The following is a 72,089-nucleotide window of genomic DNA, read 5'->3' as shown; positions in this document are numbered from 1 at the left end:
CTCCGAGCTTAGGCGAATTCTAGTGTCCAACACGCGTCGATGTATGACATCCACATGACATTATCGGACTACTTAGACAAGTGTCCCAATTTTTTTTTCTTTGCTTCGACACACCTCTGAAGACACTTGTATGGAGGTTAAAGATGAGTAGAAGTAGAGATGACTAGTAAAAGGTTGAAGACATTAAATTTAATTACATTATTTTTAGCTTTTCGGTATAATAGATGAATGAATGATGGTGAAAAACTATAATATGTTGTTTAAGAACTTTTTTGTAGTGAAATAAATGGCTCAATTTAGATCTTAATGTTCATATTTTATTTAATTATAATAAATAAGTAGTTATATATGTATCTGTTTCTTATATTTTTTATGGTATCCCTGTCATATCATATCAGATGTCTATATCGGAGTTTGTGCTTCATAGGTTAGTATACACCTGTAGCTATACACATTCACCTCACATCTGCAAAATCAATTTTTCACTGCTCCATTATACTATACCTAAGAATATTTGTTGAACATAGACAATGATGAGTAAAAACCTGAAAAAGATTTAATTGAGCAGAAAGAGTTGTTGCTTCAGTTTGAAGAGTGTGAATTTTTCTTTCAAGCTCAACAACGTAACAAGCTTTCCTCTCTTTCGAACGCGCAGCAGATTGACGATTAGCCAAAATCCTGCATCAAATGCACACGATCTATGAAGCGACTTCGTTTTAGGAAAAAATAAAATGAAATGAAAATTGCATTGTTACAAAAAACGAATATGAATGTGAAGAGAGAGAGAGAGAGAGAGAGAGACCTCTTGGCTCGTTTGGGATCAACGGTCCACAATTGAGCGAGTTTATCAGGGGACATGGCTTTCTTAGATTCGATTCCTTCCGATAATAAAGAAGAAGAGGTATCGGCGGAATTGCTTCGGCGGTGAGCAGGCCTGCCGGTGTTGGTAGTGTCATCTGCATTGCCAGATTTGGCGGAGGGAGAAAGGAGTTTGGATCCGGAATTGTCGGAATCAATGTAAGAAGAAAGGAGGTCATCGTGTGGAGGTGGATCTTGGAAATGGAGCGGAGAGGCGTCGAAGTCGAAGGGATCCATTTCGAGGTCGAAGTCGTCGGGGATTCGGAAATGAACCTCCGATTGAGATCGACGATGGAACGGGAAGGACATCGTGTTGGTGTTGTTTCCGATCTGCGGTTTGGATTTGAATCCCCCTCTTCTTCAATAGTCACCTCTCCGCTATCACACTCGCCTTCTTCTTCTTCTTCTTGCGGTTGTCTCCTCCCAATAATATTAAAAAAAAAAGTTCAAAAGGGAAAAAATCTCTACGGTGTGTTTGTTTTCACAAACAATTTACTAACTAATGAAACTCCGCCATCATAACAATATTATAACTACCCTCTTCCTTTGTTTATTTCTGGTACTTTTTTCTCTATCTCTTGCTTTAGTTTTGTGGATATTTTTTTATTATATTTTCTTTTTAAATAATATTTTTTAATATATCTTAATATTAAAATTTATATATAAAAATATTTTATTTTAATTTTCAAGAGATAGTAAAAAGAGAAAATAAGAAAAAGTTGAAAATTGGTTGAAAAATAGAACCAAATACAAGAGAAATATCATAATAAGATAAGATAAAATTACTAATTTATTTGCAAGAGCAACAACATAAAATAGAGTTATTGAAATATTATAGAATGTTCTTTACTTTATATCTACTCAGCTACAATAAATTACATTCGTGGTCCTTTAACTTAATTTCAGGTAACGTTTTAGTCCTTTATCTTTTTTTTTCCGATTTGGTCCTTTGTTTTAATTTTAAGTGACAATTTGATATTTTATCTTTTAAAATTTCAACAATGATATCCTTTTTTATACAAAAATTCAAAAAAAAATTCAATCAAAACTCATAAAATTAATTATATTCTTCAATATAATACAAATTTCATCAAATTCGTAACGCAAATCTTCAAATAAACTCATATTTTCATATTTTATTTGATATTTTTAGGAATAAAGGACTAAATCGGAAGAAAAAAAAAAGATAAACGACTAAAACCTTACCTGAAATTAAGTTAAAGGACCACAAATGTAATTTAGCCAAAAATTAATTACCTTACCTCTAAAGAGTATTGGTAAAATAAATTAATATATATTCATAAAGTTTAATTCAAGTAATAAATGTTGATATTTAATATTATTATTTGAATTTAAATTTAGAAAATTGTAATTGTTTATGTGATTTTAGACGGTATTTGTCAATTCATCTATAAAAAAAATTAAAAATATTTAATACAAACACTCAGTTTATAAAAGAAACTAAAATATTTAATGCAAACACACTAGGGATGGATTTATGCTAATTGACTAATTAAATGACTATGCCCACTCTTACATTACTTTACTTTCTTATCAATAGTATAATGCCAATCCCTTTCTCTTACTTGTGTCTTTCGCCAACGCCTTTCAGCAAACCATTTCATGTTTGATTACACTTTTTAAAAACAGTTTTTTGCTTTCAAAATTAAAAAACTGTTTGATTAACTTGGTATGGTCAATGTTCTGTTGCACTGTTTTCAGTTTTCACCGCTCAACCATATACCAAAATGGCATGCAATGACAATTTAGTCGACAAATGTTTGTTTAGACCTTAATTTCCATGGTCTTCAAGGAACTAAATAGAAATGTCACATTAGTAAGGTCAATAGAGTGCTAGTAATAATAGCTATATTAGAGATAAATAGGCAACAAAAAAATAATTGAAAATGTGGATTTTTTTCATACAAATTCCACTTTTGTTTTCTTAAAAAAAAAATTAAAATATCTTACTTTCAAACTAATATACTAGACTGTTTTATTTTGTAAGAACCTTCAAGAATTCACATCTTGGAAATGAGATCATATGAAGAAAAAAAATTAAGATAGTACAATCGATTTTGATAAATCCAATTTTAAAACTGATTTTTTTTAATAATCGATTAAAATCCAATTATTTTTTAATTGATTTGCATACTTTTAATTAATACGAAAATTTGACATTGTATACAAAAAACTTGATATAATCTATTAATTTTAATAATTTGATGTATTATGAAACTATTATGACAAAACTACGAGTAAATTTGAGCATATTTTTCTTTTCATTATCTTAAACAAATCCTCACCATATAATTCAATCAATGATGAAGGTATAAAAATTACAATTTATACACCGCATTACACCACAACCAGCAATACTCTCCAAATTTGACATTAATCCTTAGATAAAAAAAAAAAAAGAAAAAAAAAAGAGGATAAATCAATAAATAATTTACATTCGGATGAAATATTGACAAAATATAAGTTTTCCAGACAAGTTACACTCCGAAAAATTTGAAAAAAAAATTCTGATACAAAAGACTATTTTAAGTTTTTCAAAATTACTAGAAAATTTATTTCAACCTTTCTGTAACATACAATACCGGAAAACTTTTGTTGACATTTTCAGAAGTTATTGGAAAACTTCAACCCACAAAATTTTCGGAAGTTCTTTTTAATTTTAATTTTTTATTACTTTGTTATTTATTTAATTTATTTTTTTAACTCATATTTTTTTTAACTCATATACCGGAAAACTCATTTTAATTCATTTTTTTTCACTATTTTTTAACTCATCTTTTTTTATTACTTTTGTGTTGTTGGTCTATCAGCACATGCTAATACCAACCCTGTATATCACAACTTTAAAATATTATATGTGTGTTTCGTTGTAGAAAAAGTATTTAACTCAATATAAATATATTTTCTTAGTTTTGATAATGTTTGTCGAAGAATTGAGGGACTAAATTGATTAGTATTTTTTAATTTAGGAAATTAATTTGCTAGCTATTTAATAAATGTAAGAGATTAAATTCACATATCCTTACGATTTTAATTACAAAAGTAATTGTTCACTGGTTTCTATATCTAATATAAAATAAAAATAGATACAATATAAATAACATATAATTATATTAATAGTGCTAAGATAAATTAGGAATGTCTACGTGTGAGACTCATATAGTTGTATAATCTATAGTTGATATCCAAAAGAAAAAATTGTGAGAATCTTATGGTAAACGGATGATGATAGAGATCTTTTAGTAAATTAGCTAAAAGAATAATTCAACCTATCACGAAAAATTAATATAATAAATCATAATTATAATCCATGTTCAAAATTAAGTGCATTATTATAATTTTCACATGCGTGAAGAGTGGATCTTCTCATATTGAATATTCACATGATTTTATAATTTTAAAAAGTTTATATTTATATATCTCTTCGTTGTTGATAAGTGTTATATCCTATCAATATAGGCGACAATTTATCAAGAGAGATATACATATAAAATTTTAACACAATAAAGGTCAATTTTCAAATCGTGTTAAATTGTTAAGCACAAGAGTAGACAAAGAAAATAGGTGAAAAAATGTTAAATATTGTTAGGAGTTGGTGTTAGATACTTATAAGTTTGTATTAACTATAAATTAGTTAGTTTGATAGTTTGACTATGATCACAATATGCATCCTACATTTATTGTAATCAAACTTTTCTCAATTATTCAATTATAAATAATCAATATTACTATAAAAAAAAGGTTAAAAATTAAGAGTTTGTTACAAATAGTTATAAATTAATTAAAATTCGTAAATTTATTTATGATTACTTGATTAGTTAGGATCACTAACTAAAATAAGAAATTTGTACTAATTTACTATTAATACTATCAAACTTATTATATCTACCTATAATTAACTTCTAACATAATCTAGAAAAATAACTTATGATTAGTATTTTTAGAGAATATTATAAAACGAGATAAAAAATGATTTTATTTTTTTAAATTATTCGAGATCTTCCAAAATTGTATCCCCTATCTTTTCTTTCTAACTCTGTGATAAAGTCTAAATTATTAATTATCACATATATAAAGTTTATTTTCTTTTCAACAGAGTGGAACTTACCCTGTCTTTGGGGCTATTGGGTTAGGCAATGGGCCATGATGTGCCCACTCATATTTTCCTTGGCATGCGACACAGATAAACCTTACTCAGTCATTCCAAATTTGCAATAGACAATTAGACATCCTCCTTGCAGCTATGAAACGTTACCATCACATTCGTTGAATTTCTTAATTCTTGTAAAAAGTTATTGAAAAATACGACAATGAAATTTGTACACTTGTTACAACTATATGTGGACCTTTTTTTAAAATAAAAATAAAAATTGAAGAGGTAGTGTCCCACCTTCCAATACTACTAGGACGATCAACCAACAACATGCAAATTTAATCTTTATTTTTTCACTATTAGACTAATGTTATATAAGTAGACATCTTTTGTAAGAAAGTTTTGCCTAGTATACTTATTACTCTTAATTATCGTATCACAATTTTTTTTAAAGCTACCTTACTCTTTTGATTTTTGACTATTTCTTTGTTTAATTTATGAAAAACTTAAAAATTTGAATTTTTCAAATAATTTTTAGGCTAAATAGCATTGTGGTTCCTTAATTTAATTTTAGTTAATATTTTAGTTTTTTTTTTCTTCTCGATTTGGTCCTTTATTTTAATTATAAGTGACAATTTAATCTTTTATGTTTTAAAATGTAACAATGTTATCTTTTTCTTTTTTTGCAAAAATTCAAAATATTTATAAAAAATTTTAAACAAAATTCATAAAATTAAGGCTAAATTACATATGTAGTCCTTTAACTTAATTTCAGGTAACGTTTTAGTCCTTTATCTTTTTTTTTCCCGATTTAGTCCTTTATTCCTAACAATATCAAATAAAGTATGATAATATGAGTTTATTTGAAGATTTGCGTTACGAATTTGATGAAATTTGTATTATATTGAAGAATATAATTAATTTTATGAGTTTTGATTGAATTTTTTTTTTAATTTTTGTATAAAAAAGGATAACATTGTTGAAATTTTAAAACATAAAATATCAAATTGTCGCTTAAAATTAAAATAAAGGACCAAGTCGGGAAAAAAAAAAGATAAAGGACTAAAACGTTACCTGAAATTAAGTTAAAGGACTACATATGTAATTTAGCCTAAAATTAATTATCATCCTCGATATAATGCAAATTTCATTAAATTCATAACTAAATCTTTAAATAAACTCATATTTTCATTACTAACAACATCAAATAAAGAATTAAAATATAAGTTTATTTATAATATTTCTAAAATCATAACCCTGATAAAGTCTAAATTGTCACAAATGTGAAGTTCTTTTCTTTACAATGGAGTGGACCTTACCCTGCCTTTGGGGCTACTGGGTCAGGCAATGGCCCATTATGTGCCCACTCCTTTTCTCCCAGGCAGGCCACACCGATAAACCTCCCTCTAAATTTAGGGATTAAAATATATTAGATTTTTAACTTTTTTTAAAACTTAAGTCTAATTTATATTATATTGAAAATATTAGGTTCAAAAATAAATTGTTAAAATATGACCTAACATTAATTTTAAAAGTTTGATAAAATTTGAAAACCTATATAAAAACTTTTTTTATTTTATTTTATGAAATTTTACACTACTCAATTAATATATTTTTATAAATAGAAGAACGTGTTACATGTTAATGACAAATTTAAATTTAATTCTAATATTTAACCAAACCTTAAAGAGTATCTAACATTATACCACATCTTATTTTAATTATATTTTATAATAATATATTTAAATATATCAAACATTAAACTAGACCAATATGTTTAACCTACATAAAATGTTAGCAAATATGTAATTTAACGTAAAAACAAAGTTAATATAATAAAGATAATAATAATAGTAAAAATAATAAATTATGTATATTTAATTAAATAGTTTTTATAGGCTTTAGATGCTTTTTCAATAACATGTAATCTAATATTTTTAGTTAAATATATTTTTTAAAAGGATTTAGTCTAAAAAAAAAAAAAAAAAACTAGTTCAAAGGAAATTAAACCATTATCCTAAGTCAATTGATCGGATCTATTTTCATCTCTACTTGCGATCGATTTTGAAATAATATTATCATCGCATTCGTTGATTTTTTTGAAAAAAAATAATCAAAAAACGCGACAATAAGTGTACTTAACCATATATGTGGGATCTTATGCAAGAAAGTTCTACCCTGTTCACTTTTTTTCTTATTCCTCCTAATCCTGTTACCCACATTTAAAAAATTCCTATTTTAGTGGAGGACGACCTATGGACAAGCTAGTGTGTTAATTTTGAAAAATAAATAATTTTAGTACTTAATATATTAAATTATATAATAAAGAAAAAATATGGTGCAGATCATACCTCCATCATGTTTTGTTGTTTTAAAAATAAATATGTGAGTGTTATTATAATAATCTTTAAATATATTAACCTTATGTAAATAAACTTAAATGTTTTATTAGTTATTTTAATATTTAAATGTATCTTTAGTTAAATAATTTATTCTTCATTTTTAGACACTTGATCTAAAACATTATAAATAAAAAATACATTAAAAATTATATTTGTAATTTTAATAAATTCAGAGACAATTAAAATATTTTTTATATTAATATCCTTTTTTTAAAAGAAAAATTTTCACTAAATTGCCCAAATTTAAAAATAAAATATTAAATTACTCTACTTTTTAAACTCATTAGAAAGTCGCATCTTAGCCATGCCACTAAGTGAATACATCTTTTTAGGTTAGGAGGTCGCTTCACGTGGATGCCACCATGATAAATTTTTTGTTTGACAATGAACTTGGGGATATAAATATATTGATTAAGCTCATTTATAGACGTGTATTTTTATCTAGACTTTTTCAACAACAAAAAATTAATAATTTTTAATATATTTTTTTTATTGATTAAAATACACGTCTATAAATTTTACTAAATTGATATCAATATATTTTAAAGTAAATTTTAGTCAATCAAATAATATATTGCTAAAAAATAGTTGCTAGGAGAAAATATGTTATGCAATAATATGTTGCTAAAAAGTGTGTTAAATAATATGCTAATGCAAGGAGAAAAAAAAGTAGTTGCCCTGCTTTCATTTATTAACACTTAATATACCTAATCCTCCTACCTCGCATAATTAAAAAAAATAAAAAATAAAACCTATTTTACTCTTTTGTGTTTTATTTATTTATTTATGAAAAACTCAAAATTTGAGGTTTTTAAAATAATTTATATTTCGAAAAACGGAATTATAGAAAATTCGATTATCATATACTTTGTGGGGTAGGAGGTCGAACTATAATAGGTTATAGGTATATAGTAGAGTTTTCCTTTCGCAAATTGTCCAATTCAAATAAACAATGAATTGTTATATTTTGTATTGCCTACCAAACTTGTCGTTGAGATAAACATTCAAAACATGGATTGATTATGTAAGTTAAATAATATATTGCCAAAGAAAAAATGAAATCAATGAAAACTTAGATTAGTTATGCAAGTTTTATTGAAGTAACATTTGTCTTAAGAGCATAATATTAAATATATAAAAATGTTAAATATGGTATTTAAGCCATGAAATATTATCCGTTAATGAATTGGTCTTTTTAGTTCAACTCCCTTTGTGTACTTAAATCCTATCAATTCAGGCTTTATTGATAGTAATTCACAAAATAGTTATCTAAAGTTTAATTAAGGTGGTCTACTAAACTATGATGAGTAGGTGAAGTCATCAAAATTGGTGGATGACAATCGCTAAAATTAAAAAGAGTTACCACATGATCGGAGATCAGTACCGATAAAATGAAAGTCGTCGAGATCAGACACTCGTGACCAAGAAACTAGTCTTTTAGATTAAAGTATCCTTCTGATCAACTTAAGTCCTAATATACCTATTACACATAAATACAAATAACAAGGCAAACTAACTTTGGAATTCCAAGTTATTTTGGGTTAATAGTGCACTGGTCGAAAAAGACTTTAACTATGAATAAAATTGTTCTGATTTATCCTACAGTGATATCTTAATCATAATCCAACAATGAACGTTGAATGAGAATATAATTTGTTTTGATTTTTCAACTTTATATTTATGGTTGAGTGGATAAGTGGGGAAGAATTTGGTGATTATAATAAATATTATTTTAATTAAGTTAATTTTGATCAAAGTGGGATGATGCGCAATTAATTTATTCCCCTACCCTTATTGTAAAATCAACCATCTTCATGTCTTATATCATATCTCATTGCAATGCAACAGTAGATGCAAGGAGACATCATATTTCATTTCATAACATAAATATCTCTGTCCCCAGACCTTAATTGCCTATGAAACTTCTAAAAAATACAAAACACACACATTATCTTCTTTTGTGTCACAAAATTTGAGCCTCTCATTTTACTATTTGAAGAAATTTTTGTGTGAATTAAGCATAGCTGACAAGGAGAATCCATAATGACTCTTCATCATCATCTTCGTCGCCTTTTGCGTAACACAAATTCAAGCTCAACAAGTGCACCTGATTCAAACTCAAGTGATTCTTCCATAGATCCGTCATATTTTTTCACCAACATGGTATTTATCTTTGTAGCTTTACTGTGTGCAATAATTTTTTCATTTGGACTACACTCAATTGTAAAGTTTGCTCTAAAATGTATCAAGGGAAGATTTGCTTCTGAGACACAAGATGAAACAATAGTTCATTTAGCATCAATGAGTGTAAAGAAAAGTGCATTGAATAATATCCCTGTAGTTGTATATGGTTCAGGTACTACTACAAGTTTTGAAGCCATAGATTGTCCAATTTGTCTTGGGGAGTTTATGGATGGGGAGAAAGTTAGAGTGCTATTAAAATGTAACCATGGATTTCATGTAGGGTGTGTTGATAAATGGCTTCTCTCACACTCCTCTTGCCCTATTTGTAGACAATCTTTAGTTATGTATCCAACTAGTTCAGAAGTTGGTTCTTAGTTCATATATTATGGACTAATAGTATTAAGTTTTGTATATACTGAGTCTAACTCGTCTTTATAAAACTAGTTTATAAAGTGAATGGTGTTTTATCTATTTTCAATGTGGAATTTAGAATTTTTCTCAATAAATTATAAATTGCAATCATACACACAAATGTTGGAGTTCATCAAAAAGAAAAGAAAGATAAATGGTGGATAGATTTTGAAGAGAATAATGAATAATCGGTGCCTAGTTGTTGTAACAATGTTTCAAATCACCCTATGCGGTTTAGGTCAATTGGGTCACATTGTGATACTTGATATTGCGAATTATAGTCAAATTATAATTGAAGTGCTTCAATATTGTATAATTGTAAGAAGAGTTGAATATATGTATAAAGGTATACTATAGTAGAAAAAACTATTGGTCGATGCTCTCATAGACTATTGAGTGTTGTGAATGTCTTTTGTAATCTAAATAATAACTCAAATCTTGAATATTTGTTGTTTGTAAATAGATTGAAATGCAAGTGATGTGCAACTAGTTTGATGTTTGGTTTTTTTTTTTCCTTCGTTATATAACATCACTGGGGTATTTCCTTATCATTTGAATTTAACTCAATTAGATTTTAGAGCTAAACTAAGTTGTTAATTGCATACTTAAAATGTTTGAATTGTTTGTCCTATGTCCAGAAATTCAATTCCAAGAATCAGATTGAGGGCCATTTTATCGTGATGACATCATCAATACAGCTGAAACTTTGGAATTTTTTCCTTTATTCATACATAATACTATTGTTTCTTGTCAATCAAGCAAAGCTTAATTTATATGATTTCTCATTTATATCCACCATTACATGATCAATAAAGAGAGCATTTATCCAAAATTCAAGCCACAAATACAAATATCAAACACATGTTAACACTGATATGTCAACGTTGGTAATTTCAGAAAAATGAAATGATTTAATGTAGTCATATATTTAAGTATTAGATCGATATTTAACATCATTGTGTATCATATAATAGACAATCTTTAAATTTGAAATATCTAATACTCTAAAAATTATAGTTCGTCGTTGTCTTTTATTGTTAATTTTAAATTTTGTTACTTTAACATATAATTATTATCTAATTTCTGTTTTTTACCAAATATTTTCAGAGTTATGTAATCCGACTGTAACATTCGAGAAAAATAAATATTTTATGATAAAGCTATTTAGATTTTGAACTTATGAAATGAAATTCAATTATCTAATATAAGTTTTATTTTGATATTTATTGCATGCTCGATTTAATAATTTTGCACACCAATTTTAGAAATTACTAATGTAGTTTTATTTACTTTGTAAACAGGCAGCAGGAAGATTGCTGGAATCATTTACAAAAGAATTTAGACAAACAGTTGCAAAGTATTGTATTTTAAGCTATCCGAAGTTTGGTATTTTGTGATTTTTTTTCGTTTAGTACCTTCTGTTTTCATAAACATCAATTAAAATTATGTCTTTTAGATTGAAATTTTGAGGTTATACGCTCTATTGATATAATTTTAATTAAGTCTTTGTGAATGTTTGAATTTATAAGTTAATCCTAAATATACTATCAAATTCACCTTTTTTTTTCCCTTCTCAACTTTAAGATCAAATATGAGAAAATAGTAATTTATTTGAATAGACAAAATCATTATTAACATCTAATTTTGTCTGTTCTTTTAATTATTTACAAAAAAACAAAAACAAAAAAGAATGTTTCTAACTTTTTATCCTTTTTTTTATTAGAAATAGTAATTCAATTTTTTTAAAATAAATAAATAGAAAAAACGAAAATTAAAATAAAAATAATTTTTGGATTGACTTTTTGTAATTGACTTACTTTTGAAATAGAATAAAATTTCAGTCAATTAAACAAAGTTTTCATTTGATTAAATAAATTTTCTGATTGTCCCTGATTACTAACAATGAGCAGTCATATAAAACATCATTAACTTTCTTAATCCTATTATCATACGACATAGGAAACAAACTTATGTAGTAAAAATGTGTTGAGAACATTGTTGGGGAGTCCGAAGGAGCCCAACATTCAGAATTGAATTCCAACAAACATGGCCCGAGATAACCTATCCATGAATTCCAAAATAAAATTGATCAATAAATGCTAATAAACCATCATTAATCAAATTTCACCTATCACTTTACTCCATGTCGCTTGAAATCATATGAATGTAGTTTCCTTGGCTAATCCTCCAATTCTCTATGATTATTTGAATAAAACATGTGCATATATATACCTATATTGAAATCATATGATTCTTTTACACGCGTCTAGCGATTTTTCAGTCTAGTAACAAGTGATGTCACGTATCCATATAACACTCCATTCATTTCCAAGATCATTAGGAACCGCTACAGTAAAATTAATTATTGCACATTGAGCTCACAAACAACATTAGTTGAATGGTTGTGCATATCTAGATACTTTATTCCCCAGTAACACTTGATGTCACACATTTGTATATCATTGCAACCACTTCTACGAATTTGGATACCTCTATAAATGAAGGGCCACGAAGAGCATCTCCGGTAGCCAAAATGAGTTCATCTGTCAGCATGTAATTACATAACTTCCAGTTTTTTGTGGGTTCACCGTTGGAGTGGAGTTGTGCCAAGGTGTCATTACGGTACTGTCAAGAATGAACAGTGATTCGTAACCGCTACATTTTATTAATTTTTTTTCACTTTTTTTTTTCTATCTACTTTCACAATTTAATAATAATAAAATTATAACAACTACATTTTATTAATTTTTTTTCACTTTTTTTTTTCTATCTACTTTCACAATTTAATAATAATATAATTATAACAGCTACATTTTATTAATTTATTATTAATAATAAATTTATCATTTTTTATTAATTTATAGTCGTTAATTTCTTTTTAATTTATTAAATAATAATAATTTTGTAACCATTAGCTTTTTTTTAGTTAATATACCACTGGTAGTCTTTTTTTTTCCATTTAATTACGATGTTAGCTCATTAATAGAAACAATTTGTTACTCATACTTTTTGTTTACAATTTTTGTTACAGAAGTTTATTTAAGTTTTTATTAACGGTACTTTTTTATTTATTTTAAATTTTTATGTTGATTTTAATTTTAAATTAAAATAATGTATAATAATATTAATTAGAATATTTAAATTAATATTTTAAGTTATAATAAAATTAAATATAAATTAAATAGTAATGTATAAATTAAAGTAATAGAATATAATATGATTTTTTAAAAGTTAAACCGTAAAAAATGAATGAGTTGATTTACGGTGATGTGATATAGTAGAACTTGAATCATATTGAGTTCACCGTTGGAGTAGAAAATGAGTGAATTGCTTCAAGATGATGTGACACAATAGACCCATCTAAAGAACCCATATTGAGTTCACCGCTGGAAATGCTTTAACATAATTAAAAATAAAATCTTAGTAAATGTTCTAATAGTGTGTTTTATATATATACACCCCTAACCCGTATAAGAGGTAATTCCCAACATAGTTTTGAGCACACAAACCATATGACCATAATTTTGAGAGTTTGTTGTAGAATCAATACACCACTATTTTGCCTTCACAAAAGTACATATCACTTTCACATGCGTGAGCAAGTTGTGCCGTTGATTATCATCCAAAAGTGTAGCAAGTTCATGGCTTCCATTATCAAATTCAAGAAGCTTCTAATTCACAAACTCATTTTGTATACATTTTCTCATATTTAACAACTATCAATTATTAAATGAGCTCATGAATAAGTTTATAGTGTTATTTAGTTGCCATATTTTTACTGATTTATGAAATTTGTCTCTCTATTTTAAAAATTAATAATATTGGTTCATTCTTCAAATTTTTTAATTAAAAAATGACAAAGTGAAATCTTTTTAATAACATGTCATATGATACGATAATGTAAAATAAAATAAAACACCGTAAAAACTTTATTTTTAACTTTAGAAATTTTTTCTATTTGTAATTTAATTAGTAACATATGAATAATTACTACATCTAATAGTTCTATATTGTAAAATTGTATCTCATATTATTTAAAATACTTTAAATCATCATTTTTTAATTCAAAATTTTGACAGAGATACTAAAATCATAGGCTTTTAAAATAGAGAACTTAATTTTTTTAAATTGATAAAAATAAATAAATTAAAACTACAATTAAAAAATAAATAAATAGGAGATTGAATCATGAAGGTTTATAAAAGTGTTCGGTTTATAATAGTAAATTGAGGAGTAACATCAAGAAAAGGTTTCAAGGTATTATATATAATGATTGAAATGAATAATAAACATCACTTATAATATAGCTTATAAAGAAGTCTTTCAAAATTTAAAGTAACCATTTTGTAATCATTTGTGATACAAATCATAAATAAATAAATTTCTATTTTGTTTAAATTTTGCAGATTACAAATCTTAAGTTTTTTATTTTTAATAACTTTTATTTTATTTTTGTAATTGACCCGTGTATCATGTGGGTATAGGTCTAGTCTAAATATATCTTTATATACTATAATAAATAATTTTTATGGTATTCTAACAACTTCATATTTAATTACGAAAACAATCAAGTAAATGTATAATTAGTTTTGTATGTTATGACTAATATACTAAAAGCATTTGGTAGCATCACTCTTTAGAACTATGAAATGTTGAAATTTTACTCTTGAAATAATTTCATAACTTATATCACTTATCATATTGTGTTGGGAAAAATAGCATAAGTTAAAAAAATGAAGACACAATCACAACACAAGAATATAACGTGGAAACTCCAAAACCGGAGAAAAAACCACGGCCACTGCCTAAACTGGCAACCAGAGAATTAATACAATGTGAAAATTGTTACAACACATAGACTTCTCTCACTCACACCCCAGACACCCCAACACAACCCCAGACACCCCAGCACAACCACACTCTTACAAAGCAAATATATAAACTAAGTCAGATACAAGCTTAAAGTGCTATTGCTGACTGGTGCATTTGAAAACAAATGACAAAAACTCAATATATAGCCTTGGCCTTCTCCTTATTCTCCCACACTAAAAGATGTGGGACTTGCAATCAACCCCAACATATTGATTATAATATACATAAATAATAAAATCAGTAATGAGTTTCTATACACTGAAACTATATCATCAAATTAAATTAACATTTTCAAATTAATCAAGTGAGTTTCTAAAATCAATAAATAATACATCCATAATTCTAATTTTAATTGAAATAAAAAAATTAAATTTTTTATTTATTAAATTTAAAGAATTAAATGGTAAAGATAAATAATTAATTTGGTCATCTCAATGTTTAATATATAAACGGTGATGTGGAGAAAAGGAAGACAATTATTAGTTTAAAAATTAACAAATACTATATACTCTTCTCTTTTTTAAGAATATCTAAAATCAATATTCTCTCCCCATTCTCTCGCACATCTTATTTAGTAAACTTCAAGCCACACTTCAATCGAAAGAAAATTGTATATCGATTAAAATAAATTGAAACAAAACTGTATAAAGTAAATTATTTTTCACATGAATTGAAATTTATATTGTTTAAAAGATAATGAAATAAATAATACGTGTTGTGTACCTTTTTTACAATAATTGTAATCAGTTGCTACTTTGAAGATTAACTTATCGGTTACACTAATAGAAAGCTCAACCATGTTTTTTTTACAATTTTAATCGGTTGCTATCTTGAATATTAACTTTCTTATAGTTGAGAGAGAAATTATTTTTATCTTTATAAGATTTTAATTTAAATAAGTGGTTTAATACGTGACAAATGATACATTTGTGTAGAAGAAATTAGAGTCATTTCAAATATTTAAAGATTAATTTCAATTTTAAAAATTAAGTCTATAGTAAAAAAATGAAACTTTAATAATTAAAAAATTAATAAAATAAATTTTAATCCTAAATAACAATTCTTAATTTTTTATTCACAAAAAATAATTTTATTTATTTTTAGTTTCTATTTTGAAAAGTTAATTTTTTTAAAAATAATACTTTTAATATCTATAAAATTATAATAGAAAATAAAAATAAATAAAAATAATTTGAGAATTAAGCTTAAATGATCTTAATTTTTTAGAGATTAAAAATGTATTTAATAAAAAAAGATTAATCTTTATTTTATTATATTATAAAAAATAAAAATTTGGATCCCACCAAATAGAAACACTGTGCTATGGGCTGTTTATTGAGGTTTTTTTTATTTAAACATCCTCTTTTTTTTTAAGTCACCAAAATACAAATATATATTAAAATAATGTTTTTTCATTTTAATAATTGAATAATTATTTATTTAATAAATTAAAAATAATAAAAATATTTAAAAAACAAAATTATATTAATAAAAAACAAATTAAATTAAATTGAAGAAAAATATATATGTGTCAAAATAAATAATGTGTTATATTATTTTAATAATTTTCTCCTATTTTACAGATAAATTAGCAACTTCATTCTATATTGTTAACAAATTCCTCTTAATAAAAATAATTATAATTAAAAACAATAATAAATAATAGATGAGCCAAAATAAATAATATGCTATATTATTTTATCAATTTAATTTTATTTTGTTAATAACTCTCTTCTATTTTGTAAATAAACTAGCTACTTAATCTTATTTTTTTAACAATTATCTCTTATTTTTTATCTAATAATAATAATAATAATAATAATAAATACATTATATTAATAAAATATATTAAATCAAAGAAAAAAAAACATCATATTGAAGAACAAAAATATATTAAATTTAAATTAATGATGTTCGTTTAAAGATGTCCATGAGAAAAAGATAAATTTTAATAAAGAACTTTGATATAAATTTGAATGTAGAAACAAATAGTTGTGATAAATGAAAGAAATAGATGTGATATAAAAGGGGTGTTTAGCTAGACATAATTAATTTAAATTTAATGTATTTGTCTCTCTCTTCAATTTAAATGTATTTTGTTTGATTTTATTAATATAATTAATTTTATTATTATTATTTAGATCCGAAACAAAATGAGAAAGTTGTTAATAAAATAAAATTTAGTTAATTTATATGCAAAATATGATATAGTTGTTAACAAAATAAAATTAAGTTGATAAAATAATATAAGAGTTATTTGTTTTGGCACATCTATTCAACCATATTAATTTTAATATTTTTTTTAAGTTAATGTATTTTGTTCAATGTTATTAATATAATTTACTATTTTTTAATTATAATTATTTTTATTTATTAGATCTCGAGAAATAATAAGAGTAGTTGTTAACAAAATAAAATTAAGTTGCTAGTTTATCTGTAAATTAAGATAAAATTATTAAAGTAGTATAAATATATCTACAAAACATGAGAGTTATTAAAATAATATAATACGTTATTTATTTTGACAAATTTGTTAAATCTCATTTTTTTCCTTCAATTTAATATATTTTATTTTATTAATATAATTTTAATTTAAAATATTTTTATTATTTTTAATTTATTAAATAAATAATTATTCAACGATTAAAATAAAGATAAAAATTTAAAAACTTGTACATGGCCGGTTGCATCTCTCTCATAAAAAAAAAAAGTTCATATAATTGAAGGGCAAAGTGAAAAAAGTATATCATTTGATATATATTTTTGAAGTGTGATATTTTAGTGACTTTTTAAATTAAAAAATCCGTTTGCTGAACCTTACAATCTTATATTGTAAAACAAGTGATTTGACATGGACACATGGTCATCCAGAATGCTCGATGTTTCTTTTTTCTTTTTTAAAATGTATTATTGGTTCTCCTTTCATAGTAAATCTGTAATTTTGTTCACCTTATGTTTTAATTCTGTAAACTTGTGTCAGAAGTTTTTTTAATTAATTTTTTTTTGTTTTAAATCTTCATCAGAAAAATCAGTGTCAATGGTTATTGCTTATGAAGGCAATGGTTTGTTTGAATTGTGGAATTGAAAAAATAGAAGACGATGACGAGCTGAGTTTGGATAATGAGGAGACGAGAAGAGAAATGAAAAAAAAAAAACATAAATAATTTTTATGTTTTAAATTAGTCTTTTTAATTTTTTTAAGTTATTTTAATTAGAAGCCACATGAAATTATTTATTTTAGAAAATAATTAAAATTTATCGGTCAACATACTAACCCAGCAGTTTTTGAAGATCAAACTTAAATGAATGACTAAAATTAAAATATTTGAAATGTTAGAGGTAGAATCTAAATAAAAAATTTATAGATCAAACCCAAATTTATTGTATATTGTAGAGATTAAAAGCAATATTAACTCACAAATATGGTGTGTAGAATACTTGTTAGAATCATTCGAGGAAAAGATAAATTTAGTCAAGGAAAAACGTGTGTCGTAAGCAATTGTTAAAGTGATGTTTTCTCAATTAAATATATTTATAAATTATTTAAAATAAATATTTGTAATGTATACATTATAATATCGATAATAATTTGATTTTAATTCAACAGCTCTCAAAATTTTGACTATGGAATTGCTATATTTTCTTACTACAAGAAATTAGTCTTAGTCTACTAGACAATTGTAGTTAAGAATATTGAAAGATGAAATTACGGGACAATAAAAATAACCGAAACAATATTTGCACTCACATTGTATATCAATTATTTATTCATATTTTTAGGGTTTGTATGAACACGAGTTTTAGGAGGAAAAGAGGTTTATCATATACTAGTATCATCTTTATATTTAGTAGATTTTTAAATCCTCCAAATTTCAAAAAATAAAAAAGAACCCATTTTCTGAAGTTCTTCCAATTTAAGGGTCTTGGCCTCAATGCATGAAACAAATAAGCAAAAAATTGTAATCGTAAGTGGCCTTTAAGGTGTTTGTTGAAAAGCTCCAATCGGATGTTTTAGACTTAAAATGTGGTTAGGAAATGTGTCAACACAATTTATTACAATCTTGTGTGGTAATAACCTTGTGTATCATTATTATTAAATGAAGTTTGGTTCATGTAAAACTATATTTATATTGCACCCGATTGGTTTCTCACAAGACTAACATTATTATTCCGATAAGTTAAAAAGTAAAATTCCGCAAACATTCTTGGAGAAAGTTCTAATTAGTACAGAATGGCAACAAAGAACATAGATTCCAAAGATTACACAACACGAACTTGTCTTCACTTGGACAATTCCTCTGAGAGAATAGTAGCCAAAGATGCAATGGTTGAGGGAGACAGAGCCCTTGAGCCAGCAAGATACCATTTCTTAATGGTCTCGACCACATTTGCATTCTCTATTACATATTTTGAGTCTTCTTTCCCTTCCAAAGATACAACAATCTGTACAATAAACAACCATGGTCCATGTCACTAGCTAAACAGCTTAATTAAGTAAGCACTTACTACATAAGGGTTTTATCATATAAGAGTTTATATATAAACTAATCTTTTTATTTGTTTCTAAAGAGCATAGCAGCGAAACTCACATTCACTAAGTGGAGTATTGCGGATTCAAACTCGTGATCCCACGTATCAAATGTCCCCACAACTTTGCACTTGCGGGACATGAATAAACTATTTCTATGATAAAAGATTGTCAAATTCTTTTCCTATAAGTCATGTTATCTCGCAAAGCTTATGAAAATAAGCTAAAAATAGCTTATAGACATGTCATAAGTGTTTTTTTTTCAACGAACAAGATGTAATTAATATTGTTTGTAATTTGTTGAGGATTGGGATCAGACCCGCGACCTCCTTATCACTCCACTCCGTAACTCCCCACCCCAATCACCATGCCAAGTGCCAACGTTATATCCCCTATAGACATGTCATAAGTTGTTTTGATAAACTCTCACAATACAAAAAAACTAATACAAAGAGACCTAAAGTTTTGACAAAAAAAGAAGACCTAAAGTTAAATGTAATCAGCAAATGAAGGAGAAGGATAGGGTCAATTAAGGTAGCTAATGCTGCTAGGTACTTTACCTCAGCAGTTGGAGAATTTGCAAAGAAATGAAATGAGATGACTGAATGCTTCTTGAAGTACTTAGACTGGAAAAATTCCACAACTTTTTCCAAAGCTTCTTCTTCTTCCTCCTCATATTTGTCATCAGCTGCCAATCTGTCCCTAACAGCAGTCTCAATCTGAACACCATACTGAGAACCCTTAATCTCTTTAATCACCACAAGTCTAATTACCTTCTCCACAGGAGCTGCACATATTCACACTCACTTTTGTTACTAATTAGCATTTGCCAATATAATTAACATTGTTGTTCCATTAATTGATACAAATTACAACCTTTGTCCCTTTTTATAAGCTCCCTTCATAACTTTCACACATTTTAATATATAAACTTTGTGAATCATTATTCTTAAAATACCTTTCCGTAGAAGGATGTTCAACTTTGATTTCTCATCTTTCAAAATACTTAGTTGTATTAATTAGAGGTACATTTGAAAAAATAGTAATAAATACTATATCTACTTTTAAAATGAAATTTATATTTAGGAGTAATAATAAATAGATGAGGTCATATTAGATCTTTAATTAACTTGTCAAAAACCATACATACTAATTTTTTTAGTATACACAATAATTAAGATAATAATGACAGAACATTATTTAAAATAATAATAATAACAACTTACCAGATATGAGAGCATCAAAGAAGTCATCATTATTTTCCAACTCCTTGGCAGGTTTACCTTTCCATTGTTGCAAGTGACCTACTACTTCAGGGTCCAAATAAACCCCAATTGAATAGAATTTTACTTGCAGAAAATGGATTTCCATGTCGGTAATCCCTGATCAAACAACCAAATCTACTTGTTAATTTCTACTTGTAGCAGTTCCATTGATCTGGAACTAAAATTTATAATCTATGATCTACCATTTTCTAAAATCAAATAAAGAAAAATAATTTGTATATAAGGAACTTACCATGACCAAGGAGAGATAGAGGCTTGGTAGTAGTGATCTTGGAAGGGTAAGGGATTTCATCAACCAAAACAGTTTCACTAGCCACTGAAATCAAATTAAAAAAAAAAGAGTTAATTCATCAATTAATAAAGAGTTATGCAAACATTTGATTGAGATTTGAGAGAGAGAAAGTTCTTACTAGAGATAGATGATGCAGGGGAAGTAGGTGGTGAGAGGGGTTCAGAGAGAAAGATGAGGTGTAAGAAATGTAGAGATGCTATTTAACGTTGTTGTTTGTTTGAGACACTTTGTTCTTCACAAGTCCGAAATTAAGGTGGTAGGTAGATCCAGTTGACACACTTGTGACTTCTCAAGTGCTATATTTCTGTGGTTAATAATATTTTTGGTCATAAACAATCTAAATTCCTACCTAATCATCTCTTCAATCTTCATTTTCTTTAAAACCAATACCAACATCAATGAAATAGTGTAGTATCTTTAATTTTCATTTTATATTATGATAGAATTTAATTTATATATACTAATGATATAAAAATGTATTTTTTATTATGTTGAATCACTAAAAGTAATTGATGTTAATTTTCTTCTTCTTCTTAAAAAATTTGATGTTAATTTTGTCTACCATAAATATTATACAAATCGCGACTTGTAATTAGGGTTGTTTAGAAAAAGACAAAATATGATCAAATTACACTAGAAAAAGAAAAGCCAATTGAGATGGATGGCTCGCGAACTGAATCGAATCAGTTCGATTCAATGCGTAAACTATTTGTCACAGTTTGATATTATTCTTTATATTGTGGTTTAGTTCAATTTTTGATTTTTGAGACTCTTTAAATTTAATTGGATATGATTTTTGGTGTTTTTGTAAATATGGTTTCGGTTAGGTGGGCATATAATGAATTGGTGCCTTGAATTTTTACAATGATTCAGCTCAATTTGATTAAACTGTTGTAACAATTCAATTCGATTTGGTTAGATTTTCTTTTTGGACTGAACCATGACAATCTTATTTGTGATTTAGTTGATAATGTAAATAAAAATTTGCACAAAAATGTATCAAAATTATTTCTTATAAACAAAATATTATTTTCTATATTTTTTACATGTATATTTTCCTTGCTTATGCAGACTCTACTTAACTAACAAACAAATTCTAAATTAGATTAGTTCTATTATAAATTAATGTTTAAAATCACTTAAAATGCTAATGATGATAGACAATCACTATCATTAAAAGTATAAGTTAATGATTCACGATAAATTTTAAAAGACATGTGTTTTTTATTTTTATAAAAATCAAGTCATTATCTAGTTAATAAAATGTAGGAGAATTGTTTTGAGAAATACTGTAGATATTTGTTAGAGTTTCGAGTCGACCTAAATAAAGTTGTTAAATCTACAACTTGAAGTTGCAATCGTAGAAGAGTGAGTTTGTGAATGTTAATGTTGGCATGTAGTTTGAAATCAATTTGGTTGTCTTTTGACTCGTTTGAAATTCCTTGGCCATCCATGCGGTTGGTGGCACGAGCGCCACCATTCATTCTATCACTCCTTCTACCTACCCATCAATTTCTAAATACTTTTAATCCAGCTCAATTTAGTACTCTTGTGCAATAATTGCATATACGACTATTTTTTTTTTATCAATATACTATTTCAACGCAAAAAATTCACATTTTAAATCAAAAAACTGTATAACATACATTGTAAATTTAGTGTCTTCTACTTATAATCATCACAAAAAGAAAAATATCAATAAAAAATAAATCCATATATTTATATGGTGTCTCATATCAAAATTTGTATTTCAAAATCATTTATGAATCTTTATTGTTATGGACCCTATAATGAAAATTATTCCGGTCGCCATAATAATTATCTCTCGTTGGTTTTAAGAACAGTGATAGAAAAAACAGACAAAAATAAATAAATAAAAATAAACAAATGTGAAATATGATTAGAAAGGATAATGCATGTAAAAAAGAGACAGCGCAAGATTATTGACCAACCGCTACTTTATTGTCTACAATTATATAATTATACCTTGAACACGTAATTATTATAAAAATTCAAATTTATCTCTAATTTATAAATAAATAAAAAACTCCTATTTCACTCGTTTTCAGTTATGTTTAAGAAAATTTAATTTGAGTAAAATGTGATGTGAGTCTAATTATGGAAGTTGAGATTAAAAATTTCGCTCAATATACTTCCAAAACATTTACTTTTCTTTACATCACTAATAAAATAAACTACATGTCTTTTTTTGCACTGCATGCATGAGATTGTATTAATTTGATGGTTTGACAAAATTGATAATATGGTTTGATTATGTAATTTGTTTTTTTTTTTAATTTATTTTTAAATATGAATATCAGTCAAAGGTAAATATTTTACTTAGATAAGAGGGCTTAATTTTTTTTTTTACTTCGTAAAAATATCTCACATCAGACTATTCTAAAAATTAAAATTGATAAAATTTTATATAAATTTAATATTGTTTCAATAAATATTAAATTAATTGACTTTGTTATTAATTATAAAATAAATATTAATTTAATAAATAATCTAAAATATAAATATCAACTTTAAAATATGAATCAATCTATTTAAAATTTCAAAAAAGTTAAATAAATAAATAAATAAAAACTTAAAAATTATATTGAATGGCAAGAGAGACTGTACTGTGGATAAATTTAAAACAAACCAAACAAGTAAAATTGAAAATATATATGGGTAATTGCACATTGATATGTATTGGTAGAAAAATATATTGTTAAACTTATTGATATATATTTTCTTAGAAATAAATCTTTCTTTGTCATTTATTCACTTTACATTGAAAAATTATGTAATGTTGTTCTTAGTACAATTAAATTGATCAATGAAAGTAGTACGGATATGAGAAATATTAATTATAAATTGAAAAATCACGAGAGAAGTAGTGACTACATTGTTAATCGAAGAAATATTAGTTAAAATTTGAAAAATCATGATACTGAAAAAATATTAGTTATAAATTGTTAACGTGAGTTATTAGAGTGGTACGACGTATCTACATTATTATTTTCTTTTTTAACTAAAAGATGGAAAATTTTATATGAATTTTTTATGTTGTGATAAAATAATTGAAAATATCTTATTTTATTTATTAAAAAAATATAAAGAAAATAAATTTAAAAATATCACATTTTTTTACCATAAAAAAAATTCTATAATTATTAATTAAAATATTAATAATTTATTTATTAATTTTTTAAAAAATTATTTTTAATTTAAGTCTCACAACATATTGTAACGTAGATGTGCACAATCTATCTATACCTATGTCTATATACTATATACTATATAAAAATAAAATAAAATTTACTTGATTACATTATTTTAAACAAACATTCAGAAGCTTTTATTCACAAATATTACACGTGTCATTTTATTGTTTAAAATATCGCCAAATCTCACCTATAAATTACAACGATTTATTTTTATTTAGATAATAATTGTCAAAATAGCAGTTGCAAATAAAAGCTCATGTTAAAACTTTTGCCCATATTTTAAATATAAATTTAAATGCATTCAATGCAAATAATAATAACATATATATGGTAAATACTTTTTCCTCGTGATATTATTGATCTATTAGTAAAGGAGTGAAATGACCTTTCAATTATAATAATTACTCCATTCATTTCAAATTATGTTACTTTGTAAAAAAGTGTCTCAAGTTATATCTTATTTTACGGTATCAACTAACTATTTTTTATACTATTATATCTTTTATTATTTATTAACTTTATATACTTAATTCTATTAATTTCTCTTTCTTATACTATCCACGAAGATAATTTCATAAAAAAATTCATAACTTCTCTTTTTTATATAAAATTAACTAAATTTTTAATTCATATAAAGTAATTGAATAAATCACTCATTGTAGAATAGAATGAATAATAAATCTATATATACAATATTGAAAATATTTATTTTTTATTTAAAAAATAAGATAAATTTTATTATAATTAACTTACATATATATATATATATATGAGATTTTGAATTCAATATCAACATTTATTAGTTAAATTATAATTTTAAAACACTAAAAATATTTACTTTAATAAAATATAAATTAAATTTATCAATTTAGGAATATTTATGACGTGTTGTTCGACATTCCCTCCTTTTATACGCTTTTAGATCCTCTTACTTCCAATGAATTGGAGATGATGTCGAGTTTATCTCTCTATTTTTCTGCTAACCAATCTCATCTTTATGTTTTTATTTTATATGTCCAATTGATTATTGCATATGATAGATACATTACGAGTCAATCTAATATGGATCTCAGAAAAATAATCCAAAGATAGTCAGTCACATATTTTTTCAATTATTTGATTAAAAATAATAAGAGTCCATCTTTTGCCCCTTTTTTTGGAAAGTCAATATTAGCCGCGGATTTTCAGAAATTTGCTTTCTAGCTGCGGATTTATTGGCAGAATTATATCTGCATGAACACACGTTAACTGCAGATTTATTGGCAGAATTATATCTCCACGTAAAATCTTCGTGGATAATCACTTACGATTTCTGTATCCACAGCAAATGTCAATAAAACTTTAGACATTTTCTAACGACACTTCATGCAAAAATATCTGCAGAACTATTCCTACAAACATCTTTCGCATGAAAATCTGCAGGTATATCCAGAGAAATTTTGTACAAAATATGTTTCGCATGAAAATTCGCAGGTAATTTCGTATCAAAATTATTTTCAAAAAGAATTCACAGGCTTAAATTTCCATTGTAAACTAGTTTTTCCTGATTTTTTATTTATATGAAAATATTATTATAAATACATTTTTTAAATATTTAATATTAATCTTTAATTGAAATAGTATTGCAATACTCCAAAATAAAATTTATATCATGTTTTCAAATCAAAACTAAATATTAATTAAAGCATGATCCAACTATTGTGATAATTCTATATAAAATTTATATCATGTTCGCAAATTATAACTAAGTATTAATTAAAGCATGATAAAAAAAAACTATGTATAATCATGTACATGATACAACCAAAGCATGAACTTTTAAATCATCTCTTTGTTTTTTTGTTAGTATAATCATGAGCTAAGTATAATCATCTCTTTTTCTTGTCGTTGCAACTGTTGTTTCATCAACAACTTTTCTTGCTCCTGTTTTTGCAACGATTCATTCAAAGCATGAACTTGACTTCTCAAAGCATAAATTTGACTTCTCAAAACATCAACTTCTAAATTAATCTCTAAGCTCTATCAAGGCACTCGGGAGACAGTTCATTGTCCCCAAAAGAACCTAGCAATTCATTAACCTAAATTCAAGCCAACAACAATCAGACACTTGACGATAAACAACAAAAGTCAAATCATTAACAATGACAAAATGAGCAAAAAAAGTTACCAATATGTCAGCTTTCTCAGGGGTGTTCTGATGGCTCATCTCACTTGAGACTATGGTAATATAATTTAACTAATGCATGTTCCAAAAAAAAAAAAAACTCAGGTCTAAATTAATGGAATTAATCAATTGAAGATTAATATCAATAATCAGAAGATAGAAGCCCTGCTTAGAAAGTTATTATAATTGTCATAAACATCTTAATCAATGCGCGAAAGGAGTAAAATAATTTATATCTTATACTGAAAAAACAAAATACGAGTAGAGAACATAAAGTAATCAATCAATTGAACCCACGCTACCATGAACTACAAATGAGGTATTAACAGTGAGCAAACATTAACAAGCTGATAAAAGATTATTGCTTAGTAATGGCACTATACCCACCATGTTTTTCATGTCTAACTTACTGACACCCATATTTACATACATACAGGTGCCAAAATCTTAAAAAAATTTATCAAACATTCAAACATACTTCACTAAATAATGCTTTATGAAGTTTAGGCAATGAATTTGAGTTTTTCTATTTCTGTAGTAAACAAAATATATATTGGCACATTTCAACAAAACCATTTAAAAATTAAAAGATCTAAAACTAACGTGGGGGGTGATAACTGCATTCGGATTCTTTTCAACAGCATAAACTTTTAGTTTTCGCCCAGTTTCTTCTGAAGCCTACGAACTAATAAGACATAAATTAGTCAAAAGAATATGAAACATCCAATCTGGCATTGTACAATCATTTATTTAAACAATTAGATAAAAATATCACACCTATAATGATGCCCGCACAAGCGGACCACGTCCAGCTCCAACAACCATCAGTATCTAGCAATGAATAAAAACAAATAATTTCTGTCTCTATAATATTGTACACAGGCATCCAAAGTGTTGTATCCAAAAGAGGTGAACGCAATTTCTCTAACACTGAGGATGTATTTAGAAAAACAACATGAGAAAAAATCTTACAATGGTTTTAACAAATGCCTCCTCATCGGTAATCATGTCTAGCAATACTTTACTAATTGCTCTTTGGTACTCTAAAAAATAAATCTAATCATTAGACTACATGTACACAACTTATAACAAATAAGTCAAAACCTAGATATCTAAGTAACAAACAAGAGCTGACATTCTTTAATATTTGATCTCATTAAAGAGCCGACAACATAAAATATTATTTAAATTACACAAACATACTGAAAAAGAAAACAAGCATCAAACATTGGGCAACTATTGAAGAATATGGGACGGAATGAGTCTAAATTTAAAGCTAATAAATTTATAACATTCGCAAAAGTGATATAGCTACTGGACTACAAGGTCAGAGCAAAAACATAAATCAGAAGAGTGAAGTTGAGAATATAGTTTCATGCATTGTCGTACTTAAAGGTATTTCATAGCATCTTTCTCGAATGTCTCATAAGTCTGAGCCTCCAAGTTATCCATCAAAGGCTGCAAAAATAATTATAAAATTTCAACATTAATGATCTGAATATGCGAACACAGAAGCAAATAAATGAGTTAAATGCAGCAGGACAAAGAATGCTTACTTGCAAGGGTGACTGTAAAAAAACCCTGTATCCAAGCTGGCATAAGAAGCTGGAGCCAGGAGAAGATAATAGCAATCATACCATGTCTATATTACAAACTTAATTTATTTATCTAAAAACAATTTTCATTCTATAAATAATTTGATACATAAAGTATTTGTTCAAAACTGCAACAACTGAAAACTAATGACTTGAATATAAACTATGAGCTGAATTGAACAATGACGATGATTCTGTCATTCTGATTCCTAAACACAATTGCAAATGTATATATCTCAAATTTAGAAAGGAATTCATGCTAGAATGAAGTTTAGCTCATTGGTTGCACTCTTTGTTGAATGAAACCACAGTCACCAGTATAGTATAACCATTGACATAGCCAAGACACAAAGAGCATCAATTATGAATTAAAAAAGTTGCTCTTCAATGAATATTTAGAGAAAAAGAGGAAATACCATCTTAGCTCTAAATAGAACTAGGAGCTGTTTTGTGCACCAAAAGTAGAACAAAACTCCACAAGGTTTTTTTCACAACTATCATATTAAACTTATAGAACACCACAAAAAACCACATATATTAACATCTATATAAACCTATATTTTGAAGCATGTTGTGAGACAATTAAACAACACACTTGAAATTTTTTCACCTTTTCACCGGACTATCTTATACTGATCAAAAACCTTGCAAATAAATAAAGTAGTACAAGACAAACATTAGCTTGTACCTAAAAGTCCAACAAAACTAAGCAAAACCAAACAACAAAGTGGAAAATGGTGACAATGGCAATAATAATTGATAGGGACATTTGAATCAACATCAATACCTCTATGCAAGTAGCAATAGCGACAATGTCAGAATTCTTTGGCTCCTTCAACTTAACAATAGACTCCAATATCAGAAAAACACATATTCTCTACAAAATTAATTAATTTTAATGTTTATACACGATTTTCCTTTACTTTTTTATAAACAAATATAATAATTATATTTTTGGAGACTTTTATAGTAAATTTAAAGATTAATATGCTTTGATATCATCAAACTAAATCGTCAATTGTTAAATAATATGTCAATTAATAATTTGACTATATTTTAATTTTAATATAATTAAATTTTTAAGTTTTATCTTTCGATTCTATTTTGAAATAATAATTTTTTGTCATAATTTTAATTATGAAAATAATTTATTTAATTACAGAGTTCAAAATTAAATAGATAAATTTATCAAAACTCTTAATTCAGTGAATTTAATAGACACTATACTATAAAATTTAAAAATTACAATAATATTACACGGGTTAAGATGCAGAGTGAATATCAACACCTCAAATAGTCCCTGCTCTAAATTTTAATTTCAGAGAAAATCGACACCCATACTCAATCAAAACGGATTTTCCTTTCCAAATCAAGATGAATTCAGATGGTACTGCGAATTCGAATTATATTGTCATCCTTAATTGTGGAACTTGTCTTATTTTTTTAATTTGTTTAAAAAGCAATTTTATCTTAATTATATGAAAATAAAATCATAAAATTGGCATGAAATTTACCTGTGGAATTTCCAATAGATAAAACATCATAAATGTTGCTGCGGAATTTGCTGCAGACATTTACCACAAATAAATCCTATGGAAAAAGATGAAAGTTGTTGCGGAAATATAGTCTATTGTATATCCGCAGCAAAAAAAACTTTACCTGCAGAATATGAATGCCGCAGGAAAAATCTTAAGATAATTGTGATCCGCAGGAAAATCTTTACGTATTACCAACGAAATTATTTTCGCAGGTAAAACGCAAATTTTTAGTAGTGATAAACTCATACATTACACACATTTTTGTTCATTGCACCTATTTTTATGTCCAATTGATTATTGCAATGATAGGTACATTACCAAAAATTAAATTCAACAATAGAAAATAAATTAAAATTTAAAAATATATTGTTAATTTTTCTTCTTCCTTTTTTAGTATAATAAATTTAAGTTTCAAATGTTAATTTCAGGACTATGATATCCTGTGTAAACAAGTTTTTTTTTTTTTTAAATGTTTTGCTAATTCATTATATATAAATATAAATAATAAACATATTTTTACATTTATTTATATTATTATATCATTTTTTTTAATTATTAATATCATATAGGTTTTTAAATTAGTGAATCTTCTGTGTGTGCTATGAAAAACCTAAACCATTTATAATATATGTTAATATATAAAATTGGATTTAACCTTAGGACATGGGCATACTTTAAAGGACATATAGTGTAATATCTATTTAAAAAAATGAAGATATTTAAATTGTAATTTGTCAACAACAAAAATTATTCTGTAATATATGACGGTAAAAACCAAATCAACTTGACTAAAATTTGAATGATATAATTAGTGTAAAAAATATTATACATTTTTTTACCCTTTTTAATTAATAAATTAATATTTACATCATATATGAGTTATATTTTTTGTGAGAGAATCCTTTACGCTACTTATTTACATAATTTTCTAAAGAAACTCAAATTATTGCAATTGTTTATAATATTTCTTATGATAAACAATAATACTAATATATATATGCTTTATTACATTTATTTATTTTCACTTAAATTCTTATGCAAAGTTTTATTAAAAATAACATTTCACATATATTTTTATTAGTAATTATGCATGGTACATGTCTCACACTAGTATATATATATAAAAAATTATGTTGTATATAATAGTTCATCTTCATTGGTGACAATTTTTAATCATAAATAAGATAGTTATTTTTAAATTTATATCAGTAACAACTTATTTTATGTATCATAGTTCAATCTCATAAATGATACTTTATTATGTGTATGATAATTATTTTAAATTTTTTAACTGATGACTACTTGTATGATAGTTCAACTTCATCAACGTCAATTTATATACGGTACCGTAATTATTTCAAAGAACATCATTTCCATTTTTAAAACCACAAACCAAAATAATTATGTTGCAACGATATAGATTAAATACATTAATTTTAATCATTCAACAATCTCTTATAAAGAGAACCAAATGTAGTACTTTTTTTAATCTTTTGATTTAATTCAATGTTTAACCAAAAATAAATAAAATATAAAAATATTATTAATTCAAACTCAAATTCTTTGGATCAATTCGACCTTAAAAAAAATCACTAATACTTGAGTTCATCTCTTTTTTTTTTTTTTTAATTAACTTGACCTACTCATTTCATGTCACTCATATCTATATGCATATTTTAAAATTGATGACATGAAATAGAAAACTAATTTGTATTAAAAATGTGTGTATATTAAAGTGATGTTTTTTATTTTAAAATTTTAATTGATAAAGTACAAGCTGATAATTTGTATAAAATTTCAAGAAACAAAATATATGGTTTTGTTCGTTAACTTCTAAAAATTTAACTAACCCAATAAAAAATAAGTCGATTTAATTTACTTTAATTGAGTTGACATTTTTAAAAGTTATTTTTCAAAAAATAGATTTTTTAAATTATTAAAAAACATTACATAAAATTTTTCTATAACAAAATACCAAAAATACATAAACTATAATAAGAAAAATTATATATAAATGATTAAAAAATATTTAAATACAACACACTTTTTTTAAGATAACATTATTAATATAATAAAAATAAATAAAATATAATAATTATTTAAGATACCAGTGGTCATTTCATATAACATGTTAAACCATATCCAAATAAATAGAGATTGAATTTATTTGTTTTAGTTTAATAAAAAAAATCAATTTATTTGATTTCAAATGAATTTTTGAGTTTATTAATCTTTTATATCCAGAAATGAAGCTCACAACACACACAATTAGAATTTATGTAAAAATATGTAGTGTATTTTTTTAATTATATTTTGTTTTTTACATTTTCTTATAAAATAAAAATAATTTTTAGTGGCCGTTGAAAATGAAACATGGTTTAATTATCTTTTAACTTTAAATTTTTTAAATATGTTATCTTTCAACTTTAAAGATTTTCAATGTGTTTTTGCAAATATACTTAAAACGTTATAAACATTTTTTCAACAAATATTTAGAATATTTTAAATTCAAATGAATTAAATAAAAATATTTTAATTGTACAAAATTCAAGATAAAAAAATAAAATATATAGATTTAAAAATCGAATTTTAGACATATTTTTTATAGATAAACTTTTTATATTATTATAAATATATTTGAAAAATACATGTTCACTCAAGAATATATTGAGTTAAACAGCAATTATGTAAAGACGAAAAATTATATTTTTATTTATCGGTCTAAAGTTTAAAAAGTTGAAAATTATAGTGACAAACAATATATTTAAACTAATTTTAAATTAAACACATAAATCTTTAGACACTACTCGCTTCATCTCACAACTTTTATCTAATTGTTCTATATAATTAATACTACATAATCACTCTAAATTAAATATTTTATTTTCTCTCTCATAAATACAACTTTAAATGCTGTGAGAACCTAAATGCTGTGAGAATCAATTAAATCATTTATTATAGGACGGAAAGACTATACTTAGTCGTTGCATTAATGTCCACCCTAACTCGTGTAAATTTTTATTAATGGAAAAAAGTTAATTGGGAGATATAGTATAATTTATTCTGCAACTGTCGATTAACGGTAACGTGAATCACAACTAAATATCATTGAATTGCCAATTATAAAACGGCCACGTCCAATAATTGTGGCCATATACACGCCTTCCGCATTTTAAATACCACGAAAAAGCTGACGTGGTTGCCAACGTGTCATTCAGTTGCACTGTATTGGCCTAGCTTTAAACAAAACCAGCGTCCCGCGTGTGCCCGTCTTCGCAATCCATGCACTTTTCGCGTGTAACCTCGTGGATTTCTCGTATTAGTTTCTTTACTTCACACACCGACCACGTCCCCAATCACCTACACACATCCCTTTTACACACCCTTACCTCTATCTCATCTATACCGTCTATTTTTGATCAACTTCTGATCCTTTCAACCCTCGTCGCGTGTGAACCTCGTGGAGAAACACAAAGCCACGTTCCTACGCAACCAAATCCCGTGCCATTCTATTGCGCATTCTACTGTTACCCAAACCAACATTACCGCATGCAACCTCACATCATATAGCGTCCAACACATAAATAATCATAAATCACTGGCTTTGATAACAAGATCCGCAACGTACCCTATGCGAATAAATCTCAACTGCACAGAATGAAATCCGCTTATTGAAATTGCGTGGAAATTTCAGTTCCATTCTCCCAAAGCAAAGGGAATCCTAGTCAGAGGCCACGTCAGCATTGAATCGCGACCCTTGGTTTGATAAATACACGCATCACTCTATTTATTATCCGCCATTAATTTTGAACGCGTCACTTAAAACAACAATCATCGTCATAGCTTCTCTTATGTGTGTTCTGTATCTTGTAAAATTCACATTCTTCTATTTTTTAATTATCATTTAAAAAAAAACCAAAAAAAAAAGCACGAACCCACTTGCCTGTTTCCGTTTTCTCATTCTCTAGTTTCTTCTGAGTGTTGTTCGACGTTTCTTCTCCTGTCATCCTCCCGGAAGAAGATGGCGTCGTCATTAGGCATTGCCTGCGGCGGAAACAACCATTTCGCCGCTGGAATTTGTGGTCAGAAGAGGTGCGATGTCAATCGAGTGGTATCGTGTTCCATCGCGATTGGTGATTGGACTCGATCGACGGTGAGGAAAGGGAGAATCTCGGCGGCGGCGGCGACTGTGACAGCGAGAGGACAAGAGAATTTTAGGACGATTGTGGAACGGCAGGGGAAGCGCGGGGGAGAGAGGAGCGACGCCGTTGAGGCTCAGGAGAAGCTTGATAGGTGGATGAGGGATTCAGTGGTGGAGATTGTGAAGAATTTGAAGGAAGCGCCGTTGCTAGTGCAAGTTTTTACAAAGAGGAAGGGTGAAACGGTGACGCTGGCGACGGAGAAGGAATTGGTGGTGGGTGATTGGGAAACGGTGAAGGAGAGATGGGAGACGGGGGAGACGCCGTTGCCGGAGGGTGTTATATTTGTGGAGGAGTTGGGCGGTGATGAGGCGGAGGATGGTGGCGAAAGTGGGAGAAAAGAAAGAACTACGAAGGTATGGGGGGTAGTTGTTCAGGGGAAAGGTGTCGGGTGTGACCCGGTTTGTTATTTGTTGAAAACGAGTCGGGTTGGATCCGGACCCGGTACTGGAATGGGTGTTTTCTCGACCCACTTTTGCTTGGTGAGAGTGAAGAGTTTCAGGGAAACCGCACAGTCTCAACTTAAGAATAGTTGGCTATTGCAAAGTCACTGGCTACAACAGTGATCCATTTAATTTATATATTCATATTGTATAGTTTTTAAAAGCAATTTTTTTTTAAGTTGCTACAATTTTAGTATAAATCAAAGATGTGGATCTGTACAGGACTAAAGCCAATATTATTTGCTCTAATTTGATTGATCGATCGATCAAACCATCAAAACACCACTTGTTTCTAGGGGATTTTTATTTGTTTGTTTTATTGATCATTATGGGATTCAATTCAAGATTGAATACATGTTGTTCCGCAGTGATGCAATTGTAGTAAGTATCTTTGTGGATCTATATACACAAGGAATATGAATGGATCATGTGCACAATGTGAAATAGTTCTTTATAAATCTTACTCGATTCTTCTAGTAGATCTCTTCTTTCATTAATTGTATGTTTTGATTTTAAACAAGAATTTGGTTATTGGTTGGCATTCTACGTAGGAAAATGTTACACTTAACTCATTAACTCGTTTATCTATTTTTATTGATTTAGGAGATAGATTTGAGTTGTTTTTTGAAAATAGTTGAAGTTCACTTAACTCAAATCTAATCTAACACTTAACTTATTAATTAAAAATATAAAAGCTCAAAAGCTCATCGTCTGTTTTTATTGATTTACGACTCATTCCTCTATTTTTATTTTTATTGATTTATGAGATAGATTTAAGTTGTTTTCAAAACAATTGAAAGTCACTTAATTCAAGTCCAATCTAACACTTAACATAGTAACCCAAAATATAAAACTTCAACCTTGAGGGTTGAAAAACCCAGCCTCTTTTCAATTTTGTTCTTCCCCTTTCTCTATTACATATTTTTACTAACTTTAAACTTTTGATATTTTTGTGGTATAAACTTTTGTTTACTAGTTTTTTATAGACCATTAAATTTATAACATCATCTCAGTGATCACCATGTAATCTATGTTTTAGATAAATAAATTTAATGTTATACGTTAAATTTATGTTATCTGATATAGTATTAGATTCAATGGTATATTAGGTGGTATCCAATATGAATATCTAATAAAATGTTCAAAAGTATATCTTACAATTTTTAGTTAATTTTAATAATATATTACATTATTTATTATCATTATAAAATGCGTTTATTTACTATTAGTAAGAGTTCACTTTTATACCTTTTTATATGAACGTCAAATGGTCAATATTAAAAGCATTGATATATTTAGGAGACCTTTAATGTAACGAGTTACATATTTTTGAATTTGGAGTAACTCTCTTTCTAAACATATACTCATATAGTGTATTTATTTCAGCGCCAGACTCTTAAAAAAAATGATATCAATATCTAATGTATACAATAAGTCATTATAGTAAGCTTTGAATGGAATAATTAAAATTTAAACTCCGAGAAAATCTGTTGATATAGATAAAAAAAGTGGAGAGAAAATAGGGACAGTTAGAACAAACATCTTGGCTAGGCTAACATTTACAGATTTAAATATCAAATTAAAGATTATATTAACTACTAGGATATTAGCCTATAAAAACATATATATAAAAAAACTACTAGGATATTACTCCAGCGCATAATATATATTAAATTTATTACTTTCTTCTCCGTCTCTTTTTATAAATACATTTTTAATATTTTACATATATTAAATAAGTGGATAATGTAATTAATGTGAATATTTTATCAAATTTTCCGTTGTAAATAAATGTATAGTATTGACTTTTTGCATTTTAAGATACTTTGTCCGGTCACATTTATAGACAAAATATATTACTTTCATGACTATTAAAAAAATTAGTTAAATACAATTAATTTTTTAGATTTCATATAAAAATAATCCAAAATTATTAAATTGTTTATTTAAAATATCAAACACTCGACTAATGACATTAAATATCTTTTTTTATTAAAATATAGTTATATTATAAATACTAGTATTAAATTATTCAAAGGTAATTAATTTTTATTTATAATAGTGACTAAGCTCACTTTTTTATTTAAAAATAGTCATGCTCACTTTTTTATTTACAATTGTAATCAGAGGGAGTGCATTAGTAGGGTAAATTTAAAATGGAAAAAAATAATACATTAAATATTTTGCATTGAAACTTATATTTAGAAATAAAACAATTACTCAATTGGTGCTTATAATTAAGGAAGAGAGAGTATTAATGGTAATCTTCCATCAATTTGCATTAAATAACGAACGTATGCAGTGGTGATACTGGATTTGCTTCTGTACAGTGAATTTTTGTATTTAACTAACTGCTGAATGTCTTTTTGAGAAAGGGAACAAGCTGTGAAGTCTCGTGAAAAAGTTGGTCCCCTACTCTTGATTCTCAACATGTAACAAACGATTTTTCTGACTAAATTGAGCCTTTTACCAAATCAAAGAAGCTGACTAGAAAATAGTCATTTTCCTTATAAACAAGCTCTTGGTTTTACATTGGGTGCGGGCATGGACAAATTAAAAATCCGCCCCTTTTCCATGCAGTTTCACTTTTATAATGCATTGTAGCCTTCCTGATTTCGTGGAAGATACGAACACTAAAAGTAATACTAAAGTATAAAATCAATTACTAATTTACTACTATTGAGTAAGAATAATATTTTGGTTACAATATTTTCCATTTGAATATAAACCTGTTATTGTTGTAGTCTGCACCCATAACAAAATGGTTGCTAAGATACTATACTCGCAACAAACACAAAGCATTACAAGGCTTATGCATTTACAAACTCAGATAGCACAGTTTTCTTGCAATAATACAATAGTAGAATTACCACATGAAATTATGTTTAGGGTGTTAACGATAAAATCTTCAAAATCTAGTTGCAATTTTAGCAGAAGTATTATCAACCCTGTTTTATGATGGCGTGCGGCAGATCTGAAGCCAATTAGGTCCCATGTTGTTGGAGACAGGTTTTGAAAGATCATCAGAAACCTTAGCAAGGGAGCGATACTGCAATTTTACACTTTCTGCATTGTCCAATGTCTTCACCACATACCTGCACATAAAAGAAGTCTTTTCATTAACTGCAAAAGTAATCGGATTATCCTTTCTTTGCTTCCCTACTTTTTATCAACCCGTAAATGTGCCGTTACTTCAAAAGAGGTAAACAAACTTAATTATCAAAACCCTCCTCGGAACATATACCAGCTATAACAATAAATTAAACTTCAGCAACTTTGCTCCCATAAGCACTATGCTAGTACAAACATTTTATTATACTTTTATTTCATAGGCATCTTGGATACAAAATCCAGAAAAGATAATACTATTAAATTTTCAATTTTTAATCGTCATAACTTTAATATTTCACAAAATATTTGTATTACTAATAACAACGAAGTTCACTTCCACTAGATTCTATCAAGTCAGTTTTATCAGTCAGTAAATATATTGGCATGTTACTATATTAATAAAAATAAACATAGCAATTATCACTGACCATCCATTCAGGCATTGTGTTGTTACAATAGCTTCACGGCCAACAAAGCGTTGTGGTGTCCTTTTATTCCCCTGATCCATTTTCTCTCCAATTACTTATGTAAATTTTAAACAAAACTGAAAATATAACTTTCACAAGTATTCTCAAGCCTTTTTAATACTACCTTTATGATAACCCGGTCTGTCACAGCAAATGGAAATTGAACACCTCTATTCCTTGGTGGTTCATTACCAGCCAACTCTCCGACACCACCCTGTCCTATGTGAAATATATCTCGTATTAAAAATAAGAGATGTCAAGGTAAAATATTATACGAAACTTAAGTAGCATAGGTGTTTCCTGAATTTTTTTCCATGTCTCTCTGTGAAGGTATAAACATGCTTGGGCAATGGAGATACACACCTGATCAAATCTTTCTTTTCTTCTTTTGGATGACCGGTAAAATTGTGATTCCTCTTCCCGTCGGTATGCCTGCACAGCGGCTCGAAGTGCTGTCAAGGAGCCAGCAGCACATGAGAAAAATGACAGAAAGAAAATCAGAACATTGCAGAAAATATTAGAGTATTCTACTTTATATTATAATTTAGAATCAGTTTGTCAGAAATTCAAATTTATTCAATAAAAAAATATACATAATACATTACAATCTGCACTTTGCACCATACTGGATACACGTAGTGCACTTCAAAAGGAAAAACAGGGGGGAGACATCTCCTCAAAGATTGCTAACCAATCCCTTCCCCTCGCAACCTTTCATAGTGGATAAGCATAAATACAAAAACAACCCATACACAAAAGAGCACCTAACATAAGAGTATAAGTAATGAAAAGAAGGGAAAAAAGAAGATCTTATCTATGTTTGAGACCATAACATATGAGAAGAATTAATTGAATTTCAACGTAATTTACTCACACAAATTTGGAGATATCGATTCCTCAGATGTGGGTTGAGAACAAGTACAACAAGCTTTCTGAAAAAACGGAAAAAAAAATGCACCACCGTGAATATTAGCTAGTTAGCCACATGCAACAAGTAAATGTAATATTTTTACAGGCAAAATGAATGTTCACAGATCGGTAAATCTGAATTTCGACAGCATACTATGGGCAGATCCATAACCCAAAGATATACAGACAGATTAAATGACCATATTAACAGTTTTCAAATTTTTAGTACATTATCAACATAGATGAAAGCAGGGCATTTACAAGTCAACTTTAAATTATCTACTAATCCTCGTGAACGATAAGTAGAATTTGATTCTTATAAGTAAACAGGAAAAGTATGAAATAAGGCTACATAAAATCCATGCTGTAAATCTTGGACAGCTGTGTGGTGCAACCGACCTCAATATTGTTATATTTATTTAATAACTTAAACTACATATATGTATATACTATTAATGAATAATAAGTAAAATAAAAATTATATTCGTTTTTATAATTGTCGTTAGTATTATTATTATTATTATTATTATTATTATTATTATTATTATTATTATTATTATTATTATTATATATTTTATTCAGTTAAAACTTAAGCGTAAAGACCTGTTAGATCACTTTACCAGAGGCCAATATTCACGTCAGCCTATTATTGGCCCAAACAAAACAACAAGCTTGTTAGATCATTTTGTTAATATTCAATACAACCCTAGAATACATCTGTCAACCCAACAGCCATAGGTCGCAACACCCTAAAACATATCTAACTAGTGTCAACAATGTGGTCTCTTCTTTTTTGTTATTATTATTACTTATTATTGCTGTGTATTATTATTCTCCTTCTACTGCTGTTTGTGATTCTATCCTAGCTCTTCCTCCTCCCTACTTCTCCTAAGGAGGTCAGAAGGTAGCCTACGAAGCTCTCCCATTCTGGAGCAAGTATGCGAGGGAAGAAAGGCTGTAAGAAACAGTGAGAAAGTCCAAGTTCCCCACATCTTTTTGGGGTTTTCCTTCCCCTATACTATTCACGCCATCTATTCCACATTTTGGCCACGAATCATCACAGCAACATATTTGTAAGGGTATCTTTGGTTTTATTGAAAAACCTCCCCGGTGCAGTGCTGTAGCGCAGTCCATGCGCAGAAGCTGCTGCTTCGGGTTAACAACCTAGCATACTATGTCCATCCCCCTTCAATAAATTTCTACCAACTTGCATATATTCTTCGACTTGAACTTTTGATCAACGTTGATTAAAATCTGGTTCCTGTATTTTTATAAGAGAAATTTGAATTTGTTGCAAACAAATACTTATTCATAATGTCATTAGTAGCTTTAAGAAAAAGAGGTTGAAAATTACCATATCCATAGTTATTAACATTTTTCAGATGACTAGTCACAGAAAAGGTCAGTCTGAAAATTATGGCATTTTGATGGCTTAGAACCCACCATTCTAATAACATGCTGTATTCCGCCTCCACCAAATGAATGTCCACAAGGTAATATCATTGCATCATCCATAAGAGTTCCACTGTATTTTCAAAAGATGAAAAAATCAAATATTAAAAGTGTAGGTATGAAGAAGCAGCACAACAAGCATACAAGATATCAGCTGGTGAAACTAATATAATCCCTATGCTTGCAAATAAGGAGAGGGAAGTAATAACACCAAATAAGATTTTGCTGTTCTGCATGAGTGATCAACTAATGCCAAATAGACTATCTCAATAAGTTGGAATATATGGTTTTGTAAATATCTGGCCTCAAACTTCTTTTTATGCATCATTATAGAAGTTCCTGTCAGATAATAACCCCAAATTTAAACACAACACCTTCTGTGATATCTATGATTTCTAGGAATAAGCTGGTGAGAATGAAAATAAATATAGGTGCACAAAGCTTTTTAGTAGTTAACGTGAATTTTACAGGACAGTGCAGGGCAATTAAAAACAAAAGAATAGATGAAAACCATTAGCAATAAAATAAAATCATGAAAATCTTATTGCTCAACAATCATAACATAAAAAATAGAGCCTATAACCCACTAAAACCCTAATCATGAACTGAAAGAGACTTACGTAACAGGATCGGAAAGAATTGCCCTCAATGACTCCCCTGACTCGCTCAAATACATGGCATCCTTTCTTCCACTAAACCCACAACCATTATCATCCACCATAACTTTCTGCACAGAAGGCAACCCTTCCGTGCCTTGAAGATAGTGCGAATAGTACTCCTCACAGTCAGTTTCAGCAACGGTTACAGAGTTCTGAGTTTTACCCAATCTTTCTCGCTGATGATCTTCATCAGTAGTACCACTCGCATTGTTATGCCCCAACTGTACAATATTACCGTCCTTTCCCAATATCTCTCTACCAGAAACTTCAATTCAAAAAAAAGACCAAAAGGATTAAAATGTGAAGGTTAAATTCTAAACTCAAAAGTAAAGATGCAAAATAAAATTAAAAAATTAAAAAGAAAAATCTTCGTTCATTCATACCATAAGGGGAATGATGCTGAGCTTTTCCATTTGCAACACCACCGCCATTGTTATTGTTAACGTCTATGATTGAATTTGAATTGCGCTTGCTCACGTCACCAATACTGACGAGTCTGTCTACTACGGTGTCTCCATCGTCGTCTTCATCATCATCGTCTTCTCCGTCGGAATCGTCGCTACTGGGAGTGTCCGCGCTATAGTTCAGTACATCTGACTGGTCCCGGCGGTCGGAGCGATTGTCGAAAACGTTCCGGCGAAACTCCGTGCCATGTGTGGGGAAAAAATGACCGCGATTGACTGTGAACATCTTTTCATCGATGAATCCGCCGACTTCTCGAGTTTTAGGACCAGGATCACCGACATGTCGCTGTGGAGCACCGCTGCAGTTGAAGCGCATATGGTCATCTCGGAAGACGTTGGGAGAGGTTAGGCCGTTTTCGATTCTCTGATCTGGACCGAGACCGATGTCTTCAGATGACATGGTAGGAATCGCGAAGGTCAAAATTTTGGAATTGGGAAGAATCAATTAGGGTTTGAAGAATGGAGACAGTGTTGGACGTAAAACGGTGTCGTGTTAGCTAACTTGTATGACACTAGCAGCGTCTTAACTTGCTTTCCACTTGTGACATGCCGATCGAGGGGTTCACCAGGAGATGCCAGTTTAGAACGACGTCGTTAGGCACACTTTCGGGACATGGCTGATATTTGGGCTTTTCCAAGTTATGTTACTTTCTTGTTGTTGTAGAGTCCAATCCAATTCCAACGCATTTTGGGCTCGTTTACTTTTGCATATGATTAAGAAGAGTGGTCTCGGAAATTATAACATTTACCCTCAATTTTAACTATACCCCCACAATATTTTAAAAATATTAAAAAAAATTAATTTTTTTTCTATTTTATCAATTTAATTCATTTTTTTCTTTAATATTTAAAGATTTTCGGCCTAAACAATTCAATTTTCAATAAAGAAGATTGAGAAGGTCTGTACCGAAAATATTTTTAAAATTTTGTAGTACAAATCTTCTATATATATTTTTAGTTTTTTATATTAAAAATTTTTTTAAAAGGTTTTTGGTACACACCTTTTCAACCTTCTGTACTGAAAATCTTATAAAAAAAATTATGTTATTTTTCAAAAGCTTTTATCAAAAATTGAATTGTTTGGTCTGAAAATTAAAAAAAATGAATATGAGTTTGTAAAATAGTAAAAATTAAAAAACAAAAATTAAGAGTAAATTTAACCTATTTAAAATATTGTTGGACTAGGTAAAATTGAGCGGGACAGCAAAAGAAGATTACAGGAATAGTCTTTTTTGTTTTTTTAACAAAATTAATAAGAGTATGCACCATATTTTTCCACCGTTAGATTAACTAAATATGATGATAAACCGTTCACACCAAATCTTTCTCTCACCACCCAAATCATCACAGAACACCCCCTTTGTTACTGTTACTGGGTTGGATGGGGTAAGAAAGATGAAAAAGCATAAAAGAACGAAGGAAAGAGGAGATGGAACACCATCATTGTCGTGTGCGGTGGTGGGAATCTAGGTTGTATTACATTTGCTTTCTTGGGGTTGAATGAGGACATAACCCTGTGTAGTAGATCTATGGTAGATCCAGTGAGCTTATATCATCCAAAGGGGAAAAAGTTGTTGTATACTGTGCACCATTTTTATTGGTTTGTACTTGGTAGAAATAGCCTGTTTTGAATATTATGTTTCATTGGATGTCTATTTTTCGCTTCCATATTCTCATAACTTTTATTGGTAAATTAAATAATTGGCGATCTTATATATGTTTATTTTATAAAGTTAATTGCAACACTACTTCTGATGCCATATAATCTTTTCAATTTTCACTTGAAGACAAATAATTTTACATGTTGCAACATTATTTTGATCACGCCAATTAGTTATCATAATTCCTCTCTTTTATAATTAGTTTTTGGTCAATAACTTAATATTTTTCATCTAACAATTTTTGAATGTGCGGTTTATATTCAAATTGTTTCACCACACCGCACTCAAACGATCACTCGATAAAGGTTGGGTATATATGTTGGATATGAATCTTCATCTATTATAAAATATCTTGAATGTAATTTTGATGAATCAAAATTTTCAATATTAAGAGGAGAGAATAAGCAGCAAGAAAAAATAATCACTTGGAATGAATTGTCATTATCTCATTTTGAGCATCGAACCAAACAATGTGAACTGAAAGTTCAAAAGATAATTCATCTACAAAGCTTAGCAAACTAACTTTCAAATACATTAACTGATTCAAAAAGTGTGATTGAATCATATGTATCAATTGATAATAATCTAATAAAAAACGAATGTCCATATTAGACAATCCAATGTTGCAAATGAGTCTCAACCACACATAAAACATGGTAGACTAGTTGATTCCAAAAATAGAACTCCTCAAACAATAAAATAACCTAAAAAGAAATATGGCTCAAGGGAGGATATAGAGACTTTAAAAGATTATTCTCACATAATTAACATTACAGTCCCATAAGAGACTGATCACATACATGAAAATAAATAGATCTACAAAAAGTAGGTCAGCATTGGAATTCGATGAAATTGACATGAAGCATATGTTCACAATGTATTTGCATATTAAATGACAATGAAGATCATGAACCAAGGTTCATTAAAGATTATAGACAATGATGATTGGCCAAATGGAAATATGCAATGGCAGCTGAATTAAGCTTGTTTTCCAAAAGAAAAGTTTTTGGACAGGTGGTCTGAAATCAGTTGGATATAAATGAGTTTTTTGTGCGAAAACAAAATGAAAATGGTGAAATTGTGAGATACAAATTCTTACTTTAGATTTTTTTTTTAGACATATTCACTTATAGTGAACACAACCATTTCTCGATACTTAATTAGCTTTTATAGCACATGAATGACTTAATTTTCACACAATGGACGTTGTTACAACTTATTTATATGGTTCACTAGATAGTAACATTTACACGAAACTCCTCGAAGGTTTTAATTTACTTGATGTGCATAGTTCTAGCTATCGAGATGACTACTCAATCAAATTGAACAAGTCTCTGTATGGGCTAAAACAATTTCGACGCATGTGGTACAATCGTCGCAATAAATATTTGATAGATGATGAACATAAAAATACTCAATTTGTCTATGTATTTTTTTTAAAAGATACGAAAATGAATTTGCTAAAATTGATGACATAAATATCATAGGTACTCCTGAAGAGCTTCTAAAAGTTATAGATTGCTTGAAAAAAGAGTTTCTGATTAATGACTTGAGAAAATCAAAGTTTTGTTTATGGTTACAAGATGAACATTTGAATAATGAAATGTTTGTACATGAAAAACATATACAGCAAAAGTGCTTAAGCATTTCTATATGAACAAATCTCATATATGTTGTGCACTCCAATGATTATGAGATCACTAAATGTAGATAAAAATCATTTCAAACCTTGAGAAGGGGATGAAAAATTGTTTGGTTCTGAAGTACTATATCTTAGTGCAATTCGAATACTTATGTATCTTGTTAAATACATACATTCTGATATATCATTCTATGTCAATCTATTAGCAAGATATAGTTCTTCACCTACACAAAGACATTATAGTGGAGTCAATTATATACTTAATCAACTTATAGGTACAATGAATATGAGTTTGTTTTATTCCAAAGTACCCAAACTTAATTTGATTGGTTATGAAGATGCATGTTAATTTTCAAAGTTTCATATTTGTAAATCACAAACATGTTACTTGTTTACATGCGGCGGTACAACCATTTCGTTGAAATGTGTGAAACAAGCCATAACAACAATGCCATCAAATCTTACAGGACTTTTAACACTACACAAGACAAGTCGAGAATATGTTTGATTGAGGTCTCTAATTTAACATATACAAGAGACATGTGGTTTGTCTTTCTGAATAATGAATGCAAAAACTATTTATAAAGATAGTACTTCAAGCATTGCTCAGTTGGAATACTGAGTACATTTAAGAATATCGAATAAAATATATCTTTTCAAAAATATTTTTTACTCACGATCTTTAGAAAAATGGTGATATAAACATTCAATAAATTCGTTCGCGTGATAATCATAAAAACCATTTCACAAAGCCACTTTCAAGTATAATCTTTGAGAAACTGATACAACAAATTGATCTTTGAAGTCTCAGATATGATTGTCTGGTTGAGGGGGAGAAACACAATTTTTTTTTCAATTATCCTAAAATAATACTGTATTATTTTTCCTTCACTGTTATTTTTTTCCACTGGTCTTTTCTAGTAAGGTTTTGATGAGGCATGTCATCGTGGACATTCAAGGGGTATTGTTATGAATATTATGTGTTAGTGGATGTGGATGTCTATTTCTTAAACAATTGATGATCTTTAATGTTCTTTCACATACTTACGTTTGTCCTATAAATATGACTTATCTTGTTTTGTAAAGACACACTTGAGAAAGAAAAAAATATTATAGTTCCAATTTCTTTTATTCTTATCTTGCTCTTTTTTTATTTTATTACGAACAAAAGTGATTTTTATATAAATAAAAAAGTAATTAACGAGTTTCGACTAAAGATAAATCAATAAAAACATATGAGTTTGAACCCTAGTTGAAACAACTTTTTTATGAGACTTGCTTAACACTTTGCCGAGTTTTCAATTATTAGAGCCTCTTATTTAGGAGCTGAAGAGGTAAAAAATATATCATAAATTAAATGTTATGTTAAATAAGTGTTATGTAATATTTTTGGACTCTTAGTAATTTTTTATTTAATAAAATAATATCTATTTACACCTCAACTCTTCATATATCACTTCATCTAAGTTTTGTCAAATCAAATATATTGTGATGTGACACCTTCAAAATACACATTGCTACCACTATTTTCTATTGCTAGCTCACATCCACTGTTCCATTTAAATTTCCATTTTATTCTTTATTTGTTGTTCTTGCACAAATTTTATAATCGAAATTCACTACCTCATATCATTATTACATAATTATGTCATATAATAAATTTGGTGGCTCTCACCTCTCTATTAAAATTATTCGACTTATATTCAAAAATTGCAATGTAGCTTTAGTCCATCATATCATAGAATTCATTGTATCCTCATTGTCTTCCTTCTATTTTCACTTCCTCAATAGAAAATATTGAATTCTAAATGTGGCCCTCAATCTTGCACTTGAAATAGATTGCAAGGGTTAATTCAATTACAAAGTTGAACGAACTTAATATGTCGTTGTTATGTCTGAATTTGTTGGAGTTCATAATGTATTAGTTTGCTAACTTGCATATTATTATTATTATTAGTCTAACTTATTATAATATGAGTGTTCTTATTATTTCTAAATGATTTTCTTTAAGTACACTATTTAAATGCAACTGCATAATACTGATTAATTTTTACTAAATAATCTATCATATATGTTTTATTGGAAACTTTCAAAATGTTATATAATAAAATACTAATCATTTTTTATTTTAGAGAAATATCATTGGTTGAATATCAAACTATGGTGTAATCTGATTTATACAAACTCTCACATAAATCTTGAAATGCATGTCTACTTTGTTTAAACAAAGTTCAAAAGGTGATAGACAATTTTAGCATATCGGTACTCTCTAAGAAATTTTAGTATATGGGTAGAAAGTAAATTAAATTTTGAGTATATGATACAAAATTAAACATTAAAGCAAAAAATAATTACTTCAAATAAATATTATAACTTTGATGTTTTAAGTCATTCTTAATCATCTTGAACATATCCAGAAAAATGTCATAGTAAATTACAATAAAAATCATACTAAAAATGATTATTTTTTTATGTTTTGTTTAATGTTCATAAATTCATTTTCCACCATTAAATCATTAAGTTTCACAATATCTCATTTGATCCAACGATGAGACTTATTAATCTAATGGTTGATAAAAGTTTGTGCATGATATAAGACTTATCTCACATGTGCAATATAAAATTTATTTATTTATAATATATCATTCAACAAACTACTAATTATCTTTCATTGTAAATTCAAATAATAAAGTTTATAAAATTTGTTTTTTTCTTAATTTATCGAAACATTTAATAGAGAAGATAGAAAATGGGCCAAAATATGTGGAAACACTAACTTAAGAGCTTCAAATTCTTCAAAATACATGAAGATGGCTAGAGCTTTGATCTTCACGTTTTAAAAAATACATTTCAATAATCTAAATCTATAATTCAATTTAATCGTCGCGTTATCTGTAATGTGTATGCCATTACGTTATGAATGATACACAGTACACCAACAAACAAAGTACAAATCATGATCTGACTCAATTGGGACGTTAGAGCACTCATGTAGCAAGGATGGTGTGAACCAATTCCATGGGGTTAGGGGTTTTTTTTGGAAAGAAAACTAAAGGTTATTTTTAGGTTAAATATAATTTAATTATATAGAAGTTTATTTTTTAGATTAAAAAATTATATTTTAATTATATTTAAATTTAACGGTGTTATAGTTTTTGTAATAGAATTTGAATGAAATAACTATTTTAAAATAAAGTTATATGTACAAAATATAAATCAAATAAAAAAAACTTATAATAATAAATAAAAATATATTATAATTATAAATATCAAAGGTATATTTAAATTTTTAAAAAAATTATATGTAATGTTAAAAAATATATTAACACAAATATATATTTTAACATAAATATATAGTGTAAAATAAAAATACTATAATAATTTGATTCGGATATTTAATTTAATTTGGAATGATGTAAATTAATTTCGGTAAAATTTAAAACAAAATATGAAAAACAATCAAATCAATTTAAATCATGTTTAGATTTATCAAATCTTTAATATGAGTATTATATTCCTGTACACATAACTGGAGATAAAAATAAAAATTAAAGAAAATTGTGTATTTAATATAAAATTTTAAACTAAATATATCAAATCACTTTTGTTTATGAATAAAACGGATGAAGTAAAAAGTGCTATGAGTATGAGAGTTAAAAATTTTAAAAAGAAGAAGAAGCCACATGCCCCACATGGAAAGAAAGAAGGCAATTGGGACATTGCGACGGAAAGAAAGCTTCTATTCCGACAGCATCATATCGGGAAATCCAATAATTGAGCATTTCTTATTTTCTAATAGACTCGCCACTTCCTTTGGTTACTCGAGAATCTAGGTTTCATAGGAACATTCAATTACTCAGTCTCTTTATCACTTTTGACTTTGAAATGTTAATCTTATTTTATTAGACCGTGTTAACAAGTCCTTCTTAAAGAAAAAAGTTAAATTTTTTTTTTATTTTTTTTTATTTTTTACGATTTTAAAATATAAATGCACTTTGATAAATTAACATTCAACAACGACCAATGTCAAGTTTATTTTTGGTCAACAACCAAGACCATTCCAGTTTAGATACCACAGAAACACGCTTGCTATGGGTTTCATGTTTCTACCAACAAATTTATTATTTTTTAAAATAAATTGTTGAATTTAAAACCACTATCATTTGTAAATTTTAATATTAATTTATAATAATTTACTATATTATTAAAATCTACCAAAATTAATATTATGTATAATTATATTATTAACGTCGATTTTAATGTGGTATAATAGTATATAAAATAATTATAGAATAATATTAAAATGATATTAACCTTAAATCTATCAGGCAATTATGAAAAGTATTAATAAATAAGTGTAACTCAAGTGTAATCAGTCTTTGCTATTTAAAATGAATTTAAATAGATCTCATTATTTTGTGAATGTTAGAAAACACGGGATAATCTTTTTCCGACATTTCCAACTAGATTATCCACCAAACAAAAAAGAGAAATAAAAAGACAGCACTAACTGATACTACTACTCTCTTGCATGCGCCTCACCGAAAAAGCGAAAAGCTGTCTAAAAAGCAATGAAGTGAGACACCAAAACAAACAAAGAAGAATACGAAATATCAAATTGGAACACTGGTGAAAAAGAATCCGGTATCCTACATGCAGCAATAGCACCACCACCACAACAACAACAGAGAAATCTTAATCTTAATAGTAAAACAAACTAGACACTAACAAGAAAATAAAATTACATTAAAAATAAAAACAATTTCTCTGTCTCTTTAATTAATAAAAAACCGGATTCTTCTTCCCCGGATTAACCCATTCATTGGTCTCTCTAATCTCCTAATCAAGAAAATAACAAGTTAATTCAATTCAATTCAATTCAACAACTCTTCTTGTCCTTCAGAGGGGCATCTAATTAGCTCCAATATGGTAACTACCTCTCCCATGTCTGGCCTGTTAGATGGTACTTGTGAAGTACATACCAAACCAAGCTTAATCACAGGAATCACTTCTTCTACCGGGAATTTACCTTGAAGCCTCTCATCAATACATTCTTCTACCCTTCCTTCATCCAATGCTCCTCTAACCATGTCACAAAGTACCACAACATCATCTTCCATATACTCTACAGGCCTCTTCCCTGTCACTATCTCCAAAACCAGAACTCCAAACCCATACACGTCACATTTCTCGGTTATTTTCACTGTTTTGCAGGCAAACTCAGGTGCCATGTAGCCGAGTGCGCTCTGAATTTTGCTGCTCAAGACGTAGCGATCAAGCATTGGTAGCAGCCTTGCTAGGCCAAAATCCCCTACTTTAGGTTCGCCGTAGCTATCAATAAGGACGTTGGTTGACTTAATGTTGTAGTGAATAATGTTAGAGTGGTGCAAGTGAGCTAAAGCCTTTGCTGTCCCGAGAATGACGTTGAATCTTTCGTTCCAAGAAAGGAAGTTTTCGCCAGACCCTTCGTGGAGATGCTTATATAAACTGCCACGGGAGACAAACTCGTATATGAGAAGTTGGAGCGATGAAGTCCAATAATAGCCTTCGAGTTCGACGAGATTTTGGTGTCTGACTTTTCCTAATTTCTTCACTTCCCTCTCAAAATCTTCTTGAGACTTCACAAGGCTTGACACGGTGAGCTTCTTTATAGCAACTGAACGCCCGTCTCCAAGAACTGTTTGATACACTGCCCCGAATCCTCCACGCCCAAGCTCACAATCCTTGTTAAGCAAAGCATGAGCTCCAGAGCTGAAATCAGGCTCACCTGAAAACATGACAAGCTTGCCAGAATTGGCATCTGTTGTTGGCGAACGGCTGAACTCATCCCCTGCAGAAAAAGCAAGGGCGACTGGAGATCGAGATGTGGTGGACCGAACCCGGAGGTTGAGAACAGTGATGCTAATGACCCCAATTACAATGACAGCAGCTGCACCAATAGCAATGAGTGCTGAAATGCTGAGGATATTTCTCTTGCGACCCATCGTTGGTGAAAGTGAACTCTGGTCAGGGTCAGTAGTAATGTTGGGATTCAGAACAATAGGCTTTGGGAGTTTAGTAGGGCATTTTTTGTTCACAGCAGAGCCACAAAGAAATGGATTTCCAGAAACGGAAGAAGGCGAAATGGTGTTGAAAAAACCACCAGCAGGCAGTTCACCTCGAAGGTTGTTGTGAGATAAATTGAAGGTCAGCAGATTGGGAAGGTTGGCCAGTTGCTTCGGAAGGATTCCAATAAGGTTGTTGAATGATAAGTCCACAGTTTGCAGGTTGGATAGTTTTGCAACTGTTGCAGGTATCGACCCACTCAGTCTGTTCTTCGACAGAATCCTACACAATGAACCAAAAAAGAAAAGAAATAAATATCGAAGCAAAACCGGAAGTCAGAACCATAATAAAAATAAGAGCAGGTCAAATGTTACATGAGAATTAAAAATTTAGCTGAAGACTATAACAGTGATAAGATAGTGCCCATTGAGGAATAGAGTAACAATCCATGAAACTGTAATGGCAAAAACAAAATTAAAGCCACACAGCAATAACAGATAATTGATGTACATAATATAATAAATATCCATCCTCTAAGATGTATGTATTATGGATATGTTGTCTTCAACCTTTTTGCTTTTTTATATTGTAGAGTATAGGAAAAAGTAAGAAGTATCGCTGAACAAACATGGTTACTGCCGGAGATGTAATAATACATAAGCAAAATGGCACAAAACTATATATCAGACTGAATCAAAGTCAAGACTTTTTCAGGTTGTTTTTTACTTATCATTTATAGAACAAGAAGAAAACAAGAGACCACGAGAAAAGTCTCCATCAAAGGGCATATATTATCAACCAAGAAGAAACATCTAGCTTCAGTTTAAATGTATCTATCCAAGTAAATAAGGAAAATATTAAACACTTTCTAACCAAATATGTAGCATGCAGATTAGCTAGATCCTTAAATAGCTCACAGTAAATATAAGCATATCTCCACATGTTTAAAATAAAATGCCAAAACAAAAATAAAGGCACAGGGAAAAGAAACTTACAAAGTTGTTAATGCAGAACAGTTCTCAATTGAGGTTGGAATTTCCCCAACAAGGAAGTTATTTTCCAAAATAAGCTCTTTCAAGGACCCAGCTCCACAAATTTCCCATGGTATGCTTCCGTTTAGCTTATTATAACTCAAATCAAGACTAGAGCACGTTTTCAAATCGCCAATTGTGGCCGGAATATGACCACTCAAAGAGTTATACGATAAATTCAAAACCCTCAAGCTGCTTAAACCCGAAACACCAGAAGTGATTTCACCAGAAAATGCATTGTGAGAGAAATCCAAAACTTGAAGACTCTGAACCGCAACTTCAGTAAAAGAATACAAAGGGTTTTTCAAGCTACCACTCATTCTGTTTTCTGCCACCAAAACCTTCTCCAAATCTGACCTGAAAATCCACGACGGAAGATCACCAGACATCAAATTCTGGCTAACATCCAAGGCCAATAGATTCGTGCAATTCGCCATAGACTCGGGAAGGTTACCAGTGAAACCATTTGCAGAAAGATTCAATCTTTTCAATGACCAAAGGTTTCCTAAAGAGTTCGGCACCAACCCAGAAAATCTATTCATAGAAAGATCCAATGTCTGAAGACCCTTCATCTCACCAATCCACTCAGGAACATCTCCTGAAAAAGCATTTCCACGCAAACTAAAGTAACCACACAACACCAATCCTTTCAAATCAATAGGTAAACCACCAGTGAAAGAATTGTCACCAAAATCAATAGACCTCAAAAGCAAACAACTTCCAAACCCATTAGGAATCTTCCCGGAAAAGCTATTCCTCGCCAAGTTAATACTCCTCAAATTCTTCAAAGCCGTAACATCTTGAGGAATATCACCTTCCAACAAATTATCAGACAAATCAAGTGACCTTAGTCCACTCAAAGTCCAAACTTCCTTAGGAACAGAACCCGAAAACTGGTTAAAAGAAAGGTCAATAGTAGCAATAGCTGAACACGACCCTAAACTAGAAGGTATGTTCCCAGAAAACATGTTCCCTGCCAAAGAAACAACTCTCATAGACCCACATTGTCGAAAAAAATCATCAGGAACAACCCCTGAAAGATTATTTTTACTCAAATCAAGAACCCTAAGGTTGTCAATGATAGCAATATTAGGGGCTATGTTCCCAGTGAGATTATTGTTCGCCAAATAAAGCCTACGAAGAAACTGCAAGCGTTGTAAACCACGACCTATTCTTCCGGATAAAGAAAACCCATTAAGGTTAATCTCTACAACCCTGTTGGATCTAGGGTTGCATTTCACACCAACCCAACTACCACCACACGCACTTTCATCGTCTTCGTTCCAAGATGTTAATTTTCCCTTTGGATCTTGTATATCTGCTTTGAACACAATCAACCCCAAAACGTCATCGTTTAGAGATGGGTTCACTGAACTCACTTTCACCAGAAGCAGCGAAAACAAGCACACAAGAAAAACTTCCATTTTGGATAAAAATTCTCAACTAAGCACCCATCTAAAATTGAGCTTGGAAAAACTCAATAAGAATGTTAAAGAGTACAAATTTGGAGAAGGAAAGTAGAACTAAACTTCAGAGTAAGCTTGAACAATGGAGTGTAGAGCAAACCCTAGAAACGACTTGGAAGAGAAACAATAAGGAAGAAGTAAAGTTGAAGAAAAGTAGAAGCAAGTGAGCAAGAGTGTTGTTTAAGAGAGGATTTAGAAACCATTAAATTAAATGTTAGAACATAAGAGTTGTTGTGGACGGAAAAGTAACCGCGGGGAGGAAAGAACCGGTGGTTAGTTACCGGGAAATGTAAAAATAAACCGGGATTTGTGAGAGGGGTGACCGGAAGTTTCTGGGTGGCGGTGTTAAGTAACGTCTCTCTCACTCTAATGGAAGATGGAAAATGTCTCTCTCTGTCTGCTGTGCTTTGCTGTTTGCATAAAGGAATTAATATTCGATTTTTATTAACGGGAAAAAGGGGTCCTGGTTGGTAGATGGGAAAATTAATATGAATTATCCACGTGGCGTTACGCATGCGGGGTTTCAATCCTACGTGTCAGACAAGTCATTATGGCTTGTTATCTTTTGACGTGGATGGTTTAGCTGGCAATTCAACTTCCAACAATACCCCTCTTTTACATTTTTTGTTGATATAGTTTATTCTCCTTAAATTAATTGAAGTACTTAATGATATTAATGATCTAATTAATTTAGGAAAAATTAAATTATATAAAGAAGATATTTTTAATTTTTTTTTGTTTAAATTTAATCATGAGAGTGAAACAATGTTAAATTTCTTCAGAAAAAGTTTTATAATTTAATGTAGTTTTATTTTAATTGATACATAATATTTGATTTAAATCAATAAATAAATAATGTTTAAATAAATTGATTGATGAAAAATTTTAAAATCAGTAATTTAATTTTTTATTAAATTTAAAATTTATTCATCTTTTTTTTATTTTACTAGGCTATTTACTTTAAATTATAATAAATAGATTATATACTTTAAAATTTTAATTATTTGTATATAATTTAAAATATGATAAATAAATTATTTATTAATTTAAATTTTTTATTTATTTTAAATTTTGATAAATAAATTATTTTAAATTAAAATTAATACTATAAAGAATAAAAAAGGAATTTTAGTTATAATAATGATGATAAAATTAATATAAAAAATGATAAGATATAAATTTAAAAGATGTTTGAAATAACTTATCAAAAACATTGTAACCTATAAGCTCATTAATGAGTGTTACAAAAGATAAGTTGTGTGTCTTATCAAACATCCATAAAATTCATTACTACATTCAAAGTCCATTTAATTAAATAATTATAAATTATTATATAATGTCTTAATTTAGTGTTTGATGATCGAACATCATAACTTAATCTAATATTTTATTATATCAAATATCTCTGGTTAAATTTTTTATTCTGAATATAAGTTGAGTTATAAATTAAGATGATAAAATAAGAACAATATATAATTTACTCAATTACTCTTAAAAATATAATTTGAAATATAATAAAATATTAATATAAAAATAATTTATAAAATATAATATAAAATATATAAGTATAATCAAACATAAATATAAAAATAATTCATAGAATTTGATATTAAACTTAAAAAATGTTTTATGATTTTATCGCAAGGGTAGTTTTATCTATTTATATAATTTAATAAATTAATATTGAAAATATAAAAACATGAAAATTAATTGAAATTTTAAAATAAATATAATGTTTTACAATGGTATTTTTTCCATTTACATGTAATATATATCATATCTTTATTTACATCCTAACAAATAAAATATAATTATAAAATTAGCAGTGTCAATTGATCGTTTTAAATATGAAATAATTTTATTACATATTTAATTTTTATTATTTTTGGTTAATTTTTAATAGTTAAAATATAATAACTTCATTTAAAAAAAACTAATATGTAATTATTGGTGTTGGTATATATATATATATATATAATGATAAAATGTATATCAAATAACTTCATTTAAAATACAATATATATATATATATATATATATATATATATAATGATAAAATGTATATCAAATATATGACAAAATAAAATATTATCATATGAGTATCAAACACATAATATGATAACATTTATCATGTAACTATATTTTCTTATCTTGATTTAGTTTTATATCACGTTACATTTCTATTATATCATATACATTAAATGGATCCTTAATCTCTAATTTAAGAAAAATATTGGCGCATCATGTGTCTCAATTATTAAAAAAAATAAATTCAATCCAGTTCGTATTATTTATTATAATTTTTTTTTATTCCTCTTTAATGTGATATATATGTTTACTAGAAATTTAATTAGTGTGAATAAGACATTTAATGAAATTATGTTTAAATTTATAGCATTAAATAAATCCAATGGTCTTTGTGTTTTTTTTGTAAAAAAACTATATTAAAGACGAGAGAGTTCTTTTGTACCTAAATGTAAGTCTATGTTGTATATATATTGGAATCTTTTCCTTCCATGTTATCTTTTTTTTAAAAAAAAATTAATATATTATACTTTGAAACTTAAATTAACATACGAGAAAATATTTTAGTTTTTTTTGACTTTTAAGAGGTCGCAAGGTGGAGATGACACCATCAAAAACAATTTTTTTTTTGTAATTTAGATTATCGCATCATAAGAATACGACTATGTATACTTGATATATTTTCATTTGTTAAAAAAATGTTTAATTGCAATTTTTGTGCATCTATTTTAACTGAATTACAAAAATAGTCTTCTTATTTTATTTCTCTACAATTTAGTCCTTCAAATAGGATTTTGGTCCAAAACTTAATAAAGTGTTATTTTGTTGCGCTTATTTAAACCACACTATGTCTCAAAATCTCATGCATGCAACAATTATACCTAAACCATGATTTATAAATAGTATATTGTGACTTAAAAAAATAACATTTATCAAATTTTTGACCAAAGTTTTATTTGCAAGATAAAAATCGGAGATAAATAAAATAAGATAAATACTTTCGTGATTCAGCTAAAATAGAGAGGTCAAAACTGCAATTAAACAAAAAAAAAAAAAAACAAAGTACATGATCACATCTCATAGTGCAATATTTTGTTTCAAGTAGTGGTATATCTGCTTTGCGACTTCTTAAAGGTAAAAATAAATAACTTTTTTGTATGTTAATTTTAAAATATAATATATTTAATTTTTTTTTTGAAAAAAGAATATAGATAAAAAAAATTGTTGCATATTTTATTTTATTGTTAAAAAAATTGACAATGCAGTTAATGTGCAAATTTTATATATAAATATATTTTATATTTGTATATATTTAATTTTAACTTTATACAATCCAATCTACTTAATAGTATTAATTATAAATTTATTTATAAAATAAGTAAATAAATGCATGTGATAATTTGAAAAGAAATTTATATATATAAAAATAAATACTTGGTGAAATAGTCTTTAAACTTTAATTCGGATGACAAATATTTAAGTTGACCATCTTATGCGGGTATGTATATATAATAATATATACACACAAAGTGAAATAAATGTTTATATTTAGAGAAGTAGGGAGTATAACGCAAGTGTGGTGGTACTCCAGCGAGTTTTGTGGATAGCATGTGATCTTAATTTTTAATGGAGGGTGGGGTAGGGTTTCCTGAAGTAATTTATTAGGAAAAGAGAAACCATATTTATACTTTTTGCACTTTCGAGTGGAAGATGGTTGGCTGCTGAAAAGAAAAAAAGGAAAGCAATAAAGGCAAGTAGGTGGCCATGGTGGGTGGTGCAATTAAAGATAAAGAGAGAGATGTTCAGAAGATGGTGAGAGTGAAGTGAATGGTGTGGTGTGGACATATCCCTTCATGCTTTCTTACATTTCATCACAGTAAACTCAGGGGCTTTCTCTTTCACCACCACCAATCACTTTAGTTTCTGAAAATCCAATTTTTTTTACCATTAAATGCCTACATTTTTACCCCAACATGGCAAAAGTAGTGTTTAACTAAATACTATTTTTGAATGAAATTTAAATAAAAATTATAATTAAAAAATTATTAGATACATTATTTTTTAATCACCCTTTTTTTATATACATTATTTTGCATTGCGTGTTTGCATCAGGGGTCACTAATCACCATGGGAAGGGTTTGATTAGGACACTCAAATGACACATTGAGAGATAATAAAATAGAGAGTGACGTGATATATGTATTATATTGGGGATGTAATAAAATAGAAAAAACATAGAGAAAATAAAAATAATAAATACATATGCATCATTGTTGTTATGATATAAAAGAGTATTCGTTATTCGTGTTTTAATTTAAAGTAAATTGATAAATTATAAAATATAATACTAAATTTAACCCAATTAAAAAGTATTCAATTTTTTTTAGTATTAAACCATGAAAATAATGAACTAAAATATTTTAATTATCTAAAACTATATTCAATCATATAAATATATTTTTGCTTAAATGTAATTTTAGTCATTTATTTTTTACAATATTATAATTATTGTAATGAATTATTGAGATCAAAGTTTTGATGAAATGTAAAGACTAATTTTTTCAAGTACAAGTATATTATTGAGTTGAATAGATGTTTATTCGAAACAATATTATACTAGATATATATTGATAATTGTTAGAAGGAATTTTAATAATCAAATAATATTATAATTTTTATTGTGATCGTGACAAAGATTAAAATACACCACTTATAAAAGATAAAATATCAAAACAGATATTAAATAAAAGATAAATGATTGAAATTATATTTAAGTTATGTTTTTTAATTTAGTAATATAATAGAAACAACATAAGTTAAAAAAAATTAATTGCTAGAATAAAAATGAATTACTAAATGAATTAAGCAAAAATTTATTTGTCCAACTAACTCCAACCTTAATCCAGAATCCATTGTGCACAACACAACATTAGTATGGGCACAATAAAGTAGTGATTGTGGATTTGAAGTGGCAAGAGATTAGAAGAAGCCCGTGAGTAAAGTTCGATTTTACATCTATGTAGCACTATATATTTTGTGGCCTCATGTGTTTGACTCCTATGTCCTATCTTATCGCCTTCTCTTTGGGTTTTATTCTGCAATCAAACAGAATAAGACACTCAACTTAATTATATATTCTCATCAAGTTTGTTAAGTTTATCGCTCCTGCAATGGAAGCAGGTATTCATCATCATGTTAATTTTTATTTCTAGTTTCTAGCAATTTGTAATGCACCCTTCTAGCTAGCATTAATTAGTATTGCAAATTAAATATCATGCGCTGAGTATGAAGTTAAGGATGCGTGGGACCACATCAATTTTGATTAATTAACAAATAATTAATGGACACAAATCAAGTAATACAATTGAATGAATGAAAGAATAGTAGTAGTAAATGGGTAATATAGTGAGAGAAAGGGATTAAAAATGTGTTAAGTAGGAGAGTTTAGCGGAAGAATTAAATGCAGAGTGGAAGGAGAAAAGAAAATAGGAAAGAATGTCAATGAAAGAAAGAGCCAAGAAGTAAAGGCCAAAACTCTGGCAAAGTATGGTCCCCAGTATAGTAAAAAGCATTTGCGAATTCCAAAATAAAAGTGGTAGAGAATCTCACACAGCTTTGGACTTCGTGTGTTGGTCAATCCTTGCATTTCTAACACGATGCAGTTTCTCGTTAATCTTTGCTACCCATCAATCTAACCCTTTTTTTTTACTCTATCCCTCCCTCATTATAAACGCTTTTTGCCAATCTATCCTTAAATAGTGCGTGTGGCATTCAATACATAAAATTAAACTATATTTAAATCAAGGATCGATGTAACAAGTTATATTATTAATTGTTTGTATCTTATTAAAATTTTACAAACAACTGAATTTAATTTATGTATAGTTAGTATAAAATGTTTTTATTTTCTCGATTAATTATAACTATTAAGTTATTCATGATATTTATTTTTTATTATAATTATTTTTATAATTGATCATGAGTTATCAATTATGTAAAAATAATTTATTGATAGTGTATATAAATTAAACTCTAAGCAAATTTAGATTGATAAAGATTAATATATTTAATTTATGATCTAATCAAATACTTCAACATTGTTAATAAAAATTATTTATATTTAAGAGTAAAGAAAGTATAAAATATAAGTTTATTTGTAAAATTTTGAGTATATTTATTATTCTTTGTTTTTAAATACTAGTACATATCTTATTATAAAAAAACCCTGAATATTCTTAAATTATAACTTAGTTGACAGATGACAATATTGTTAGGTTATACATTTTATTTGAGTTCGAATCTGAAACCTCACGATTGTATTTACCATTTTTTATAAGAAGAAAAAACCTCTTCAAATAGTGCTCTTATAATTGGTCAAAAGTTATGTTAACTATTGAATTATCGTTTCTCTATAAATATTTAGTATTTAACTTTTAACTAAATACACCACCAACTTTTATTAAATTTTGAATGTTTAATTATAGTTTTAATCCTATTATTTTATCAATTTATGTAATTGGTCTCGACGTTTTTAAATTTGATTGTTTTTGTCTATTCCTCGTATTTTTAAACAAAAATATAAAGATGTAACATATTTTAAATGATACATAATCTCATTATTAAAACTACCTATAAAAATTAATTATTCATATATCATTAATTAAATTACAAAATTATATAATTTCATAAATTGAGACTATAGTTTTTAGAAATATTTATTGCAAGTTTATGAATGTTAATCATATATCGTCATTTAAAACATGTCATATCAGTATTTTGTAGTTAAAAAATTAAAATGAATAAAACTGTTGGATTTTTAAATATGGAGTTGAGTTTCATGAATTGGTTGAAATAAATAACTAAAATTGGAATTAATCCAATTTTGAAAGACGTCAAATTCATGTTTGATGGCAATTTAACAATACTTCTACTTTTATTTACAAGGAAAAGTGGCTCAAAATAAGTTAATGTATTTAGTCCAATTCTTTTAATCAAATACATAATCCCTCTTTAAAATGTTAGATAAGATACATTCATTTTTAATTGATAATCTTTTTTCTTATTTAGGGAGATGCTGTAAGAGCACCTCAAATGAGATCCACATTGTTGTATTTTCTTAAAACAATTCACTTATTTTTTGTAAAATTTTATAGTGAATCCTACAACTTTAGCTCACATATTAATATTTTATTTACTTTTAAATTTCATTACAACTTAAAAAACTGGATTTGACAGCCACTATCACTTTCTTCCTCTTCATTAATGGAGATGAGTGATTTAAGGTAATTTTTTTTTGTCTAAAGTTACTTATCTAATTTATTTTTCTTTTCTTTTTTTGAAATACATGGTTTTAACATATATTGAGTTTTTTTATTTGTGATTATGTCATTTGAGTGCGATGTTGTTTTGTTTGTTGTTTTAATGCACAATTTACATTGACATATTTGTTTCCAACAATTGCTCTACAAGATAGCTAGAGTCAGTCAATTATTCATTAAACATGCATGAAAGTCTTCAACTGCAGAAAAGTAGTGCAAATAATTAGGCAAATATTCAATCAATGATTTTAGTGTGATCAATGTTACAAGTACAAATCCATGTGTATTTTATACACTTTAACTTTGTCACATTTTTTCGTCATTTTATTTTTTTGCCTCATTTGTAGATATTTTGCTATTTTATGTTATTAACATGAATATTGTAAGTTTGTTCGCATTTTCAATTATTATTATTTTTAATAGTTTTTGAATTTGTATTATTTTAAATATTCTATCAATTTGAATAAACGAATATATTTTTTTAGTCAAAAAAATAATAATATCAAATTAGAAGTAAAATAAATTTGAACATATGCAAAAATAAAATTGTAAGATACAAATTGAGTGTAAAATTGAAAGCAAATAGATGAGATAACATAGAACACTATAAAAAATGGAAAAGATCATATTTTACTTTTGCAATTTTTTTCTTTCACTTTATAATCTCACAAACATTGCACTGCTAGAGTTCTTTGTTTATGGTGCTTTCCGTATGTGTGTGCTAACTGTGGTTGATGTTTGAAATTCCACTTTATGTATTTGCATGTTTAAAAAAATTACATTCATGTCATCAAAGAAAAAGAAAAAAACTATTCTCTGTGTATTTTCTCTATAAAAAAAAATCCAAACAAAACTTTTTTTTAACTTGTTTTAGATTTTCAATTTTAAATAAGTGAAATTAACATGTATTGTCAAGGTAAAAGAATTTTACATCAACAATTAATGAGAGTTATTTGTTTTACTATATTATATATTATTTTTTGTGATCGGATATCTATAAAAGAAATTATACTTTTTTATTTTAAAAATAATTAAATAAAAAACAATTAAAAAACAATTAATACCAAATAATTTATTTAATTTTTAAAAACTAAACAACAGTTTTCGAGAAGGGAATCAAAGACCCCAATTGAGTGCAAAATTGAAAATTTGGGGGGTATGACTCAGGTATTAGGGTGTCTATCTATCAAATAACTATTTGTTTGTTGAAAACAGTTCGACGCAATACAAAAAACCATTTCAGCCCAATACCTCTAACTATACAAGAAAGGCCCGCTATTAAAATCCAGTGGAAGCTACGTAAGATACCATTTCTGAATTGAAACAGTAATTGAGAACAAAACAGACCCCAAAGAAAGAGAAATCAGTCTGAACCCTAAACCTAAAACCCTTCAAAGCGTGAAGCACATTTTTGGAACATTGCTGTGTGTAGAAAGAAGACTGAGATAATTTGAAGTTCAAAGAATCATTCACCACTATCAGAAATGGCTTCTGTTGACAATAGAAAGAAATCAGTGGTTTTGGCTCTGTCCAAGCATCTTTCATTGGATCCTGTAAGTGTATGCTATTCTTCATTATTATCTTAATTTATTTCCAATTTGACACACTCAATGCAAATTTGATTTTTATGAAGTTAGTGCCACTCAACTGTGTTTTTGGTTACATTTCATGTTAGATAGTGTGGCTTATCATTATTCTCTGTGAAGTTAGATTTTGCTACTTTATTTATAAAATTGAGTCATGTTTTGATTTCAGAGAACATTAAAATCGTGTTTTCGTTATTGAAATGTGCTTATTAGAAATACTGATATATAGTACAATATTAGCTTGGTTTTCTCAACTTGAATGTGATAAAAATACAAATCTGTTTCATGCAAATTCCCTGATTCAGTGTTTGCTTACAGAGTGTTATTCCAGCTGATAGTTTAGACGGCGATATTAAGACTCTTTACTTAAACATTACTGCTGCATCTGGACAAGAGGTCAATCATTCTGATGAGGTAACTACCTTCGGCTCCATTTCGTATGTATTGATTATGTCATTGATGTCGCTTTGGATATATTCTTCTGTTTCCTTGTTTATGTCCTCTTCATTGTTTTGCTTCTTGTTTTTTTATTGGATTCACTGTATGCTTCTGCTGTTCTGCATGCAGTTAAAACCCCTGATCCATCAGAAATTGATCATGGTTTTTGAGCATTGATATCAAATGCCAAGCTAAATTTAGTATCTGTACCAAAATTGTTATGCCCCATAGAACTTATTGTTTCGCACTTTATGTGTTATTAATTGAGTTGTACATTCTTCATTTTTAGGTGTTGAAGTGGGTTGAGTTTGCAGAATCCTTGCCTGTGGCCCTCGATGCATGCTTTGAGAGTCTCAAAAGATTAAATGATGAACTTTCTGGAAAGTCTGTGCTCCTTGGGAATGGATTGAAACCCTCTGAAGCTGATGTTATAGTGTTTTCAGTGATTCATTCTTCCCTGGTATGCACATTGTCATATTCACCATACTTACTGTGCTTTTAGAAGAGAGATCTGCTTCCCCTTTCACTTGAACTAAAATAGTTGATCAGAAAGGTTTTTTGTTTTGTTTTTAATGACAATCTCTCATGTTTTGTCAATAAACATGCATCTAACATGAATCAACGCCGATAAGAATTTTGATTAGTTTTGAGGTACTTATAACAAGCCATTGTGTTAGATTAGTGTTATTAAAATATTCCTTTTCACTAAAGAGATGGCGCTGATGCAATTTTGAGAACAGAACAAAATACATTTAAATGGTTTGTTAAACAAATATTAAAACTTTAATCTTTAACAGGATGTCTTTGGTTGCTTATTGCCAGATCAGCCTCCCAGACACAAACAAGGAAAATTTGCCACATGTATTCAGATGGATCGACTACATCCAGGTATCTCTACTTTGCAGCCTATTTAGTGTGCTTTTGCTCATCAATGTTTGCACTTTAGAGATTACATTGCATCGTCACTAAGCCATACTGTACACAATATTTATGGGGATTAGTGCTACATCCACTTTATATGTTTGGAATCTTGATAATCTGTGAATTCTTGTAAATATGTTGCTGACTTGCTGTTGGTTTACAAGGCCAATTTTTATTTTCATGTTTTCATTCCTACAACAAATGGCTAAAATCAAAAGCTAACAGTCTTTTAAATTTAATAGTACAGAAAGCAGGCCACCTGTCCTAGATAGGAAAAGTTGAAAAAAAGGTTATGTTTTCTACAGTTTAAATTCCTACAAACAAATGGCTAAACTCAAAAGCTAAGTCTTTTAAATTTAATAGTACACAAAGCAGGCCACTGGTCCTAGATAGGAAAAGTTGAAAGAAATATAATGTTTTCTACAGTTTAAATATTACTTAATTACTTAGTTGAATTTATTTAATTCCACATGGGTGCATGAACCTAAATCCATCGAAACACTTTTGGGGTGGAAATTATGACACTTTTTCTCGGTATGAGCAACATAATCTGACCTTTGAGTACACTTTCTTCTTACTGAGGAAATGTGTTCAATTCTGTATAAATGACAGTGTTTCAATTTCCACACTTATACTGTCATATAGGTCCTCAAGGCTGCAGTTCTAATGATTGAGATTCTAAGATAAAGTCTAAGTTCATTTCCTTATAATTCTATGTCATGCATTCATAATACACTTGTCTAACTATTGTTCAATTTGCCTTAATAAATACATATATTCAGTTTTGCTCTCACCTTTGTAGCAAAATCATTTCTTAATTGTTCTGAGTTCTGACTTTCTGACTGCTATTCTTCTTCAGCACAAACAGGCATTTGTAGGCTTATTTGAGGAAATAATGTTGCAGAAGCCAGAATTTGAGCCTCCAGTAATAAATCATTCCCTCATTACTCATTACATCTGTAGTCGTTTTAGGCATTGGTTTCTTAACATTTTTAGAGAATGCATAAAGAATTGAAATATTTTAAATTTTATTTGAATGCATGTACATTACTTTTTCATTTGTTTGTTGTTTTAGACTCAAATTTTTAAAACGCAAACAAGTTAAATAACACTTTAGTTCCTTGAAGTTATTCCTTAAAAAAATTTAGACTGAAGACCCAAATTAGTCCCCGGCAATTTGGACGCAGACCATTTGAGTCCCTAAGAAGAAATAATATCCAAATTAGTTCTTGACAATTTTATAAAAGGGACAAAGTATTCCTTCCATTAAGTATGATCCAAATTTGATTGATTATTTTGCTTAAGTGTCAAGTTATGGTGATGAGGCGTCAGTTATCTATGCCGCATTGTTACAAATTGTTGACGTGTAACTATTTAGTCTATGCAATACATGTAATATTTAGTTTTGAAGTTAAAAAACAATTTTGGGAGGGACAAATTTGGCCCGAAAATATTTACATGTCAACAATTTTTAACATTGTGACAAAGGTAACTAACACATAATCACTGTTACCTGACACTTGGATCAAACTTATGGAGGGACTAATTTGTCCCCTTTATGCGATTATCAGGGATTAATTTGGGTGTTATTTTTTCTCAGGGACTAAAATGGCCCTCGTCCAAAATGTTAGGGACCAATTTGGGTCTTTAATCTTATTTTTATAAACAACTGGGTCAAGTTCATTAAGAATTTTCATGGTAGTCCACATGACCTAACTATTTGCTGACATGGCAGTTAATCTTCATGTACTGAGGTAAAATCTGAAACATGTAAATGTGTCTGTACTGAGGCAAAATTTGAAACATTGTTACTAGAAGACCTCAAATTTCCACTTCATCCTATGGCATTTGCTTTATAGGAGATTCAAAGTATCCTAGGAGAATTGCAAAAGCCTATGATTCAATGCATGTTTTCATTTTCTTATTACCTTCATTCCAGGTAACAAAATCTGTTGATGTCGTGGAATCTGATTTAAAATCAAACAAGACCGAGCAAAGCATAAAGAATGCAAACAAGTCAGAAGCAGACATAAGCAAGGATAAAAAGAAAGCTGAGGTTAGTCAATCTCATTATTTTTTATCACCAGTTTTGAATCAATTAATGTAGTGCTCTTATTTTTATGCACAAAATGTAAACGTATATTATGACATCTGACAGTTGAGGTTATGCGAATTTGATCTATGACAATACTATAAAGCCATGTTTCGAGAAAAAATGTAGGTTAGTCAGTGTTGCACATGATGGGTAGTTAAATGTTGCACTTGCATATACATCCATCTTGACCGATATGTAATGATGCACAGTACTTTTAATAGTTCGTAAATTTGAAAATTGATTTTTTTACTAAAATTCTCACGACATGATAAGAAGATCAGATCCATTATAGGCCTATTATTGGCATGCTTACTGTGTTTTTTCACAATATGCCGATTCTACAAACTAACCTGTGACATTTTGATCTCACAAACAACTCCAAATGTTGTTCCAATGGTGTTCTTCAAATTTGAAAATTGATCATCTTACTTCAAATCTGACAGCAGTAATGTCATAGTAAGAAACTATGAATAGTAAAATGATTTAAAATAGTACTTTAATTCCTGGCTGCAAGTTCTTGATGTAGAAGATTGAAAATGCTGGTGAATAGTAAAATTTTCATTTATTATGAAATTCTTTCAAAGTTAATACTACCTCCGCCCCTAAATATAAGACCTGCTTGAGACATTTCTTTGTCCCTTTTTATAAAACCCTCTTTGAATTTTCAACTGCATTATTTATTTTTTACTAACATACCCCTAATTAATGTACATCTTTTTCTGCAGCCAACAATAAATATTATAATGAAAACATTAACTAATTCTCTCTTTTGAAGGATAAAATTGTAAAAATATCAATTGTCAACTGTAAGTATTATATTTAAAACATCAACTAATTATCTCTTTTGAAGGATAAAATTGTAGAAATAATATCAATTGTCAACTAATTTAATACTACCATCAACTTTATTAATTTCTGTGATTTGATTAATGGAGTTCTATATTTAAGGACGAAGGTAGTATTTATGTGGATACTTGAATTTGTGTTACTAGAAAAGGTCGAGTGTTACTAGTTCCAATTTCTCTTGTTCTTTGTATTTTATCAATTGCATCTTAGTACGGTTACTTCAACTATGCCTTACAATTTCATTTCATTGATTTTTGTAACATTAAGGGAAAGTCGACAGGAGATACTGGACCTACCAAAGCCAAGGCAAAACCTGCTGGCAAAGATGTTGCTGAGAAAGAGAATGAAGTTAGTGTCAGTTTGCTTAATATTCAAGTTGGAGTAATTCGCAAAGCGTGGAAGCATCCCTCTGCAGATAGGTCTTTTGGCAAACCTACCAAAGAATCCTCTTATAATTATACAGAATGTTAAATTTTCAGCTACAGAGTTGATGCTCCAGTAATTTGATATGTCTGACATCTGTTTAGATAAATATTGATATCATTTAAATTAAATAATGCAGTTTGTTAGTTGAGGAGATAGATGTTGGTGAGACCAAATTGCGGCAGGTTGTCAGTGGTTTGGCAAAGTACTTCAGTCCTGATGAGTTGACGGTAATTTAATTACCTAACCAAGTATGTAGATAGGGTGTACCTGTATTAACATTTTCTTGTTGTCCTGCTGTTTGGTTTCATTGCACAGAACCGTCGAGTTGCACTTATTACAAATGTCAAACCTGGAAAACTGCGGGATGTGATGTCTCAAGGACTGGTATTTGTTTCATCTTATTGTGCTTGTATTTGTTATGCAAGTTTCATTGTTTTCTGTCTATACCTCGTGAATTAGTCTCAAGAGCTGTGTGTGCATTTGGCTTCTCTTTACAGGTTTTATGTGCTTCGAACGAAGATCACACCACTGTGGAGCCCTTGCTTCCTCCAGAAGGAGCTAAAATTGGGGAACATGTTTCGTTTGCTGGGTATGCTATTCAAAATCTTTTAGATTCATTTGATCCTTTACATAAAGCATTCAAACTGAATATCACTGTTTCATCTAACCTTGGGTTAGCTGGTAGCTTGGAAGTTCATTGTTCGCTACTGTCTTCTAGTGCTTCTTTTTTGTTTTTTTGATCAAGTGAATTTCCATCATGAAAAGGGTTGATATTAAAACAGACCAGGGTGGTAAGGCGGCTTGGGGGAGGAACATAGATGTTGGAGAGATGTCATAGGTTCAGCTTCACTAACAAAATAACATCCAACATATGCCATTTTAAAATAAAGTAACATACTGGGGTGGGCTTGTTCCGTGCTAGTCCGTAGGTTAGTAGGTTGGCAATACCTTTTCTTAGATTAATTTCTATGCGTCGATGGTTAACTTTTTAACACATGCACTCAATTAAATCACATCATACTGCCACTTTCTTTGGTGAGTTCCTAAATTATCCTACATGGAGTGTAAACGTTTACATGAGATTAATTTCTATGCAGTGACTCACCTTTTTCAACTCACTATTACATGCTGGTCCCACTACATAGGGATGGGACTTGCATGATTTTCATTAATTAATCGATTCGCAGGTCATTTAGTGGCCAACAATCTGAGTAACCTTTCAAGTTAAATGGTCGTGGTTCACAAACATGTGTTTAAATGGGCCTAGTTGGGTTAAACAGACCAGACCTTATTGAATAATATCAGTTTCGATCGCTCTTGATTGACCGTTGGCTTTAATTGAAAAAATTTACATTGAATTTTGACACTATCCTCTTTAGAGTTTACCAAAAATAGCATCATGATTGTCATTAGGTCTGAAGACATCACTTGAATTATCATAATAAGCACAAGTTTCATACTAAGGACTAAACTATCATAACATAAATAAAAATAGTATACATATTGGTTTCATTCTGACCTATATCACACCATTGATTACCCCTAAAAAATAGTATTACAATTCTGTAAGCCCTTACTAGACTTGGTTATCGTTAAAAAAAAATTGTCTTGTTACTGTGGACAAAATTTACCAGATATCTATAATTTTAGTCATATTTTTTATTATTCTTCTAATTCAGAATTGATGGAAAGCCAGAAGAAGTACTTAACCCAAAAAAGAAACAGCTGGAGAAGATTACACCGGTATGTTAGTTGCACACTAAAAGGTTTATTATTATTGTTAGTTAAGATGTTCAGAAGCTCATGCATATTCTATTTTTGCCCATGCAGCATCTTTTCACTGATGACAATGGTGTGGCCACGTTCAAGGGGATACCATTTATGACTTCTGGTGGACCATGCACATCATCCATTTCCAGAGCAACTATTAAGTGATGAAGATATAGCCCATTTATTGTTGTTGACCCCTCAGATTGTTTAGTACCGCAAAAACAATTTATGTTTTTAGTGACGTGAATAAAACGTACCAACATTTATGTTGCAGTTGTAACATGGTCTTAAATGCTCTACAAACATGATCTCGAATCCAATGACTTCGAAACTTAATACACTAAAACGAACTATAGTATAAACTTTGAAAGTTATTTATTTCTCAACAAACGATCCAACAATTAGAATCTGAAATCTAACGATTTAGTAGTTAGCTGAACTTCTTTAGTGGGATAAAGTTTGGTTTATTGTCTCTAATGATTTAGTAGATAATATTTTAATTAATTTAAATAGAGAAATTATACCGACACAAATTTGACATAAATAATGTTTACTTATGATTATTCACTTATGGTTGTTGTACGGTTTGGATTTAGCTCATTCGCTTTCAATCTTTTTTCTTACGTATACATCCCTATACAAATTATGTTCTTTTATAAATGATTTTCAAAGTGTTTACTAATATACCTGATATTTGTTAACTATGATTGGTGTTCAAATATATATCTAATAATTATGATAAATTATATTTAAAACTATGATTAATTGTATTTAGTAAATAATTTAATGAATTACAACATATTTTTACATTCATTAACCATTTATTGAAAATTAACTGCATATTTTGACCCGGTAAAGTATCCTAATCGAAAGTAAAAAAGTTGTGTACCAATTACAAAAACAACTCAAATTTAATTACTTCTGAATGAACAAAAAATATTTGTTTCGCGTCTCAAAGGAGTTTGGCGAATCTCTGTGATGTTGCTGTGCAACCGCAGCTTGGATTAGACTTTGCTTACATGCAGTTGTTGGTCGACTATTTCTTCAATCTTGGGTCACACATAATACCTAGTCACCATTTGTTATCTGCTACCTGTGTCATTCCATATTTACAAATTATAAATAAAAGTAACCATACACCGCGAGTGTTAATTAGCTCAGCGAGGCGACGATCGAAAGATTCCAACAAAATAATAGTTACAAATTTTTGTACCCTCATTATATTTTATTAGAGATTAATTTCTATACACTAAATTTATAATTTCCACTTTACTCTTATGTTAATTTTAAAGCATGTATACGTATATCTGTATTATTGTGAAATATGATTAGATGTATATGTTTAAATTAATTGTACTGTAAAATATGATTAGATACATATGTTAAATAAGTTTATAACGTGGATATATGAAAATTATTGTTTTATCAAATTGTTCATTTTATGCTCTTACTTTTTTTTTCGTTTTGTCTCCCACATATTATAGAAATTAGTGCAAAGAAAAGATAAGGCAAAAATTTGAATAGATATTTAAAGGAGAAAATAATATAATTGTTTTTGTTCACTTATTTTATTTTTCTGGATGATAGCTAAAATTGATGCAATATTTTGTTTACACCTTATAATATATGAAAAATAAGGTCAACCTCATATTAAAATGAGATAAACAAATTAGTAAATCAATTAAAAATAATAATTTTTTCGATTTTTTTATATTTGATTGAGGGGTCATACAATAGTCTAATGAGTTGAAGTGATAAAAAATTCATTAATATTAACATATATATATATATAGAGAGAGTAGGTAAGTGGTGAGAGTGCATCATCTGGCTTGAAAAAACTTTTATCCACATTTGCACTCCACCATAGATTCTGATAAGATGGGAGCATGACCTAAAGCATTTTCCCCATGTCAAACCAAGTTTTGTATTACTGTTTTAACTTTTAAATGTTATTTATATAGTAGACTATCAAGTTAGCTGACCAGATCGTATCGTAGTGGTGTTGGAAGCTTGAACGAAAAAATGTGCACGTGATTTTTTATTTTAAGTGCAATTCAAATTGAAAAGATATAACAGACAAATTTTTTTTTCAAAAGATATACTAGTTATTATCCAGGTATGTCTTGGTCAGATTCTTGAATTTGTTTCCTTTTATTTTCTTTTTATAGTGCTTATTCCACCGACTGTTTTACCGTACGGACGGAGTGCATGTTAATGTGATTTGCGAACGTGTGATTTTGTCATCATGAAAATATAAGCTGCTGCTATTTACACTTTACAGAGCATAGGAATCTAAATCATATCCGTGTCAAAGTGGTCTTTCTTAGTCAATGTGGAGATCGGATAGAAGAAATCAAATTTGCTACAATATCTTGTTCATACAAATATTATTATTCATTTTTTCATATATGATAATTTAAATGTTAATCTGTTAAAAACTCTATATTTGTGTACTTTTGTCTTTTTTGGGCAATTCCTGCGTCAAATAACACTATTTTCTTTATAAGTAAATTAAAAAAATAAATGAAATTACATATCTTCTGCTACCTGTCATGTAAATTAATTGTGAAGAATTCTCGATTAATGACTCACAATAATAATGTCTGTTTGGACAAAAATAGCGCTACTCTCTTTTACACAAAATAAATTAAGGGATTCGTTATGCAAAGTTTAATGAAATGTATTTGAAATATGGAAAATCACTCTTAATAGAATAATACATTTTACTAGTTTAATTGTTAATTCTTAACATAATATAAAATTATTAAATACATAAAATTTTATATTAAACTATTAAGTTAATAAAATTAATTATTTATATAAAATTATTAAATAGAATAATTTATTATTAAATTATTACTAAAGTCAACGTTGATATGAATATACTCTCACTAAAGGTCATTTCAAATCAGATATTCAAATGTTTTATGTTTATCTAATTTTTCATAAATAGAAGATTCTAATGTTGAATGTTGATATTATATATAGGTAAAATTGAATAAACTAATTTGGAGTAGATATTTAATAATTACCGGGCCTAATATCAAAATAGATACTACAGCAGGAGGAGATACGATATTCTGTGTTGGGCAGTGAAAATGTGTATGTATGTATGGTACGTACGTACGACCCAAATTAAACAGTTTGAGTGCAATCCAATCATATCAAAATAGCAGCCACTAGTCATTTCATTTCAACCTAAAAAAACAAAACTAGCACATGCAAATGCAAATGCAATTTATCTTTTTATATACTAATCATTATCTCATTTCCATCCTCTCACCTCATTCACTTTTTCTTTGTTTTCTAACTTATAGATAGATTTGTTTCGGGTTATCTAGAGTTGACTTTTGCTTTTTCAAATTTACTTGACTTTTTTACTATTCAAAACGTAGATTTTGCTTTTACATAAACCTAGGTGCAGGACTTTGGTTTATAAAGATAGGGCCTCATAATAAAACTTGTATATTTATAAAAAAAGATTAAATAATAAAAAATTAAAATAGAAAAATTTGGATTATTTATTAAATTAATTAATTTTAAATTATTTACTGTACAAATACGATAAATATTTCTTTAAAAAAAAATTATTCACTGTATCAATACAATTAATATTACATACATGTCAAATATTTTATCCATACAATTTATTC

The 72,089-nt window shown here is 28.1% G+C and overlaps 6 protein-coding genes across 12 annotated transcripts in view; 2 read left to right on the top strand and 4 right to left on the bottom strand.

The window, feature by feature from the left end:
* The window catches only part of LOC101509197 (bZIP transcription factor 18), a 4,955-nt gene extending 3,551 nt beyond the window's left edge, over positions 1–1,404 (bottom strand). For 2 of the 3 annotated variants that reach the window (XR_012162928.1, XR_189923.4), the window contains exons 1-2: positions 803–1,404; positions 546–678 (exon numbers count right to left, since the gene is read on the bottom strand). Coding sequence is in view for 1 of the 3 variants with exons in the window: in XM_004502774.4 (XP_004502831.1) it covers positions 546–678; positions 803–1,167 (498 nt within the window). In the remaining 2 variants the exon portion in view is untranslated. The remainder of the gene's footprint in view (positions 1–545; positions 679–802) is intronic. The other variant, XM_004502774.4, reaches the window with a different exon arrangement.
* A 17,577-nt stretch (positions 1,405–18,981) lies between these two features.
* LOC101508569 (chalcone isomerase-like protein 2) lies at positions 18,982–21,206 on the bottom strand. Its single transcript, XM_004502772.4, has 5 exons — positions 21,066–21,206; positions 20,888–20,971; positions 20,596–20,751; positions 19,930–20,156; positions 18,982–19,284 (listed from the first exon to the last, which is right to left on the bottom strand). Coding segments are annotated over exons 1-5 (630 nt in total). The 5' UTR covers positions 21,067–21,206; the 3' UTR covers positions 18,982–19,122.
* Positions 21,207–33,069: 11,863 nt separating this feature from the next.
* LOC101508249 (uncharacterized) lies at positions 33,070–34,583 on the top strand. Its single transcript, XM_004502771.4, has one exon. The coding sequence runs from the start codon at positions 33,484–33,486 to the stop codon at positions 34,225–34,227; it is 744 nt and encodes a 247-aa protein (XP_004502828.1). The 5' UTR covers positions 33,070–33,483; the 3' UTR covers positions 34,228–34,583.
* A 2,174-nt stretch (positions 34,584–36,757) lies between these two features.
* Positions 36,758–41,773, bottom strand: LOC101507829 (U-box domain-containing protein 62). Of its 4 annotated transcripts, none has more exons than XM_004502770.4 (8): positions 41,086–41,763; positions 40,664–40,967; positions 40,035–40,116; positions 38,557–38,614; positions 38,046–38,134; positions 37,807–37,896; positions 37,644–37,714; positions 36,758–37,199 (listed from the first exon to the last, which is right to left on the bottom strand). In XM_004502770.4, the coding sequence occupies exons 1-8, from the start codon at positions 41,564–41,566 to the stop codon at positions 37,058–37,060; spliced, it is 1,317 nt and encodes a 438-aa protein (XP_004502827.1). In that variant the 5' UTR covers positions 41,567–41,763; the 3' UTR covers positions 36,758–37,057. The 4 variants fall into 4 exon arrangements, 3 of the variants coding, with proteins under 3 accessions (XP_004502827.1, XP_027190606.1, XP_027190607.1); XR_189922.4 differs by having other exon boundaries at positions 37,132–37,199; positions 37,807–37,901; positions 41,086–41,771; XM_027334805.2 differs by lacking the exon at positions 37,644–37,714 and having other exon boundaries at positions 41,086–41,771.
* Positions 41,774–49,061: 7,288 nt separating this feature from the next.
* Positions 49,062–53,433, bottom strand: LOC101507516 (probable LRR receptor-like serine/threonine-protein kinase IRK). The gene is made up of 2 exons (XM_004502769.4): positions 51,510–53,433; positions 49,062–50,796 (listed from the first exon to the last, which is right to left on the bottom strand). Exons 1-2 carry the CDS (start codon positions 52,967–52,969, stop codon positions 49,344–49,346), a joined length of 2,913 nt encoding a protein of 970 aa, XP_004502826.1. The 5' UTR covers positions 52,970–53,433; the 3' UTR covers positions 49,062–49,343.
* An 8,230-nt stretch (positions 53,434–61,663) lies between these two features.
* On the top strand, positions 61,664–68,709 carry LOC101506980 (tRNA-aminoacylation cofactor arc1). 2 transcript variants are annotated; one of them, XM_004502767.4, is made up of 12 exons: positions 61,664–61,913; positions 62,259–62,354; positions 62,668–62,838; positions 63,201–63,266; positions 64,159–64,224; positions 65,239–65,355; positions 66,508–66,659; positions 66,803–66,893; positions 66,982–67,050; positions 67,164–67,255; positions 68,346–68,409; positions 68,497–68,709. In XM_004502767.4, exons 1-12 carry the CDS (start codon positions 61,839–61,841, stop codon positions 68,599–68,601), a joined length of 1,164 nt encoding a protein of 387 aa, XP_004502824.1. In that variant the 5' UTR covers positions 61,664–61,838; the 3' UTR covers positions 68,602–68,709. The 2 variants fall into 2 exon arrangements, with proteins under 2 accessions (XP_004502824.1, XP_004502825.1); XM_004502768.4 differs by having other exon boundaries at positions 61,666–61,907.
* Positions 68,710–72,089: the final 3,380 nt, after the last annotated feature.

This window comes from Cicer arietinum, chromosome 5 (genome assembly GCF_000331145.2).
Source record: "Cicer arietinum cultivar CDC Frontier isolate Library 1 chromosome 5, Cicar.CDCFrontier_v2.0, whole genome shotgun sequence".
Taxonomy (NCBI): Eukaryota; Viridiplantae; Streptophyta; class Magnoliopsida; order Fabales; family Fabaceae; genus Cicer; species Cicer arietinum.
The sequence above is the reverse complement of the archived record's forward strand: the minus strand, read 5'-3'. Positions and strand labels throughout refer to the sequence as shown.

Excerpts from the sequence above, each read along its gene's own strand:
- LOC101508569 (XM_004502772.4), bottom strand. Across the intron at positions 20,752-20,887 it reads TCTATCTCTCCTTGGTCATG|GGATTACCGACATGGAAATC; the intron begins GTAAGTTCCTTA and ends TTGTTTGATCAG. Across the intron at positions 19,285-19,929 it reads CAAATTCTCCAACTGCTGAG|ATTGTTGTATCTTTGGAAGG; the intron begins GTAAAGTACCTA and ends TTTATTGTACAG.
- LOC101508249 (XM_004502771.4), top strand. The coding sequence starts at position 33,484 with ATGGCGTCGTCATTAGGCATTGCCTGCGGCGGAAACAACCATTTCGCC.
- LOC101507829 (XM_004502770.4), bottom strand. The coding sequence starts at position 41,566 with ATGTCATCTGAAGACATCGGTCTCGGTCCAGATCAGAGAATCGAAAAC. Across the intron at positions 40,968-41,085 it reads TCAGCATCATTCCCCTTATG|TTTCTGGTAGAGAGATATTG; the intron begins GTATGAATGAAC and ends TTTGAATTGAAG. Across the intron at positions 37,715-37,806 it reads CAGACCGGGTTATCATAAAG|GGGAATAAAAGGACACCACA; the intron begins GTAGTATTAAAA and ends AAAATGGATCAG.
- LOC101507516 (XM_004502769.4), bottom strand. The coding sequence starts at position 52,969 with ATGGAAGTTTTTCTTGTGTGCTTGTTTTCGCTGCTTCTGGTGAAAGTG. Across the intron at positions 50,797-51,509 it reads TGTTCTGCATTAACAACTTT|GATTCTGTCGAAGAACAGAC; the intron begins GTAAGTTTCTTT and ends TTCATTGTGTAG.
- LOC101506980 (XM_004502767.4), top strand. The coding sequence starts at position 61,839 with ATGGCTTCTGTTGACAATAGAAAGAAATCAGTGGTTTTGGCTCTGTCC. Across the intron at positions 64,225-65,238 it reads AGCCAGAATTTGAGCCTCCA|GTAACAAAATCTGTTGATGT; the intron begins GTAATAAATCAT and ends CCTTCATTCCAG. Across the intron at positions 67,051-67,163 it reads ATGTGATGTCTCAAGGACTG|GTTTTATGTGCTTCGAACGA; the intron begins GTATTTGTTTCA and ends TTCTCTTTACAG.